Consider the following 72,089-nt stretch of genomic DNA (forward strand, 5'->3'; position numbering starts at 1 on the left):
TAGTCCTAATATTGTGTCAGTTTAGGAGTTCTGCTTCAGGCAGTAACCAATTATTCTCACTGTGACTTTGGCCAAACTGGTCAATGTTTTTAAAGAAATCAGTATTATAGGAATAATCAAACTCACCCTATACTTTCTATACATCACAGAGCTTTGGTGAGGATATATACATTTTTTTAAAGGATGTGAAAACTCTAAACTGATCTCTGAAGGTAAGGTACTACTATTAGTATGATAAAATAATGATAATAGTACCTTATTATCAGGTTTTAGGCACTGCATGGGCATCTATTTAATTCTAAAAGGAGTCTCTCAGGCAGGTTTTACTATTTTCATTTTACATATAAATAAAACGGATTAAAAGAGTAGGTGATTTGCCCAAGACCATATAGCTAGAATTTGAAGCCAGAACACGGACTGTCTGAACTCATGTACTAAATAAGGTCCTCTTCTTCTTGTTCTGCATGAGGCATGGGTTTGATCCCTAGACAGGGAACTAAAATCCTTCATGCCATGCATGTGGCTCAGCCAAGAAAAATAAAATTAATTAAATAATAAAATTATTTAAATTAATTAAAATTAATTAAAAGTAAATAAAATTAAATAATAAAAGGAAAGCGTGTGGGGGAAAAAAAAGAAAATAGGGCCAGTGATCTTAAGATCTGTCTTATTAGTCACTCTGCCTTCCAGCCTCCCTTAGCATGACTCTCCATTTCCTTGCCTCCTCTGTGAAAATAAAGCTTCCTTAAGGTCACTTTCTTTTGTATAATCTTTCATATTATCCCACACATTCAGCTGTGGGAACCTGGGCCCCCAGACTCAGATAGTCTCAGTATTCTCCTCTCTAAAATGGTGATAGTCCTAAGCACTCTTGCATCTCCTGCCCCACAGTACTATTCTGAGGATCAAAAGAACAAGAGTATGTGAGATTGCCTTGTAAATTGTAAAGTGCCATACAAATATGAGTTATTATTATTTCCAGCTGTGGTTGTCTAAGGACTACTTCAATAAGGGCATTATAAATGATTGATAAGACTTTATGTGGTATTTGTGCTTTAAGGGGGAACAAGTCTTAAGTCAAAGGACTGAAACTCTGGTTTGGAATGTTGGTTGCAGCATCTTGACCAAGGGATTCAGGCAAGTGAATGGGGGGGTTTGGGCCCAAGTCCAAAATACCAGTCAGCTTAACTTAGGTTAGGAACGGCTATTAAATGTTGATTATTATTTGTTCATTGAACAAGTCAAAGAAAGTTAGTAATAATATTAGCAAATATTAATTTGAGAGCTTACTTTATACCAGGGATTATTCTAAATAGTTTGTATCTGTGTTTTTGCTTGTCCTCAGTCGTGTCTGACTCTTTGTGACCCCATGGACGGTAGCCCACCAGGCTCCTCTGTCATGGGATTTCCCAGGCAAGAATGCTGGAGTGGGTTGCCATTTCCTCCTCCAGCGGATCTTCCCAACCCGGGGATCGAACCTGCATCTCCTGTACTGCCAATGGGATTCTTTGCCACTGAGCCTCTTGGGAAGCCATTTGGCATCTCCATGTATTTCATTCTTAAAAGAATACAGTGAGATGACTATCTCTATGGGGAATATGACTATCCTCATTTTCCAAATGAGGAAAATAAGGCTCAGAGAAGTTATGAGGCTTCTTCTAGGGTCATACAGCTAATAAGTGATGGAGCTTGGGTTTGAACCCAGTTTTTCTGACCCCTAAGCCAAAAGAAACAAAGAAGGGATGGACAGAGGGAAGGAAAAAAGGAAACTAGAAAGAAAGGTAGGCTGGAAAAAAGGACATTTATGTACTGAACACTGCTCAGATATATTATTCTGAGACTCTACAAGACAGAGATCTAGATAGAACCCAATGATGTCCAAATGAAACATGTCCTGAAGGAGTCAAAGAAAGATCTTTGGGTCTATCTTTCCCATAAGGTAGAGCATGTTCATCTTCACATCTATGGACTATAAAGGAGCCACTACCACTGTGATGAAAATCTAACCTGAGTGTGTGGAAACACACAAGGAGGGGCAGGTGAGAGTTGGTGGAGGTGATGTCTGGGTGAATCTTTGGGAATTCATAGGATCCAGCCAGGCAGAGTTGGGGGAGGAGGCAGCAAACCACATAAAGTGGGTGAAGCTACAAGTAATCTTGTCGTATTACCATGCAAAGACTGTGAAAGAGACAAGACATGAAGCTGAAAGTGCAATAAGATCCAGCTCATTTGTGCCAGGAAGTCTCTCAGACAAGCCAAGAAGCTTAGGCTCCATCCTGTAAATGACAGAGGGCCATCAATGGTCTTACGTAGAGTTAGGTTTATGATGTAGCTATTCATTCTGGCTAGAGTAGGGAAGCTGGATTTGATGGGTAGAGGACATGGCAAGAAATTGAAAGACTATTCAAAGTTCTGACAAGAGATTATGAGCTCCATAACTAGGGAACTCGCCCTAGAGCTGATGAAGGACTGAAGGGATACTTAGGAGATATTTTTAGAGGCATTTCGTGATTGGATTGAAGTGGAATGGCTGGCACTGGAGATGTCTTGGTTGATACCTATATTTCTTGATTTAATGACTGGAAAACTAGGGTGCTACCAGCAGAGGTTTAGAGTGCTAGAAAGTGGAAGTGAAGTCGCTCAGTCGTGTCCAACTCTTTGCGACCCCATGGACTGTAGTTTACCAGGCTCCTCTGTCTGTGGGATTTTCCAGGCAAGAATACTGGAGTGGGTTGCCATTGCCTTCTCTAGGAGATCTTCCCAACCCAGGGATTGAACCCAGGTCTCCTGAATTGTAGGCAGATGCTTTACTGTCTGAGCCACCAAGGAAGTCCCTTTAGAGTGCTAGAAGAGAGGTCAGTGCAGACAAATGGATTTGTCCAGCATCAGACTGGAAAGAATAAATATGAAAAACACTGGGAAGCAGTCCGGGTTAGAGATATTTATTTGATTTGTTAAAAGATAATTTATTAACTGTGGTGTGTTGACATTAGGCTAGATGTGAGACTTGGAAATCAGGCTAGAACAGGTTATGTCATAGTAACAATTTCCAGATCTCAGTGACTTAAGACCAAAGCAAAAGTTTATTTCTCATTTATACTACATGTCAAATTTAAGTGTTGTTCAGGGGCTGTGTTCCACTTTGTCACTCAGAGACCCAAATTGACGAGGTTGCATCATCTTGTAACTTCAGCATTTAGCACATGAGTCCTCCTTGACAAGTCCTCAGTCACCTTGGCAAGAAAAGAGAGAGGCTAAAGAACCACACATGGCCTTTTGCCTTCTGAGCTGGGATTGACATATATCATATCTGCTCACATATCACTGCTAGAGTTGGTCTCATGGTCCCACATAACTGCAGGGGTTGGGAAGTGTAGAGGACCAAATATGTCATATAATATTTGCTATTATAACTATAATATTAGTTAGCAAATATTATTGCTGACTAATAATCCATTGATTTAGTTGGGAGCTCACATTTGTGGTTTCCTATCATCCCAGGAGAAGAGGGTCTCATTACTTCCTTTTTTGTTTTTTTCTCTTGAGAAAATTGACCTAAGGAATAAATGACTGACTAGTCCATGATATTTTGACCACACAGGTGTTGTGCACTCCTGGGAGAAAGGAGCATGCAAGAGACATTTGTTGAGTACCTGTTACACGCCAGACAGTTCCCATATATAATTTCCTTCAATCTTCACAACCACTCAGGAAAAAAGATTTCTTCTATCCTTATTTTACAGAAGTGGCAAAATTAAATAGAAGGTCCAAGTTTGCAGACTCCAGGGGCTCTGTCCCACTTGCTATCAGCTGAGTAGAGACTAAAAGTGGGCCTCCATTTCTATTTCTCACAGGATAACTGTGAATTTCTCAGTTCCTATCGGCCCAAAGCTGAAAAGAGGCAGATGAAAGGCGTCCTGGACCTGTGGACTGCTGCTATGCCTTCCGAGGGATGGACTTCCAGCTTTTAGCCACATGTATGAAAGGGGCTGTTTCCATCTGCTGACCTGTCAGGCTCCCCCTCTCCCGAGCTTCTTTCCTCCCTCCTTGGAGTTTCTTCAATAAAACGTTTCACTCCCTTGAAAAGCATCTCCGCTGAGTGGCATGAGGAGGGCCCAATATGGTTCCATTTAGCTCTCTGGGGATGTGGAGGCATCCTCCGCTCACATAACTCTCCCAGCAAGTGGTATGTGTTTCCTTTCCCTCAAAACTATGAAAAAAAAAAAGTTCTGGTTAACCTAGTCTTCCAACCCACAGATCTCAGGAGTCCCACTCCCCACAGTCCCTGCATCACTCTGGATCCTGAGATTCCTGACTCCCAGAAAGTCTGACGGGAGGGACTGAGTGTGGAGTCACCTTCTGGCCATGCTTTGAACTACATCTTTCTTAGTAGCTGCTTCAGGAAGGTGAGGGGCTCTGGCCTTTCTCTCCAACCGGCTGCCATCTCCCCACAAATACTTCTGAGAGAAGCGGAATCAACTCTGCTCAAGACCCTCTGGGGTGAACGAACACATCATTAAGTCCACAAGTGGGGAGGAAAGGTCAGACTTTTCAAACTATACAGAAGAGAAGTTTGTCTTCTGGCAGGTTCCCCTTTCTGCATCTTCCCTTCTCCCTCTAGTGCCCAAGGCAGGATCCTCTCATTGTACCTGTTTTACTCTTCTGTAGACTCCACCAAAGGGCTGGCGAGAGTCACCTGGGAGGCTTGAGAAAGCACAGATTGCTGGGGCCCATGCCCAGAGTCTCTGATTTGCATTTTCACCAAGAAGCTCCAATACTTTGGCCACCTGATGCAAAGAGCCAACTCATTAGAAAAGACCCTGATGCTAGGAAAGATTGAAGGCAGGAGGAGAAGGGGACAACAGAGGATGAGATGGTTGCATGGCATCACTGACTCAGTGGGCATGAGTTTGAGCAAGCTCTGGGAGATGGTGAAGGACAGGAAATCCTGGCATGCTACAGTCCATGGGTTGCAAAGAGTCAGGCACGACTGAGTGACTGAACAACAAGAATTTACACCTTACTGAAATTTCATTGGCTCTTAACCCTTATTGCAAATCTGAATCACTATTTAAAAACACATGTATATATGTGGTGTATATATATCTCAGTTCAGTCACTCAGTTGTGTCTGGCTCTTTGTGACCCCATGGACTGCAGCATGCCAGGCTTCCCTGTCCATCACCAACTCCCAGAGCTTGTTCGAACTCATGTCCATCAAGTCGATGATGCCATCCAACCATCTTATCCTCTGTCATCCCCTTATCCTTCTGCCTTCAGTATTTCCCAGCATCAAGGTCTTTTCCAATGAGTCAGTCCTTTGCATCAGGTGGCCAAAGTATTGGAGTTTCATCTTCAACATCAGCACTTCCAATGAATATTCAGTACTGATTTCCTTTAGGATTGACTAATTTGATCTCCTTGTAGTCCAAAGGGCTCTCAAGAGTCTTCTCCAATACCACAAATCAAAGGCAGCAATTCTTCGGTGCTCAGCTTTCTTTATAGTCCAACTCTTACATCAATACATGACTACTGGAAAAACCATAGCTTTGACTAGACAGACCTTTCTTGACAAAGTAATGTCTCTGCTTTTTAATATGCTATCTAGGTTGGTCATAGCTTTTCTTCTAAGGAGCAAGTGTCTTTTAATTTCATGGCTGCAGTCACCATATGCAGTGATTTTGCAGCCCAAGAAAATAAAGTCTGTCACTGTTTCCATTGTTTCTCCATTTATTTGAAGTGATGGGACTAGATGCCATGTATATATATACACACATATATATATGGTACATATCCGTGTGTTGTGGGTGTTTTCAGAGATCAATTAACACCCTCCTCCAACCTGGGGTGATTCTAATGTGCAATTAGACTGAGCAACTTTGTAAATTCAGACCAGGTCTTCAACTCTCAGAGGTTTTTCAACCTGAATAAAAAGATTTGAGAAAATTTTCCTCAAGAACCAGTTAGACCCTAAGATATGTATTTCTGAAATTAAAACTTCAGGCACTTGTGCAGACTGGCAGAAAGGGTAGACATTTATTGAAAGAAACCAGCCTCCCTGTTAGCCTTCTATTTCATTGCCTACGTAAGTTGTCAGAATCATGAGTGGTAGCCAGCACGAAGACAGGTTCCAGCTCCATCCCTTCACTCACTGTGTGATCTGCGCCAGCTATTTAACTTCTCTACATCTCAGTTTTCACATCTGCGAGATGGAGAAAATAAGCACACTATTATATAAGGTTGTTATGAGGAATATATGAAACAATTCAGGCCGTCACACATAACTAGAATTTCATTAAAGACAACTACTATATTACTGTTGAGCGTCCCTGGTGGCTCAGATGCTAACGGATCTGCCTGCAATGCAGGAGACCTGGGTTCGATCCCTGAGTCGGGAAGATGCCCTGGAGAAGGGAATGGCAACCCACTCCAGTATTCTTGCCTGGAAAATCCCATGGATAGAAGAGCCTGGTGGGCTATAGTCCATGGAGTTGCAGAGAGTCAGACATGACTGAATGACTAACACTTTCACTGTATTACTTTTACTATTCTTATCACTATTGTTCTTTTTAGAACTCTTTGGATCAGCAGTGGGAGAGCTAGTGGATTCTTATTCTGACTTTGAGCTTGAGGATCTCTCTTCTGTGAGTCAAAAGAGATAGATATATCTTTGGTGCCTGCGAACCTTTCCACATCCTATTTTACCTCCATAACTTGTTACTGGTCTGTGATCCATCCCAACTACCATCCTTGCCAGAATGTCCACAATAATCCTTAAATGTTACCTGTCCAGACCTAACACTTGACCTGGCTCCCTGACCTGCCCTCACATCCTGTGGGACCTCTCTCTAGGAATGGTACCTCCATCTACCACCTACTCAACTGCCCAAGCTAATAACCTGGGAGTCATTCTAGACTCCTTCCTCTTGTTCACCACCCCCACCCACTACCAAAACACCAACCAACCAAACAAAACAAACCCATAAACAATTGCTTATTGGGTCCTATTCTTCTCTTTCTTATTATAAAGAATTAATAAATTAATTCTTCTCTTTCTTAAATTCTTCTTCTCTTTCTTAAATTAATCTTATGTGCATGCCCTCTGCTGCTGCCCCTTTGCAGGCTCTCGCATCTGGACTATTCCAACCGTCTCTTACTGGTCTTCATCATTAAGTCTTAGTTCTCCTGTCTCATGAACCACATTACCATTAGAGAGACACAAAGGTAATCATGCTGTGCCCCTGCTCAAAACTCTCCATGGTTTTCTATCATCCATCAGGTAGAACTGGGCTTTCAACACAGATACCCACAGGCAACACAAACTCGGGGTATGGACCATTAGTACAACCATATGCATTCAGCTGTTGGCCCTCTGACCTGTCTAGGTATGGGGTCTTTCAAAACCCTATCAAACCAAGCACAACATCTCTTAGCTATGAAGCCCCCAGGCCACCAGTCTGAGCCACTCCGGGTCTACCATAAAAATTTTAATTTCTTTGGTTTGTCCTACAAGGCCTTTCCTGATGGCTCTCATTACCTTTATAGTCTCATCCCAACTTCTCTTTCCTAGCACTTTACGCTTGCATAATCCTGAACTACTGAATAGGTCATGTGCTCTTGCACCTCATGGTTTTGCTCATAATGAACCTTCTAATAGAATGTCCTTCTTCTTGGTATCCTGGGCAAATCTAGTTTATATTTGGTAGTTCAGTTCAAAGGTTATCTATGCATGGTTACCCAGAATAACTTAATTCTCCCTCTCCTACTTCTATTTGCTAATCTGATAACAACCACATGCATTGAAATTATTTATTTCATTTCATATTTATTCCCTCCACTAGTCTCATAAACTCCTTAAAGCCAGGAGCTGTCTTTTAATTTAAGTATCCCCAACTGTCATTATGGTGCCTGGCCATAGAGAGTCTAGTGGAATACACAAGTGAAGGAATGGCATTAGATAACATTTCAAGCGCTTCCTGATTTTCAGGCAATGATCTAAGCACTTTACATATATTATTTTTAAATCACCATATTAGGACTTCCCTGGTGGCTCAGATGGTAAAGAATTTGCCTCTAATGCAGGAGACCTCAGTTTGATCCCTGGGTCAGAAAGATTCCCTGGAGAAGGGAATAGCAACTCACTCCAATATTCTTGTCTGGAGAATTCCATAGACCGAGGAGCATGGTGGGCTACAGTCCATGGGGTCGCAAAGAATCAGACATGACTGAGTGACTAACACAGAATACAACAATCCCTATACTGAATGGACATAAAACTAAGATAAAATAGGCAAGTATAAGATGGGTTCCTCTATGTAACACACACACAGGTTGTTCCTAAGAGCTTCATTCTCAGCTGAAAGTGATTCTGAAATGTCTGTAGGATTTGAGCATTTGGAATGCTCCAGAGTGACCTATTATACCCTATCTTACTATACAGCAATTATTCATTTTATTCCCTTTAAGGTAGTAAAGTCCATGAAGGAAAGTACTGCAGTTTCTGTTTCAAAATTCTCAGCACCTGATATCATCCTTGGACACGGTGGGACCTGTGTAGATCTTAGATAAATGAATGAGTGGAAGTCCTGATAAATCTCTTACTACATGAGTTTGGGAAGCTCTGAAATCCTGGATACAGGACTCTGGCAGGCCTAGTGTTTTCTTTGACTTTTCACTTCAGAAATGTACTGGGTACCTTGGATATAAGTAAATAAATAAACCACAAATAAATGTGTCTGAGAAAAAGGGGAAATGAGAAAGATGGGGTCCAGAAAATGATATTAAATATGAAAAAGTGAGTAATAAATAGAAGACTGAGAAAATTAAAAGGCCAATATTACTACAGATATTACTTGCAAATATTACTCCATGGTGTGAAGGTCAATCTTCACATTGCACTTGCCACACTAAAAAATATTCCTGCAATTAAGCTACATGGCCACCAGATGTCAGTAAAGTAACAACATGTTCCATCAAGATTTATCAACCTCTGGAATTCTAGACTACAACGTTTCGCTCAACCTCATACAGAGATTTATAATTATGAAATTCCATTGTTATAGTGATGGGAAAAAAGTTTATTAAAACAGATGACATTAAGTAAACAAAGTAAGAATGAAACACATACTTTTTATGGAAAATATAAAAGTCTGCCAGACTCCCCTGTCCATGGAATTTTCCAAGGCAAGAATATTGGAACAGGTTGCCATTTCCTTCTCCAGGAGATCTTCCTGACCCAGGATCAAACCTGAGTCTCCTGTATTGCATGTGGATTTCATACTGACTGGGCCACCAGGGAAACCTCTACCCAAATTCTATGAATACCTAAATGTATTTCTTGATTATTGTATAATAGCTAAAATTCCTAGCTTGAACTTCAACTGTTATAGTCCTTTTAACAATTTCTGTGTAAGAGTAAATGCGATATTTACCTAGTCAAACTATTATCAATTCCTTCCTTCTGAATTATCATCCAGGCCTCTTATCCCCAACCTCATCTTATCCCTCACTACACACACACAGCCACCTGTCTTTCAGTGTTCGCTGCAGAATCTTCTCAGTAGAACATAATAGATTAATGCTTACTTCCATAGCTAATTCTCATACAATTCCCCGAGTAAATTTCTTTTAAGTATCTCTAACTTTCGTCTTCTTCACATGAGGAACATAAGCTAATCCAGGTAAAGTGTTATAATTTCATTCCCCAGTTCTTTGAGCAATCATATTAGGATCCCTCTCTGTCCTCTCCCATTTCCCTTATGTTTTTTAAACTTCTGTCATTTTATTTATTTTTATTTTTGGGTGCACTGGGTCTTCATTGATGTGCGCAGGCTTTCTCTAGTTGTGGTGCACGGGCTTCTCATTGTGGTGATTTCTCTTGTTGCAGAGCATGGGCTCTAGGGCACGTGGGCTTCAGTAGTTGCAGCACACGGGCCCCAGTAATTATGGTGCATGGGTTTAGTTGCCCCATGGCCTGTGCAATGTTCCTGGCCAGGGATCGAACCCTTGTCCTCTGCATTGGCAGGTGGACACCAAACTATCAGGTAGGTTCCCCATGATGTTTTTGGAAGTTGTGCTGAATTTTACTCATCAGCCCTAATTCAAGGATTGGCTGACAGTGAGGTAGTGGCCAATCCTTGACCTCTGAACCAGAGAGAAGTGAATTTACATCTTGCAAAAAGTAAGTGTATCCCTCAGAATATGAAAGGCTATGTTGCAGAATAAGCAGCTGTAAAACTTCAGTGGCTTGAAACAAAAGTGTACTTTTCACTCACACTGCATGTCCAGATCAGGCTGGCAGAAAACCTCTGCTCTTTCCAGTCACTCAGGGACACAGGTTTCGCAGCCTCCTTCTTCTACGTGGAGTAAGACGTCTCAAAGTCATCCAGAGCCATCTCAGTTGGCAAGAAACTGAATCAGAGAGTCTTGCACTGTCATTTAAATACTCTCGCTCACCTCTCTTTTGGTCACAATTCATTGACCAGGGTGGATCATTTGGCCCCATCTAGCTTCAACAGTGTGAGGAAGTATACTTTTCTATGTTCTTCATAGGAGAGGTGAGCTGAGTATTGGCCAATAGTAGAAATATCTGCCATCGCCTGGCTTCAGTCTCCAAAATTTAGTGCTGTGTTCATAACACATGAGTAACATGCTCATTCCCCCTCCCAAGGAGACAACTTAAATATCCCAAGTCAGGTATTAAATTCAAAGTCTAGGATATCTGAATGAAGCGTAGATGTTCCTTCCTCATGATAACTTAGGTTGTAATTTGTATATCAGGTCTGGATATAGCATCTTTTTATCTCAAGAGCTATGAACCAAAAATCCAAGTGACCTGTTCCCACTCCCCAGTTCACAGTGGGGACGGTAACCCCACATAGTAACCACAATAAACACCTGTTCAGTAAAGAGGAGGAATGAAGACATGGAGCAAATACTGGCCTGCAAAAGTTCTGAACCCTACTGGGTTAACTTCTTGAGGCCCCTTGCTTGGGGTGGAAACGTACTTTAATTAATCTCTGATTCATCAGGTTGAAAGAGCTCACCCATCCATTCTTCTCTTTCACTGCTGTATCCACCCTATGGGATGTTCTTCCTGTTCTTTCATCCCTCTGACTACCTCTAAAATAAGCATTAGGGAATATGATTTCCTAGGGCACTGAGAGTTTATCCCAGTCTACTTCCTGCCCCAGATGATTAGAAGCTCAGGTCATAACAGTCACCATCTTTTTAGTCAAAGCCAAAATTCCTTGGTGTATAACTCCCAAACACTCACGAAACAGAGGGGAGGTGCTGTGGGAGGGATGGAGTGGGAGGCTGGGGTTAGCAGATGTAAGCTTTTACCTACAGAATGGGTAAACAATAAGGTCCTGCTAAAGAGCATAGAGAACTATATTCGATATCCTATGATAAACCATAACGGAAAAGAATAGATTTTAAAGACTATATATATTTGTTGTACAGTTGCTTCAGCCATGTCCAATGCTTCGTGACCCCTTGGACTGTAGTCCGCCAGGCTCCCCTGCCCATGGGGTTACCCAGGCAAGAATACTGGAGTGGGTTGCCATTTCCTTCTCCAAGGTTTCTTCCCAATCCAGGGGTCAAACCTGAGTCTCCGGCATTGCAGGCAGATTGTTTACCGTCTGAGCCACCAGAGATGTATCCCTTTGCTATACAGAAGTAATTAACACAACCTTGTAAATCAGCTATACTTCAATTAAAAAAATGAAAGTCCTCATATGTTGGATTTCAGTTAGCTTAATATACTGCTAACCCGTACCCTCAGTCCTTTCTGAAACCTGGCTTCCATATTTGCTATTTCTCACCTCCTCTGCTTTCTCTCTCTCTCTTAATCCAAGTGTCACATCTTTATTTTTATTTACTGGATACCCCATCCTTCATTGGATCTTTAAGACATGTTACTTCATTCAGAGGTTTTAACACTCTGTATAATGGTATACCCTCAATTTGATCTTCCCCCCAGGGCTGAATTTTAATTAGCCTTTGTTGCTCACAGCCTTTCTTATTCCTATTTTTTATAGTTTAGAATTGAGAAGCAGATGACTTTGCAACTCTTCTAGTTCCTGAATTTTTAAATCTTCTCTATTTTCTTTCATTCCTGCTTGTAAAGAAGCAAATTCTTTTCTGATTGCATCTCCTAATCGCACTTTGCTACATATGACCAACTAAAACTAGTGCACACTACAGTATTCTACTCCCCAAACTCTTCTCATAGATCCATATGTTAATTAGTTGCATGATATGCCCCCCAAATGACTGGTGGTGACAGTTTTATCAAATGCTTTATCTATATCAGGGATTGTCAACTTTTCAGCCTCCAATATCGGTTTTCTTACCACCTACCACCTGGCCTATTAGCCAATGTCATTTATTTTGGGGGTCACATTGGGGTTTCTTTGTTGTTACAATATCATCTTTCTTCGATCTGTGACATCTGTATCAGTCAGAGTAGGCTAGGCTAAGTTTGGTAAACAACAACCCTAGAAATTTAGTGATTTGAAACAAGGCTGTGGTTACTCCTATCCGTTCAATGCAGATTGGCAGGAAAGCTTGGCTCTTTGCAATCCCACAGAAAACCAGCTGATGGAGGCTCTGTCACCACACCCTAAACGTGGGAAGCCCCCACCCTGGGTCATAAATGCTCCAGTCTAGAACTAACTTACCTGACTCCCTCCTTACCTGACTCTCCTCATTGGACAGAAATAGGCACGTGACCAAGCTACATTCAAAGGCTCATGTTGTTAATCCATTCAGTGGTTTTTACTTTCTTACCATATACACAAAGCAGGGCACTGCTGATAACCCCTGCCTTTCTATTTGTCTGGTATCTATTTGTGTTTTAGAGAGATTCCTGTTGACTATAGTAAGGAGAAGGGGTTGGGTGTCTTCATACTGGGAAGTGGAGCACAGGATGGACATAAGAAGGCCAGTTACCTAGGAAGCTGGGGCAGTAGTCCAGCTGAGCGAGGATTATACTCGTGGATCAATGGATTTGATGATTATGAAGATCAGTCAAGATCAACAGTGAACAGAACAGGATAAGCTCCAAGTCATAAAACAATTCCAACTGTAGGTCAACAGAAGAAGCTTGTATTTTTCAGCAATGGTAAGGATATCATACTCTGACACTCATGCTAAAACTGAACCACCAGCCTAGAAAAAAGCAGCTTGACACACCTCTAAGACCAAAGAGTGAATATTTCAGAATGTGGAGAAGAACAGCTCAATTTTTTTTTTTTGTCAACTGCTCCTCCATTTAGCCTTGCTCACTGAGTTCCCATTTAAACCATTGTTTGTAACCTCAGACCTCTGAACCTTGCATCTACTCAGGGCTATAATTTTTACCCTGGATTTCCAGGGACAGATGCTGGGTATATTTCTCTATCTCTCTATCCTTACACGGTGGTTCTTTCATTCTCCTCTCAAGGTCTCCTTTTGGGATTGATGAAAACTCCGAGTGCTGGGAAAGGAGGCCCTTTCCATTTTCTCACCCAAATTCCTCCTCTGTCAGGTTCCCCAGTTTTCTGTGAAAGAGTTATTGCCACAGACTCTTCAGACTTCATTATTAGGTTTGGTTTTGGTTAATGTCTGTTAATGATCTGGAGAGAGGTGATAACTGCATATTAAAGAGATTCACAAAGGAGCCAGATTGAAAGCTGTTGCAAACTCCAGTGGTAACAGCAATAAACCGGAGGGAACCGACAACCAGGGACAACACAGCGTGGGGAAATCAGCATGTGTGATACTGAACTTCAGGTGAAAGAGACGGGAGCTTAGGCACTTCTTTGGCAACGGGAAGAAGCAATGTAGAAAACAGCAGTCAACAGAAGGTGTTAAGGATAAAATGAAAAAACAAATGCAGACAGAGTTGCCAAACTTGCCACTGAGAGAGGAAGTTGAGAAGGTTGCGCTGATTCCATTGGTCTCCATCTCTGCCCTCCACCTCCATTTCCCCCACTTCACTGATGCTCACATGACTGAGGTCTAGCAAGTCAGTGTATCCTAGAACATAGCTCTGGTTCTGGTGTAGATATGTAACATCACTTAGTCTAATGAGACTCATTTCTGGGATAGTTTTTGTTTCACTGAAACCAAAGTGAAAATAAGAAGATTTCATTCTACAAAGATGGCAAGTAATATAAGCCTGTAGCTGTCGTGTACACCTAATGGAGAAGCCCTGGTTGTGACTGAAACCACATAGTAAAAAGCAGGGCTGACAATGGGCAGGGAGTGGGGAAGAAAGTGAATGAGCTTTCTGGAACCAGCCATGCCTGAAGCTGTAAACCTTTGAATTGTTCAGTAGTTTGTATTAACAAATTCCTTTCTGTACCGAAACCAGAAGTCAGTTTCAATTCATTTCTGCATTTGCAAATGAAAGGGTACTAACCCCAGTTATGTTTTCTAACATGCTGCTCTTTCTTTATGTCCTTTATTCTCTAGCCATACTGGACAACTCCAATTTCCAGAGTATTTTGGGAAAATTATTCTTTTGAGGGCTTGTTCAAACAGTTTCCTTCTCTTGAAATGGAATACCATCCATCCTACTAGGTTTATTTGTAAAAACTTCATGGTCCAACTTAGACCCTATCTTTCTGTACAGCCTTCTTGAACACTCAGCAGAATGTCAAACTTTCCTTTCTTCGCTTTACTATATGAATAGACTAAGATTTTGAAAAAAAAAGGTCAAAGTTGGAGAATTACAATCATTTGATTGGAAGGCTTACTGTAAAGCTATAGTAATTGTGTCAGGGTTCTCTAAGGAAACAAAACCAACAGGGAGAGATAGATAGATGGACATAGATATCAATGAATGGATTTATATAAGACAGAACCCTGACTGGTGTGTGGGTGTGTGTGTGTGTGTGTGTGTGTGTATACATATATATTATAGGGGGCTTCACTGGTGGCTCAGATAATAAAGAATCTGTCTGCAATGCAGGAGATCCATGTTCTATCCCTGGGTCAGGAAGACCCCCTGGAAGGGCAACCCACTCCAGTATTTTTGCCTGGAGAATTCCAGGGATGGAGGTGCATGGTAGGCTACAGTCCATGGGGCTGCAAAAAGTCAAACACGACTGAGTGACTTGTGTGTGTATGTGTGTGTTAAGCAATTGGCTTACATAATTGAGGGCCCTGCAAGTATGAAATTTATAGGGCAGCCTGGCAGTTCGGGCAAGAGTTACTATTAGGTCTTGAGGTAAAATTTCTTACTCAGGAAACCTCAGTTTTTGCTCTTCAGGCCTTTCAAATGATTGAATGAGATCCACCCACATGATTAAGGGTAATCTCCTTTACTTAAAGTCAACGGATTGTAGATGTTAACCACATCTACAAAATACCTTCACACACACACAGAAGTATAAAAAACAAACAAACAAAAAATCTTCACAGTAACATCTAGATTAGGGCTTGCTTATATGACTTGGTATATAGCCAAATTGGCATGTAAAAGTAACCATCACAGTAATCAAGACAATATGGTACTGACATGAAGACAGATTCATGGAATAAAAAAGAGTCTTGAAACAGACATATACACAAATGGATAAGTGATTTCAACTGAGGTACAACGGCAGACAATGGTGAAAAATAGTTTTTTACACAGTAGACCAACTGGATATTGATATGCAAAAAATGAGCCTTTATCCTTATCTTTTACTATGTAAAAATTTAACTCAAAATAGATCATGGACCTAAATGTAAATTCTAAAACTATAAAACCATAAGAGAAAACCTTTATTACCTTGAGTTAGGTAAAGATTTCTCAGATATAATACCAAAAAAGCAATCTATAAAAGAATAAATAGATAAACTAGATTTAATTTAAAAAATTTAAAAGACCCTGTTAAGAGAATGAAAAGCTAAGTCACAGAATGTAACTATTTGTTAAGTGCAGATCTGAAGGTAACTTGGGTCTAGTACTCATCAGGGCTTCCCTAGTGGCTCAGCAGTAAGAATCCGCCTGCAGTGCAGGAAACATGGGTTTGATCCCTGGGTTGGGAAGATTTCCGGAGAAGGAAATGGCAAACCACTCCAGGATTCTTGTCTGGGAAATCCCATGGTCAGAGGAGCTTGGTGGGTGATAGTCCATGGGGTCACAAGAGTTAGACACGACTTAGCGACTAATCCACTACCACTACTCATTGAAAAAAAAGACTGATGCCGGGAAAGATTGAAAGCAAAATGAGAAGCAAGCAGAAGAGGAGATAGATAGTATCACTGACTCAATGGCTGTGAATTTGAGCAAACTCTGGGAGATTGTGGAGGACAGAGGAGTCTGGTGTGCTACAGTCTATGGGGTTGCAAAGAGCCAGACATGATTTAGTGACTGAAAAACAACAAGTACTTAGAAAGAGTTCTCAAATTTAACAATAAGAAAAAACCAATACAATTAAAAAATAGGCAAAAAGTGTTAACTGATACTTTGCCAAAGAAGACAATTAGATGGCAAATAAGCAAGTGAAAAGACATTCAACATCGTTAGTCCTTAAGGAAATGCAAATTAATCCCATAATAAGATATTACTACATACCTCTCAGATTGAGAAAATAAAAGGACTGATCATACCACTGTTAGAAAGGGTGAAGAGGGACTGGAACACTTCTACACTGCTGCTGGGATGTTAATATGACCCCATCATCTGGGGAAACAAACTTAGGAGTTTCATAGATTGTTAAAGACACACCTAGCATATAACGTAAACATTCTACTCTTACCTACTGGCTAGGGAGACGTGAAGACATTTGTCTAAACAAAGAATTGTCATGAACATTCATAGCAGCTTTATTTGTAGTAGCCAAATACTGTCGAAACAACTCAAATATTCATTTAGTACAGTGAATGGGTAAACAAACTGTGATGTAACCATAGAATAGACTTCTATTGAGGAAAAAAAAAACAGCTGATAGATGCCACAACATGAATGAATCTTATGTCAAATTTAAAAAGAGCTCATTCTGTATAATTCTATTTATATAAAATTCCTAACAAATGCAAACTAACAGATTGTGAGAGAAAACAGATCAGTGGTTGCCTGGGAGTGGCAGGGAGGAGTGAGGAGGAATAGTTACGATGAAGCTCAAAGAAACTTTTGTCTGGGTAAGGGGGGTGGTGAATAAGTTCGTTATCTTAATTACAGTGCTGATTTCATGGGTATACACACATGTCAAAACTTATCAAGTCATACACTGTAAATACGTGCAGTTTATTGTGTATCGATTATACCTCAATAAAGATGTTAAATAAAAAGTCAGTGCAGACTAAGGACAGAGAATTTTAAATGAAGTAACTAAAGAACGCTTGGAGCTAAAGTCGCATATTTTTCAGCCTGCAAGTTCTTTACTGGAACCTGTGACCTCAAATTCTGATGGTACCGCTTTTAACTCCTCTGAGTCCCATATCTATCATTTGTAAAGTGGAGTAGTAAGGTTTTTTATTTTGCTACCTACCTCATGGGGGTCACTGTGAGGGCCAAAAGCGATAATGCATGTGAAAGTGCTTTGTGAATGACAGCACACGACACAAATTTTAGCTACTGGTTTCATTATTAGGTAGCATCTGCATGCTATTGCCCAATATATATGCTTCATGCCAGCTCAAACCCTAATCGCCTGTATAGAAAGTGCAATTAATTGTACAAGTTCCTGGAATAGCACTGAAACCCAGTATTCAGGGCACGTCACACCCTAAATACACAACAGATTTTGGAAAAAATCAGTTTCAGCCTAAACTAGGATGGGGGAAACAGATGCTTTCACACATATGACAGGCAAGGGAGACCCACCCAAACGGGATGAGTCCAGGGCAAAGGAATACAGCCAGCCTGCCAGCTTTTTGTGTTTCCTTCCAGAGGTTGTTACAGGGAGCAGTGACCCTGTAACATGGTTGGCCCTGATGTGCTAAGAGGCTCTCTACATTTTGAGCCAAGTTTGCATGGAAATTAACTGCTTTTTCTTGGCCCCTCATAGTAATCAATGCACTTCCCTGGTGGCTCAGACGGTAAAGAATCTGTCTGCAATGTGGGAGACCCAAGTTTGATCCCTGGGTCAGGAAGATCCCTTGAAGAGCATGGCAACCCGCTCCACTTTTCTTGCCTGGGAAATCCCATGGACAGAGGAGCCTGGTGGGTTATAGTCCAGAGGGTTGCAAGAGTCAGACATGATGTAGCAACTAACACACACACACACAAAAGATGGCCACAGAAGCAGGTAAATATCCTCAGTGTCACCCTGCTTTTCTCCCACTTGGCGTTGCCATTTATCCGACCTGAAATCAAGCTGGTACATTCCCCATAATTTGAATTCACTTGCAATTACTGAAAATTTCCTCCTAATCCTCTCCAGGGACCGTGAACATGCCAGATCCAGCTTCCCACTGCTGACTGAGGACTACTCCTGAGCAGGGCTGCAGAGGATCCTGCACAAAAGCAGGGTGAGCATTTCCTGTGTGAGCTACGCCTGAAGGGAGCCCCTGGGAAACAAATCAGGAAGTCTGAGACATGACTCAGATGGGAGGAAAGATGGCAAAGTGGAGGATGGTGTATGTAGAGGGGACAAGAACAGAATTAGAGAAAAAAGTGGGAAGAAGTTAGAGAAGTAAGTGGCCTCAAAAAGTGGGTGGCCAGTAATAAGTCAAGGAACAGACATATGAGGCACCTTACCCAACAAATATCTCAGATTGGCCCAGTCTTGTTTTGTGTGTGGGACTCCACACATCTCACTGACTGGGGCTGGTTTCCTAGCAGACCAAGTGCATCCATCACCGAGGACCCCAGAGGTCCTGCAGCAGAGGCCCCTGTGGCTGGGGATCACCTCACCCAGCACTGAGACTGGGATATGTGGGCAGCAGCATGTGAAAATTCATGGGTATCTTCACAAGCTCTTGTCATTGCAGCAAAGATTGTATCTGGAAGGAGTAGAACTTGGCCCAAGGGGTCCCTTCTGCAATTTGGAAACACAGTTCTCCATCTCCTGAACTATTAAGCCTGATTCAATAGAGCAACACTGCTAGTTCAGAATGAGCAGATTTTGCTCTCAGGAAGTCCTAAAGCCTACTGAAGGGGTTTCTGGTAGGACTTGCCTTTTCCCCGAGAAGGCCCACTATAAAACAAAACAAAACTCCTCTGTAGGTCCGTCAGTGTTCACCATTAAAGACTTCTTTATTAGTGTTAGGTTTGCCATCTTTCTGAAGTCTTCTTCTAGAATATTTCTTTTTTTATTTTTTAAGTAATTGTATTTATTTACTAATTTTTGGCTGTGCTGGGTCTTTGTTGCTCTGCAGTCTTTTCTCCAGTTGCGGCGAGCAGCGGCTCCTCTATAGTTGTGGTGCGTGGACTTCTTGTGTTGGCTTCTCTTGTTGTGGACAGGGGCTCTGGAGTGCGAGGGCTTCGGTACTTGTGGCATGTGGGCTTGGCAGTTGCGGTTCCTGAGCTCCAGGGCACAGGCTCAGTAGTTGTGCTGCACAGGCTTAGTTGTTCTGGGGCATGTGGGATCTTCCTGGAAGAGGGATCGAACCCACGTCTCCTGCACTGGCAGGTGGATTCTGTACCACTGAGCCACCGGGGAAGCCCTGGAGTACTTCTAAGAGGACTAAGCCACCAAGTCTGAGACCCTCAGTATACATTCACTATGGTTGGAGGGGTGACTGTCAGAGCCCTGTGTCCAGGAGGAGAGGAAACTCCTATGGGAGACAAAAACATAAATGGTGGAGGGCACAGGCAAGGAGTCGAGAAAGAGTCAAAGGCCAAGCCCATTTAGGTACCTTTTTGCTCAGTGTCAGGAGTCCATTGTCTGTCTTCATTAATCGGAAGTTGTTATTGTTTGGTAAATGCGATATTATTAAGCTTCAGACAAAGGAGCACAGAGAAGGATACACTTGACTAGATGGGAGGCTCTTTCTGTGATGACTGTTAAAGGCACAGATTCCAGGCTTTGGCAATGAGGAGCACTCCCCTGGCTAAGACAGCACCTACAGCGCCCCCAAACTGCAAGCCCAGCTCAGGCACGCCAGGTACACTTCTGCTGTCAACAAACACCCTTCCCAGGGTTTCCGAGGAGCCACCCTGTAGCGAGGATGCTACTTCTTCCAAATGTGTGTGCACAGTTAAGGGGGCTGGCTAAGAAGCCCAGCCCCAAAGGATTGCAGCTGGAAACACAGAAAGCATGAACCCGTCCAGATACTGAAGATTCCTTTTTGTCCTATGCTGTGAGGAGGCCTTCTTTCGAGCCAAAAGTGCTCCTGCAAACTCCACGATAAATGAGTGAAAGTGGGCTTTTTCAGCTGGGTTATGTGGCCTATGTGACAGATGGCTGAGTGGTGTGGGAATCATGAGATAATCAACTGTGTCCTCCTATGGGGACAATTTTACTCAGTAGGACATAGTTGAAAACATTCTTCTGTGTGGAATATAATCAACACTGTCTATGAGATTTCAGAAAAGTAACTGTAAGGTTTCTTCTTGCTGTTTAAAGTGGTGCCTCTCAGACTCCTAGGGGTCAGCACGCACATAGAGACAGCCTAACCCTCAAGCCCTCCATGGCTTTAGGGGGCTTCCCAGATTTCCCATGAAAGCCGTCAGCTCATATGGAATCCATCCCTAGGAATCCCCACTTGCCATTTCTGAAATGAACTCTACTGGTAGAAGAGAATTCTTTAACTTTAAGGCTTTGAATTCCAGTAACATGAGGACAGTGACCTCCATCCCCAAATACCTTGGGTCAATAATCAGCCAGATCTATTTCGGTGTGAACATAATCCATGCTCTAAAACCAAAGGCAAGATTTAGTGAAGGGGGAGAGAAGATACCACACGAGAGGCTCACAGTCAGAAAGGTTGGTGGTGTTAGACTGTATTTCCTTAATATCATGACTTTGCTGAAGACCCATCTTAGAGTCGTGTGATGCACTAGTTCTGCCAGTACACGCTCAACCCAGCATTTGCCCAGAGGTGTGCACCAAAAGGGTCTGAGCCTAACTTCATCACATAAGGCTTGAAGAGACTATTCCAACAGAGCTGTACAAGGTAGGGAGAGAGATTCTTACTTAGCAGAGTGACCACCAACACTGTCACTGATTTGCCACCAAACATTTCAGACTGCCCAAGGGTAGATCCAGGTTCTGTGTGGCATGAAGCTTGTATAATTTGGGGGAGAGGGGTCCTATTTAAATTAAGAAAAAGAGTACAAAAGGAGCTTACCTTTGCAACCTTACAAAAACTTATGAAGATGTGTACTGCTAGGCTCTCTCAAGGCTTTGGAAGGGGTCTGTGCAGTTGAGGGGCTGATGTTTAAGCCTTGCTTGTTTGACAATAATCTACCTCTGCTCCCAGGCTTGAATACATTTATGTATTTGCTGGGATTGGAGTGGGGAGGTGGTGGCAGTACAGGAATTGTTGGTGATGTATTATTTTCTCTCCCAGATGTAACAATCTGTATTTTTTCAAGCTGAATCTCATTTTATAGCTTCCTGCCCCAATTTTCCAGTCTCCTTGGGTTCGTATCTATTTCTTCTTCTGGCTGGGCTTGAGAGCAGCTCCTTGGGAGACTTTCAGGGGCATTCAAACAATGATCTTGGCCCAGGAGCATGGAATTTCCTGAAAGACGGCAGGCGTCTCTGGTGGGTTGCTGGGACAGACTGATCAACAATGTTGAACACTGGAGATGGAGCTGTACCAGTACATGCCAAGAAGCTTTCAGCTCATATGGAAGCCATCAGTTCCCATCCATTAGCTAATTTAAAGGTGGCCAAGCCAGAGGACCAGAGCTGCCATGGCCAAGAACAAAATTACCCCATGCCCTGAAGTAGCTGAGCGTACTGATGGGAGTTTCACACCCCCAAAGATTCTCTATTCTCCCATCCAGTTAGCCAAAAATGGGTATAATAAAAGTGGCTGCATTGGTTAACACTCACACACATGACACTGCAGTCAAGATGGAATTTAATCACAAATCAGTTTACACTACTTCAGGTTTCCTTGAGTATTCATTGGAAGGACTGGTGCTGAAGCTCCAATACTTTGGCCACCTGATGCAAAGAGCCAACTCATTGGAAAAGACCCTGATGCTGGGAAAGATTGAGGGCAGGAAGAGAAGGGGTTGACAGAGGATGAGATGACTGGATGGCATCATCAACTCAATGGACATGAGTTTGAGCAAACTCTGGGAGATGGTGAAGAACAGGGAAGCCTGGCATGCTGCAGTCTGTGGGGTCACAAAGAGTTGGACATGACTGAAAAACAGCTTCGGTTTACAATCCTTCAAAGGCCTCCCTTCCGATAGACTTCCAAATTCTAAACACTACTACCTTCCTCCCGTCTTATTCCTCCGCATGCCTCAAAATCAGGTTGCACAAAAATTACGTCGGTTTCTTAGATGTGCCTTGAACTCTTTCTTTTCTCACCTTCACACATGACTTTGTCTCTCTCCGGAACATTTATCTCTCCTTTTCAATTAGTTAACTCTTACTCATCCTAAGCTCTCAACCTGGGGACACACTCTACACTCCCATAGTTCCCTGCATACTCATCACATTTTACTAATATCTCCTATTCAATAATACCTGTCTTCTCCACTCATCTAGAAGTTTTATGTTTCCACTACCTTCTCCAGTATAACAAGTCACCCAAAATTCAGTGGCTTAAAACAGCAGTGATTTTAATTAACTCTCATGGTGCCACAGGATGACTGACGTCAGCTAGGTGATGCTTTTGCTCTAGATGGTGTCAACGGAGCTTCAGTCACCTGGGGTTTGGACTAGGCAGTTGCGTCTAAGGGAGCTTATCCACATGGCTATAGTAGTTGGTGCAGGCTGTCGGCTGAAACTCAACTGGAGGTGTTGGTGAGAGTGCCCACGTATGGCCTCTCCATGGGACTTGGACTTCTCCCAACATAGTTATGGATTCTACGAGGAAGAACGGAAAAATGGCAAACCTTCTCCAAGTCTGAGCTCCAAAGCCCCAGAATACTGCTTCTGCAACATTCTATTGGTCTATGCAGACAAAAATTCAAGAGGAGTGAAAATAAGCACTCATTAATTAAGGAGTGGTACGCACATATAGAGGGTTTCCCAGGTGGTGCTTGTGGTAAAGAACCTGCCTGTCAATGCAGGAGACATAAGAGATGTGGGTTCAATCCCTGGGTTGGGAAGATCCCTGGAGAGGGCATGGTGACCCATTCCAGTATTCTTATCTGGAGAATCCCATGGACAGAGAAGCCTGGCAGACCACAGTTCATAGCGTTGCAAAGAGTTGGACATGACTGAAGCAACTTAGCACACCTGCATGCATGTATAGAAAGCAGGAAAAATCAGCGGTAGCCATTTTTGGAAATTCTCTACTACACTCTGAGAGCAGTGACTAGGTCTTTCTTGGTCTCCAGCACCTGGCCCAGAGTCTAACCACTCAGAAGCAGCATTTTGTCCATTTGGTCTAAGCCTCTCTTCTTTGCTAATGCTTACATTTAGTCTTTGCTTTTGATATATGCCCTACTCTCCAGACCATGTGGGTTGACTTTTCCACTTCATGGTTTATCAAAAGTCAAAGCAACAACCTCAATGATCTATTGGTTAAATAAGAGATTTATTACTCATAACCAAAAGGGCACTTGATGCAACAAGAACACCATATGCATTAACTGAGAGTAAAAGGTTCTGATTTCTGTTTAGCAGATTATTATGGCCCCAGGAACAAATCTTCCTCCACCATCACCCCTATTTCTTTTTTAAAAAAAATTTATTTATTTATTTTTGCTTATGCTGGGTCTTCATTGCTGTGCATGGACTTTCTCTAGTTGTGATGAATGGGTGCTACTCTCTAGTTGCTGAGCCCAGGTTTCTCATTGCAGTGGCTTCTTTTGTTGCAGAGCATGGGCTCCAGAGCACAGGCTCAGTAGTTGTGGTGTGGAGGCTTAGTTGCCCCAAAGCATGTAGGATGTTCTCGGACCAGGAATTGAACCCATGTCCCCTGCATTGTCAGGAAGATTCTTGGGCCACCAGGGAAGTACCCCCCCCCTCCATTTCTCTTCCTATTGTATCTGACTACCAGAGTATAGCCAAGAATGAGGAACCAGAAACTGAGGTTCTGCAGCCAGGTGACATATACCTGCATCCTGGCCACAGCTGGTTTCTTTGGACCAACTTCATGGTTTCTAAGAACTCGGTACACGTGATCAGAAGTGTCTCCTGTCCTCTCATTGGTTATAAGAACACGCGATGCCGTTGCTCCTCCAGTCAGGAGGAAGGAGCAGTGGTGAGTAGTGAAGTCAGGTATTGGTGGAACTACAGGCAGCACATTAAGTATAGGGCTGGCTGCCACCATCACAAGCGTAACTGGTCCCATGGCTGGCACAGGAGCAGCAAGGAACTGCTGCCAGTTCACATGTGTCATATGGGTCACGCATGTCATCCTAGGAACAGAGTGTCTGGGGGGATAAGACTTCACTCTTCCTCATACCTTCTACTGTCCTACTGACTCAGGCTTACACTTTTCACCCAACTCAAGACACACAAATGAGGTGAACATATATCTCAAGACATATACCTTCAGGACACCCTCCTCAGGTCAGGACAGACCATAACATTTCAGGTTCCAAGTTCTTTTCATCCTTCCACGTTTTGAAGATGTTAATTACCCTTTTGGTTTCTTGTTTTCAGTGTTGAAAAGTCTGATATCAACTAGATACTTGTTCTTTCATTGACAATCTTCCTTTTTTCTCTAGAACGTGGTTTGGGTATTGTTAATTTACATTATGAAGTGTTTCCCCTTGTTAATTCTGTTCAGAGTTCAAGGCATTTATCAATTCACAAAGACTCACTAACTGGTACAGAGGGTAGATGGACATAATATCATAATATCTTGTGTATTCAAAATTGCAAATGCTAAGTTATTCAGAATACATACATATGGTAAGCATTTTTTAAAAACAGACTTTACAGACTAGTACAGGTACTCAATAAACATTTGCAAGTAAGCCGTGGAATGAATGAATGAGGAGCACATTGCCTAGCACACAATAAATTCAGTGTAGCTATTATTATTAACAGCAGTGCTACATAAGGAAAGAAAGACACAAATGACTTGGCCTCTGCCTTGGAGAGTGCTTAGCCTAGTTGAAACAGGTAGATACACATGCAGTATGTACGATATCATAATATATTCTTGAAATTCTAGAGCATCACAGAAGAGAGTGCCATTAACTCTCAGGAAAGTCCTCCAAGAGAAAATAGAGCTGAGTTTTGAGGACAGAATAGGCTAGAGAGGGAGGGAGGAAAGTGTATTCCAGCCAAAGAGAAAAGCTTAATCCAAGGCCCGAATAGGGTATGCCATCTTCAGTTTGTTGTGAGTAGAAAGGAGGTTAGAGGGAGAGAGGAAAAAGAGGAAGAGGAGGGAGAGGTTATCTTCAGAAGGGAAGTGAGGCTGCCTTGGCTGTCTGATTCTCCACACAGTGCTCTGTGTAGATTTTATAGGTGAGAGGTCTGGGCTGCAAATGGTTTAGAGAGCTGCTGAAGTCACCTGCATGTGAAAGTCAGGGGATGAGCCTGACACTCAACTGAATGGTGTTAATGACAACTTCCTCATTTTGTAGACAGGGTGAGTTTAGTCATGGGGAAGACAAATCTGGGTGTGGACTGAAAAAAAAAAAAGCACAATGTAAAACTTGAGTTATGTTTTATGTGGTGGACATACTGAGGACTTGTAGACCAGGAGGCAATATCTCAAGTAATGCTGAGAAACTGCTCTAAAGAGGCAAAGTAAGGAGCCAAGATACACAAGAGTTTTTGCAACAAAGACCAGGTAGTCGGGACATCAAAAGATTATTGTTAGTTAAAGAAAACCAGATATCTTGCATGTGTGCTAAGTTGCTTCATTCGTGTCTGACTCTTTACGACCCTATGGATGGTAAACCACCAGGCTCCTCTGTCCGTGACCTTCTCCAGGCAAGAATACTGAAGTGGGTTGCCATGCCCTCCTCTAGGGGATCTTCTTGACTCAGGGATTGAACCCGCATCTCTTATGTCTCCTGCATTGGCAGGCAGGTTCTTTACCACTAGTGCCACCTGCGAGGCCCCCATGGGAAGATGTAAGAATCAAGGCTCACTGAAATCATTCCTTTAATATGCACCTCAGCTATCTGGGGGCTTCCCTGGTGGCTCAGATGGTAAAGAATGTGCCTGCAATGCAAGAGACCTGGGTTTGATCATTGGGTCAGGAAGAGCCCCTGGAGAGGGAAATGGCAACCCACTCCAGTATTTTGGTCTTGAGAATCCCATATACAGAGGAGCCTGGAGGGTTACAGTGCATAGGGTTGTGAAAAGTCAGACATGACTAAGCAACTCACACTCATTTTTCAGTTATCTGGGGCCAGTATACCATGTTTTCTTATCCTGAGTCTCCTCAGGGTGCACCGTGGCGTGGGGGTGTGGGGGGGCGGTGGCTGTTGATGGCAGGCATTCTGTTTCCTTTCTGAGTTCCCTCAGGGCTCACCATCAGAGTGGCTGTAATGTGGTGGCTTAATGGCTGCAACACCTTTTGTTTCCTGATATGCCAGTCTGCATTCTTAGTCCACATACAGGTTTGCCCAAGTCCTCAATCTGACCTGGGAAGTGAACAGATCTAACTCATGAAAACTCTTGGTTTTTCCATTCAAAGGGCTTGCCCATGGCAAATTCTGAATGCAGCCTGAAATCAAAGTGTGCTAATGTTAAGGAACGGTTGACCAAAACTGCCCGCCCTGGCCAGGTGCTATCACAACTGGCTGCATGAGCTGTCTCACCACAGGAGGTTCTGATAAGAAGCATGGTGCTGCTGCTGAAAACTAAGTGCGGAGGATTTGGGAGGAGCCAGATGGTGGGAAGAGATGCCAGCCCAGGAGACGGCAAGGCAAAGACAACCTGGAAGCTAACCCTCTTACCATAAAACCTGAGACTTCAAGCCACGTGGCCGAGCAGTTCTCCTGGGTTCCCTTACCCTGTTGCTCTTTGCCCAGGTGCGTGCTGTGTGCTAAGTCACTTCGGTCATGTCTGACTCTTTGAGATTCTATGGACTGGAGCCCGCCAGGCTCCTCTGTTGATGGGATTCTCCAGGCAAGAATATTGGAGTGTGTTTCCATTTCCTTCTCCAGGGTATCTTCCTGACCCAGGGATTGAACTTATGTCTTTCTTTGCTACTTAGTGCCATCTGGGAAGCCGCCCAGGTGACCTGTCCCAGTTAAAATCTTTTGCTTTGTCATCATGTGTGTCTTCTTGGACAATTCATTTCTGAGTGTTAAACAAGAGCCCACTTTTGGGCTCTGGAAGGCGTCCCCCTTCTGGTAACATTAAAAGACCTGCTCCTTTGGGGTTATAAGTACAGCTTGTGCAGCTTAAACCATTTGTCTTAAAAATAGGAAAAAACATGGTTAAGTTTTCTTCTCTGGAGAGAAGTTAACTGGAGTTTGTACTCTGGTTCTTCTGATACTGGTAGCAAATCCAGTGCCACTAGTCAGAGCTCACCTGACTTGGCCTGAGCCAAACCCAGGACTTGGAATCAGCTGAGGTTGCAGAAGTCATTTTAGAGAGAAAGGGGACTCTCTCAGCTGAAAACGGTATGTTTCAAACCAAAACATGCCCCTTTTCATACCTGCCTGAAACTCCAAAACTTGACATGAGGAAGGCATATGAAGTTAGAATGCAGAATCAGGCCTGTTTGGGCAGAAAATTGAGCTTGAAGAGAAGCCTCATAATGCAAAGCAGTTTAGAACAAGACAAAATATTTACATGGCAACTTCTTTACCTGTATCATTTCCTAATGGGACCTTAAGAGAGCTGAAGATCACAGCTATTTCCAGACAAATGAAGCTGTTTTTAGCCAGGTTAAAATGGCTCAGTCACCCTGACCTCTAGGAAGCTTAATATCAGGTCTAATGAAATGCAACACGCCTCTGACATCAGAGCCTGTCTGACTGCACATCAAAGGGGAGGAAATGAATGCTTTGATCTTCTCACACACTGCTCTCTACAGAGCCTTCCAACAAAAGGAGGAGGGGTCTGCGAGTGGGAATGGGGCTCAGGGACTCTGTGCTTTCTTTCTGCTGTTAAAGTTCTTCCAGTTACGAAGAACTGGGCAGGCAGGGTGAAGAGAATGCGGAAATCAAGCTTTGAAGGATTCTCCAAGTGTGATTTCTATGGTTATTGTTATTTAGTTGCTAAGTTATGTCCGACTCTTTTGCGACCCCATGGACTGTACCCTGCCAGTCTTATCTGTCTATGGGATTTCCCAGGCAAGAATGCTAGAGGGGGTTGCCATTTCCTTCTCCAGAGGATCTTCCCAACCCAGGGATCAAACCCGAGTCTCCTGATTTGACAGGTGGATTCTTTACCACTGAGCCACCAGGGAAGCCCTGATTTCTATGAACAGAGGTCTCAATCTATCTTCTTCAAATCCCTCCCCTTCCTGTACTGTGACTCCTGAGTTCTAATATTAATGAGTTTCATTGATGTAGCTTGAGTCTTAACTTCCAATAGAATAGAAACCTCTCCTGGGAAAGGCAATAATACGAGCCATCTTATCCTTGTAAAAAGTGTCATTTTTATAAGGCATTTCAGATCTGGTCACTGTACTAGTTACAACTGTTCTGACTCCTGGTGATCACAGGGGGAAGTCTGAATGCCTGACGGTGGGGCACACGTTCCCTCCCTGACCTGGCCCCTGTCCAGCCCCTGGTCTTGATGTCTGCCTCTCTGTGCCCAACACATTAATCTTCAGCAGTCTAGAACTGCCTTGTGGCATTTCACACACATCTGTGTGACTTTTGGCCCCTGACTTAGGACGGGCCATTCTACATCCCCATGGGTTCAACCAGTCGCGGACGGTATACAGTTGACCCTTGAACAATGTGTCTTTGAACTTCAGGGGCAGGCGAAGGGGTGGGGTGGTGGTGGTGGAAGAAGACCCTTCGCGGTTTAAATCTGTGTTGTTCAAGTGTCAACTGTATAACTGAATGAATTCTTAAAATTTACATCATTATGTATCTGCTTTCTTCTTGTTCTGCATTTTCAGTGAAGAGGGGAACACAAAGAAAAGAGAAGAGAGGGGTGAGGGCCTCCCAGAGGGGAAAAGGCTGCTGAAAGAGGTGAGTCATGGTATTTTCAGGCACATTGGCTGGTGCTGGGCTCACTCAGGATGATACCAGCTCTGCAAGGTGGTGGGGATGACTCAGGGCTGACGTCCTAACGTTCTGAGGGACAAGACTGGCACATTTAGTTGGGGTGGGGAGGAGAGAAAGGGATGGCAGGGGCCAGAAGAGGGAGTTAAGGCCGAGGAGGCAGAACACAGCCTAGGAAGCCTGGGCCGGGGATGGGTGAGAAGGGGTGGAAGGGCATTGCCTACCTGCAGTGGTACCAAAAGGCAGAGGACAGATACCTGTGACCTTACTAGAATCTAAGCTGTTGAGTGAGTTTCCCTTCAGTAATTAGAGTCTACATGAAATGGGAGAAAGTGATCTCACAACTTAGCGACTAAACAATGACAACAACGGATTTGCTAAAACTATGAAACACAAGGAGGTAGAAGGTTCGATTCTGGTTGAAGGTGGAGAAGCTTTGCGTGGATACCTTGGATTTTGGCTTGCCCATAGAAATAAAGACTAAATGCCTGTTTTCACCATAAAAAAGTGCAGAGAAATATTTCAAAATTACTAAAAGTTTATCTATGAAAAAATAAAAGTATCCCATATATCTGTCTTTCTTTGGGCTTTTCTTAGTTTGGCATTGCAGCTTCCATGAAAAAGAGGATCAGAACTATGATTTTTATCTTGTTGAAGTCTTAATCATGCTCCTGAAGTCTATATAATAAGAATCCTTCAGAGGTACTATTCTCTCTTCTGAGACAAGAATGTGGTAATACCATTTGAAATGTATTTGTGGGACTTTTCTGGTGGTCCAGTGGTTGAGAATCTGCCTTCCAATGCAGGGGACATGGGTCTGATCCCTGGTCAGGGAACAAAGATTCCACATGCCTCGGGGCAAATAAGACTGCACACTGCAACTAGAGAGAAGCCCATGTGCTGGAAGGAAGACTGAGTCTGGCCAAAATTAGTTAATTAATTAGTTAAATAAAATACACACTTATGTGCTCTTTAAAGTCAAATCTCTAGGAAGGGGACTAGGTCATCAGCAGAAAAGAGAGAGACAGAGAAAGAATTTTTTTTTTAGAAGATAGGGCCTAAGGCACAACCCCAAGTCCCAGGGCAACAAGACTGAGGGAAAAGTGATGCCAGGCTGGAAAAGTTGGCATGGAAATTCAAAGTGCTTTATTATCCAATGAATCACTCTTTTCTGAATAGTCAGAGTCGGTTACACATGGCTATACCATAGACTGTGCCTCAGAAAAGACCATCAGAGATGGAGATGGAGAGGAAATTTATCTGCTGGCCTCTCTCTATCCTGTCTCTAGTTGGTTAATGTCCTGCCTGTGAAAGTAATTCCTCAGCACTTTTGGGTTGTGTGACCTGATCCTTTGGGTATTCCAGATGCTGTGGTGTGGTGTTTCATCCAAATTTGGAACAGCTGGGAGGGTTTAGAGATTCTGGCCAATACAGAGCTGGCAACTCTGAGAACAGAGAAAGCAGATAAGGGCCTGGGAGACAGATGAGGCTAAAAGAGGCTCGGGAGGCTGATACAGAAAGTTAATTGTTTAAGACGGAAATTGGTTCATCCTAAGCAATCATTCATTAACACTGAATGTATTTCTCTTGCTTCTGGAGATTTTGATGTTGAAGAAACCTCTTTGTCACTGATAAATGAACAACCTTGAGCATAGTCTTACCTACCATCTTCTTAATGGTTTATTTGTGGTATCATGTAAAAGATTTCTGGAAATATATCCTTCATTGGAACTCTAGCATTATGATCAGTTTCTTTTTAAGATTTTTTTTTAAGTTTTAAGAATTATCTTATGTATTTTTAGTTTCATATTTTTTGCTACTGTATTTCGAACTGAGAAAGCCTCTGTGTGGTTGGTTTTAGCAGAAGCTTTTTCAGAGAACTGGGTCCTGATCCTGCTTGGGTCAAGGTCAATGTCACCTTGCCTTTCTCTTGGGCTAGAAGAGTCGTTCTTAATTTGGGGGGATTTTAGGCACAGTAGGAGTTCTGATAGCACACCTGAAGGGATGAAAAGCCTCCAGATCCCACTAATGACACCATAATCACCATGTCATCACAAGTGTCTCAGAATGCCTGTAACACTGCCCTGTGAGGACTCTCAGCACACAGTCCCCCTTTAGTTCTTGGCTGGCTGCTAACAGAAGCAATTACTATCCTGGTCTTGACTTCTCCTATCTACTACCAACACTCTGTGTGTTCTGAAGGTCATAGTCTTAGCTCTTGGTCCAATGATCCCTTCTTACTAGACCACACGCCCTGCTCAATTCAGTATTCTGTTGGACACCATTGCCATAAAAGCCACTCAAATACAGAAAAGAGAATTCACACCTCAGTGAACACTGGCAGCTCATCTTCAAAGGGTGTGCATGTCCTTGTTGAACTATGACACATGGTTGAAAAAATACCAGACTAAACAGAAGACCAACTATCTTCTAGAGCTAACATCTATTTTTTACAATTGCAGTAGCAGAGAGTATGATAAAGGAAGCTCATGAAGAGCAACCCTAAATCCTGAGGCCTCCTATCATGGCTTAATCTTGTGGAAACCCTGTCTCCTGTCTAAGGAACACATGTTTCAATGAACAGTTGGGTTCATTTGCTACATATCCTTGTCTAAGAAACACATCTGTTGACATTACCCATTCTTGACATACCCAAGTTGTTTTTTTCAGGAAAGAAAATGGGATGACTACTAGACTATAATTCAGTTTTGATTCTGCTTCCCATACTCCCTCTGCCACCAACTGATCATGATTTTGAGCAAGTCATTCAGATTCCTTCCCCTTCAGGCTATCAGTCATACAATGAGACAGATACAGTAGCAGCTCCAGCTTCCTCTCTGGTCCATTCTGAGGCTATGATTCATCACTATCATGGTCTTAGATTTGACCCTCATCATCTCACACTTCTACCTGCATTGCAGGAGACACAGGAGACTTGTGGGTTTGATCTCTGGGTTGGAAAGATACCCTGGGAGAGGAGAAGCCTGGTGGGCTGTGGTCCATGGGGTCACAAAGAGTCTGACATGACTGAAGCAACTGAGCATGCACGCACCTCATGTTTAGTTAATTCTACTCTCCCACCGCCAGTCTCTCCCTGCGCCAAGTATGTCCCTGGTCCAACCTCCTCCACCTGCTGCCACTGTATCCTTCTAACCATAGATCTAATCATGTCTCTTACTGCAAAGACTTTATGATAATATTCCTTCAACATTTTCTAGCTGATCATAGAATAAGCATTAAACTGCTAGTCTGGCTTTCTAGGTCCCCTAATCTTCACTCTTACCCTCACCTCTGACCTCCAGGCCCCTCAGCATTCTTTCAGTTTTTCTACTTCAGGACCTTTGTACATGCTATTCCCTATTTCTGCAGAGCTCTCCTCCACTTGATCCCACCCACTTTCTCTTTACCTAGTCTTTAACTTCTTTTCCTTAAGATATCATCTGAAATGGTCCTTTCTCCGGGGAAGTGTTCCCTGACCATCCCTTCTCCATGATGCTGTGTTTATGAACTCTACAGCTGTTTAAGATCAAAATCCTTTCTATGTTGCATCAACTAGTTGTTAGAAAGAGGATTCTAATATTATAATGAAAAGACTACAGTCTGTCTCAGGTAATGAGCAATAAGGAAGAGGTTTTGGTTGGGAAAAGTGAAGACACTCAAGAAAACATGTTAGTTCTTTACAAATACATGAAAGACTTTCATGATGACTTAGGCTCATTCCCCCACAACTTTAGAGACAGGAATCAGAAATAAAAGGCGAAATCCATAGGGGAACAAATTCTGACTCAATGTAAAGAAAGAATTTTATGATAAATATACGTGGCATAAAGGAAACGTGTTCAAGTGTCATGAGTTCTTTATCACTAGAAGTGTATGAGCCAAGGTTAGAAGACCAGTTTGAGATGGTTGGATTTGAAGACCTCCAAAGCTGCTACTGGACTGATGCTGAAGCTGAAACTCCACTACTTTGGCCACCTCATGCAAAGAGTGAATTCATTGGAAAAGACCCTGATGCTGGGAGAGATTGGGGGCAGGAGGAGAAGGGGACGATAGAGGATGAGATGGCTGGATGGCATCACCGACTTGATGGACATGAGTTTGAGTAAACTCAGGGAGTTGGCGATGGACAGGGAGGCCTGGTGTGCTGCGATTCATGGGGTTGCAAAGAGTTGGACACGACTGAGTGACTGAACTGAACTGAACTGACTGAAGGCTGCTACTCCACTTCCTGTGGAGTAATGTTCCTATTAAACCAGTCTCTGAATGGGACTTCCAAGAACTCTATGGGTTTAATGGATGCCAATCCGTGACTTAAATACTTAAGCCTTTTATTTTAAATTTTGACAAAGGGCTGAGGTGGCATGGAGAAATGACTTCTCAATTCAATTCAAGTGATCTCTCTGCAGGCAGAGACCAATATAGACATGTAATCTCCCACAATGCCACTCCATCACTTTTTCCCTTTTTAATCTCGAAGGAACCCAGTTCTCATGCAAGGTGTGCACTGTCTTCTGGAGCCCACAGCGCTCTTCCTTCTGCTTAGATCCTGGCTCCACCTAGTGGTATGACTTGATGACTTGATGCATAATGGGTGCAAGGTTGGGACTGAAATAGTGACTGGTGGGGAGGCTCCCGTCACTTGAATGGGTTTCCTTGCTCTCTGACTTGATGTCTCTTTCTAGTCCTGTTTTGTTGACTGGAATTTAGTTGACTTGACTTTGTGATGGCATCATTCTACTTTGTACCTGTAAGAGAAGTCTGCCTATACCAACCCACATGTTATTAGCAAGGAAAGGACTTACTGCTTCTCAAGTTGTGCACCATGGAACCCAAGGGGTTCCACAGAGGTTTGGGAGTCACTACAGGGAGTAAAAAATACAGGCTGAATTGTCAAGAATCTGCCTCCTTCTTCCACCCTCTTATTCCCCTTTCCTATAAATGTTTCAATGCTGTGTTCATATTACCTTTTCTTTTTTATAAATTTTGTGTAAAGTTTACAAAACAAAAATTTATGTTATTTAACGTAATATGAAATATCCTCAATTTCCCCTCATTTTAGAGAAAATCAAAACTGGATAATTAATCAACTTGTCCAAGTTTACAGAGTAGACTCTGTTAGAACGATAACCCATACCTCCTGATGGTCAGACTGTGGCTCTGTCACCCCAAAGTAGTGTAGTCTTCACCCATGTGTACTTTAGTGGTCAGGCCAGAGTTCCCCACCCCATTTAGTTTTTACATATGAAAAAGGAGGACTGCAGTGATTCCAGAAATCATATTGTACACGGTTGCTTCATTCTTATAAAACAGTTATTAATAGTTTTATAAATAGGACAACTGAATCCTGGAGAAAGCAAACGATTTGTTAAAAGTACATGATTCGTCCATTGGTGACCAGCGAAAAGAAGCACCAGTCACTCTCTTCCCATCTTAAGTTTAGGGTTCTGTGCTTAAGACATGAATGTTATAGGAATATATGACGAGGAGACACTTGAAGAGATGTATACCCTTGACGACTGAGTGATGTCTGCAGTATGATGCTCAAAGATGACAATCTTTTTGTCTTTTTACTAGAATGTAAGTGCTTCAAAGACAGTGACCATGTCTGATTTGTTTATTACTGTATTCCAACACCTTGCTCATTGCTTGCACAAAGCACGTAGTAAGTATTAATTGCTAGAAGAATAAAAATATATTTCTCTACCTGGAGCCTTGACTCCTAAAAGTGTCTAATTACATCAATTAATTACTTATAAGCACTGTTACCCTCAGCAGCCAACTAGACCAGATATAGCCAAGGTTTTAAAAGCTTAAAGGTGATCTTTCGAGGGTAATGATGGTGATGATGATAAGGATGGTATAACATGCATAGAGATGGTGTTCTGGCTCTATTGCAAAACAAATTGAGCTAAAACATTACTGATCTAATTTTAAAAACTTGTGTTAGAGTGAAGGATTTAGGAAATTTTGAAGTAAGCATATCACATCTACTGCATCAGGTTTTCCTTCTTAACAACTGAGGGCATCATTATTGTCAATGCATAAGCTCATAACAAAGATAAAAATAGACAACAGCAGAAAGGAAGGAGTTGTTCTAGCCCAGTACTCACTCTACATTGCTTCATTGATGATTGTTAACTCCAGTAATGAAATACTTTTTCTATTTAATAAGAAGCTGTTAACAATTCTCTTTGAGCTTCTGACCTGCTACCCAGGAGGCTCCTCGTCTAAGTATATTTCATCAAATGTAACCCAGATTTCCTGAACTAGTGTCCAAACCTGCAGCTCAAGCTGTCATTTGTAACAGAAAAACAAGAGTGTAGAAGGTGATAACAGTTACTGAAAAAAACAGTGTAGTGGAAATGTGCACTCCAGTTCCTAATTTATTGACAGTTAGTAGTAAATTGGCATCACTGATACAATGGACATGAACCTGGGCAAACTCTGGGAGATGGTAAGGGGCAGGGAAGCCTGGTGTGCTGCAGTCCATGGGCTTGGAAAGAGTCCAACACGACTTGGCGGCTGAACAACAACAGTAGTAAATTAGTAACTGCAAGAAGGTACAGAACACAAAGTTCTTGCCTAATGTGTGATAATTCTCTGATGACATAGGAAATCAGCTGATTTCATGGTTCCCTGAGGAGACTGGGAGAACACAGTTTAAGGACATCACACAGAAACATCTGGTAATCAACATAGCTCCTTAAATGGAGATATTTTATTCCTGTGCCATGACCATATGAAGTTAGGAATTAGATACACCTCAGAAAGCCATTCCTAGGGTCTGAAGGAGGATTTCAGACAAGTAGATTCTCAAGTCATTTCCATGGTAACTGGATAAATGCCACCCCCAAATTACCTATAAAAATTTAGAACTTTAATCATTAATATATAGGTTACATATAGGTCAAATACCATTGGGCTGTGACTCAGCTCAATCCATGTTGAGCTAGCCTACTTCAAAGTTCATGCTCCTGATTAAAAAGTCCAGTTATGTACTGTTTTTAAAAATCCTGTTCTTAAAAATTAGTATGATAATACTTTTATAGGAGACTTGGAAAATACAGAACAAAGTTACACATAGTTTCACTATACATGACAATTATTTTTCAAGTAGATTAATTAATATTTTAAGTTGGCAGTCCAGTATCAAATCCTCAAAAAATTAATAGAATGAGTAGATGTAAAAATAGAAGGATATAGTTGACCTGAAAAGCACTATGAACCAATTCAACATAATTAAGATTTATACAATTTTCACACAAAAGCAGGGCACAAATTCTATTCAGTTATGTACTTTTAATGTGTATTTTTCTAAGGACTATGAAGTCTTGATAACTGTATTCACCTGGTTTGTTATTTGGTCTGGTGATGGAATATAACTGAAACCTCAGGAAAACTGTACTGATAAGCTGTTCACTTACCCCATCTCAAATATCTAAGCAAAACTGGATAGTCTCTTTAAGGGTTGATGCCTTTCCAAAATTAGTTATACTGGAGAGAGAAAAAGAGAGAGATGGGGAGAGATGGAGAGAGAGATAGAGACAGATATCATCTAATGCTCATGTCAGTTCTTAGAGTGATATATTTCCAAGTAACATGTGTGTAGATTTTGTGACCTTCTTAGCAACTTGTCTTAGGCACTTTCTTGTGGATACTGTGGACTCTGGGCTACTTAAATCTTATCTTATTCTGCAGTGCACAGAGAGGCAGGGTCACATATGACTAGGAAATATCTACCTGTCAAGTTGGTCCTACAACTGAAGATGAACCTTGTAGCTAATTTCAAGCTGGTCATTCTATCTGATTCTTCCTTGTAAACCAGAAGACAAATTTACCCAGTTGCTTATAGTTAATCTTGATCCTTCTGACTAAAAGTTCCAAAGGCACTTTTCCACAGGCACAATCGCTGCAGATGGTGACTTCAGCCATGAAATCAGACCTCTCTGAATAAAGATTGTTGGCTTGAACAGCTTTAACCAAGGAGGGACGAACTGTCCTCCCCAGAGAGTGCTGAATGCTGGTAGTTTGGGCTGGGCAAGGGCTCTCCTTTTACACTCATGTTGGAAATTCTTGTCCTTTAAATCTGTACAGATATAGAGTTTTATGGAAAGAAGAGGAATTTTAAAAGAGGCATAATGATTAAGTGAAAGACAAAGAGAGAGTTAGTTTCCAAAAATCAGAGAGATTGGAAAGAGTGACAGGTCAGTTTTATCGAGGCTGTGTTAATCTTAGTATAGCTTAGCAAACAACAAACTGATCACAACAAACTGTAGAACAAACTTAAAGAGATGGGAATACCAGACCACCTTACCTGCCTCCTGAGAAATCTGTATGCAGGTCAAGAAGCAGTTAGAGCTAGACATGGAACAACAGACTGGTTCCAGATAGAGAAAGGAGTATGTCAGGGCTGTATATTGTCACCCTGCTTATTTAACTTATATGCAGAGTACACCATGTGAAATGCTGGGCTGGATGAAGCACAAGCTGGAATCAAGATTGAAGTAAGTGAAGTGAAAGTCGCTCAGTCATGTCCAACTCTTTATGACCCCGTAAATTACAGTCCATGGAATTCTCCAGGCCAGAATACTGGAGTGGGTAGCTGTTCCCTTCTCCAAGGGATCTTCCCAACCCAGGGATCAAACTCAGGTCCCCCTCATTGCAGGCAGTTTCTTTAGCAGCTGAGCTGCAAGGGCAGGAATCAAGATTACTAGGAGAAATATCAATAACCTCAGGTACGTAGATGACACCAACCCTTATGGCAGAAAGCAAAGAACTAAAGAGCCTCTTGATGAAAGTGAAAGAGGAGAGTGAAAAAGTAGGCTTAAAACTCAACATTCAGAAAACTAAGATCATTGCAACTGATCCCATCACTTCATGGCAAATAGATGGGGAAACAAAGGAAACAGTGAGAGACTATTTTGGGGGGGCTCCAAAATCACTGTAGATGGTGACTTCAGCCAAGAAATCAAAAGATACTTGCTTCTCGGAAGAAAGGCTATGACCAACCTAGACAGCATATTAAAAAGCAGAGACATTGCTTCTCCAACAAAGGTCCATCTACTCAAAGCTATGGTCTTTCCAGTAGTTATGTATGGATGTGAGAGTTGGACTATAAAGAAAGCTAACTGCCAAAGAATTGATGCTTTTGAACTGTGGTGTTGGAGAAGACTCTTGAGTGTCCCTTGGTCTGCAAGGAGATCCAACCAGTCAATCCTAAAGGAAATCAGTCCTGAATATTCATTGGAAGGACTGATGCTGAAGCTGAAACTCCAATACTTTGGCCACCTAATGCAAAGAACTTATTGGAAAAGACTCTGATGCTGGGGAAGATTGAAGGCAGGAGGAAAAGGGGATGACAGGGGATGAAATGGTTGGATGGCATCACTGATTCAATGGACATGAGTTTGAGCAAGCTCCAGGAGTTGGTGATGGACAGGGAAGCCTGGTGTGCTGCAATCCATGGAGACTCAAAGAGTCGGACATGACTGAGTGACTGAACTGAACTGAACTGAAAATATCTATTTTCTTTAATATTATTATTCATAGTAGCCAAATCTCAGTATTCTTATCCTAAGAGTTATATTATCTACCTTGCTGGGATGTTAGGTAGATTGAACTCTATAATGCACGTGAATGGTGAAATAATCTATAGCTACTTTGTGAGTATTATGTGATCTAAAACCTGTCATCAAAAATATTGTTTTGTTAAGATCTAGATTATGATGTAATGATCATGGGAGGGGTGACAACATGTGTATTTCGTATAGATGACAAGATGTCTAACGTGAAAATTCAAATGCATTTAGAATTAAAAATTTCAATTTATAGTGAATATGTCTAACATATATGAATTATACAGCCTAATTATAATATTCAATTGTATTTAGTTCAGTTCAGTTCCATTCAGTTGCTCAGTGGTGTCCAACTCTTTGCGACCCCATGAACCGCAGCACACCAGGCCTCCCTGTTCATCACCAACTCCTGGAGTCTACTCAAACTCATGTCCATCGAGTCAGTGATGCCATCCAGCCATCTCATCCTCTGTTGTCCCCTTTTCCTCTTGCCCCCAATCCCTCCCAGCATCAGGGTCTTTTCTAATGAGTCAACCCTTCGCATGAGGTGGCCAAAGTACTGGAGTTTCAGCTTCAGGATCAGTCCTTCCAATGAACACCCGGTACTGATCTCCTCTAGGATGGGCCGGTTAGATCTCCTTGCATTCCAAGGGACTCTCAAGAGTCTTCTCCAACACCACAGTTCAAAAGCATCAATTCTTCGACCACAGTTCAAAAGCATCAATTCTTCAGTGCTCAGCTTTCTTCACAGTCCAACTCTCACATCCATATATGACCACTGGAAAAACCATAGTCTTGACTAGACAGACCTTTGTTGGCAAAGCAATATCTCTGCTTTTTAATATGCTATCTAGGTTGGTCATAACTTTCCTTCCAAGAAGTAAGCGTCTTTTAATTTCATGGCTGCAGTCACCATCTGCAGTGATTTTGGAGCCCAAAAAAATAAAGTCTGACACTGTTTCCACTGTTTCCCCACCTATTTCCCATGCAGTGATGGGACCAGATGCCATGAAATTAGTTTTCTGAATGTTGAGCTTTAAGCCAGCTTTTTCACTCTTCTCTTTCACTTTCATCAAGAGGCTTTTTAGTTCCTCTTCACAATCTCCCATAAGGGTGGTGTCATCTGCATATCTGAGGTTATTGATATTTCTCCCGGCAATTTTGATTCTAGCTTGTGCTTCTTCCAGTCCAGCGTTTCTCATGATGTATTCTGCATATAAGTTAAATAAGCGGGGTGACAATATACAGCCTTGATGTACTCCTTTTCCTATTTGGAACCAGTCTGTTGTTCCATGTCCAGTTCTAACTGTTGCTTCCTGACCTGCATATAGGTTTCTCAAGAGGCAGGTCAGGTGGTCTGGTATTCCCATCTCTTTCAGAATTTTCCACAGTTTATTGTGATCCACACAGTCGAAGGTTTTCGCATAATCAATAAAGCAGAAATAGATGTTTTTCTGGAACTCTCTTGCTTTTTCGATGATGCAGCAGATGTTGGCAAGTTGATCTCTGGTTCCTCTGCCTTTCCTAAAACCAGCTTGAACATCTGGAATTTCACGGTTCATGTATTGCTGAAGCCTGGCTTGGAGAATTTTGAGCATTACTTCACTAGCGTGTGAGATGAGTGCAATTGTGCAGTAGTTTGAGCATTCTTTGGCATTGCCTTTCTTTGGGATTGGAATGAAAACTGACCTTTTGCAGTCCTGTGGCCACTGTTGGGTTTTCCAAATTTGCTGGCATATTGAGTGCAGCACTTTCACAGCATCATCTTTTACGATTTGAAATATGTCAATGGGAATTCCATCACCTCCACTAGCTTTGTTCGTAGTGATGCTTTCTAAGGCCCACTTGACTTCACATTCCAGGATGTCTGGCTCTAGGCGAGTGATCACACCATCGTGATTATCTGGGTCGCGAAGGTCTTTTTTGTACAGTTCTTCTGTGTATTCCTGCCACTTCTTCTTAGTATCTTCTGCTTCTGTTAGGTCCATACCATTTCTGTCCTTTATCGAACCCATCTTTGAATGAAATGTTCCCTTGGTATCTCTAATTTTCTTGAAGAGATCTCTAGTCTTTCCCATATTGTTGTTTTCCTCTATTTCTTTGCATTGATTGCTGAGGAAGGCTTTCTTATCTCTCCTGGCTATTCTTTGGAACTCTGCATTCAAATGGGAATATCCTTCCTTTTCTCCTTTGCTTTTTGCCTCTCTTCTTTTCATAGCTATTTGTAAGGCCTCCTCAGACAACCATTTTGCCTTTTTGCATTTCTTTTCCATGGGGATGATCTTGATCCCTATAAACTATTTAATATAATTATATACAGGCATGCAAGCTAAGTTGCTTCAGTTGTGTCCAACTCTTTGTGACCCTATGCCAGGCTCCTCTGTCCATGGGATTCTCCAGGCAGGAATACTGAAGTGGGTTGCCATGACCTCCTCCAGGGAATCTTCCCAACCCAGGGATCAATCCTGTTTCTCTTACATCTCCTGCATTGGCATGTGGGTTCTTAACCACTTGTGCCACCTGACAAGCCTGATTATACACATATACAATTTCAATTTTTTTCCAACATATCCAAGATCTTAAAGATTATGACTATTTCTGATATCTTTCTATAGTGCTCCTAAAATAAATCTTTCTATATAAATTATATGTGATAAGTTGCTAATCCCTTCCTTTCAGTGTTTTTTCTGATGATACCTACCATGATTTAATCATAGTTCAGGGATATCTTTGATGAGTCTATTTCAATGTTCTCAGTTCTCAGTTCAGTTGCTCAGTCGTGTCCGACTCTTTGCGATCCCATGAATCGCAGCACACCAGGCCTCTCTGTCCATCACCAACTCCTGGAGTTTACTCAAACTCATGTCCATCGAGTTGGTGATGCCATCTAGCCATCTCATCCTCTGTCGTCTCCTTCTCCTCGTTAACTTAATTCAAATACTAGCCAATGTTTATGAAAGAAAATTTTTTAGGCATAGATTGACTTCTTTGTCATGTTTTAGCCCTATGAAATAATTCTGGTCAACTACCTTCCCCTCCCAACAGTGCTCGTAATCACAATTTCTCTGACTCTCTATAGCAAGGTCTTGTGAGAAAAGGTTCCCCACGTTATTCCCATCAGAATGACAAATGGTGGTTACATCAAAATGGCTTTTCTGAAAGGGAATTCCAAGCCCTGAACACAGACCACCCATGAGAGGAATTTCCTTGATTCATAAGGATTGGGTGGGTTATGTTACCCAACAGATAGTCCCTCGTCAGTGGCAACAGGGTCAGGAAAGAATTCCACTATTAAATGACACTGCACATCCCTTTCATTGGTGCTCATGAAGACAAGATAGTTTTTCTGCTTTGCATTTCACATTTTATACATTTAATGTTTCAGCCTTCTGCCCATGCTATTTATTTTATTTATTTTTTTCACAGTCAGTTCTCATTAGTTAGCTATTTTATACATTACTTTACCACCAAAGGTCTGTCTAGTCAAAGCTATGGTTTTTCTAGTAGTCATGTATGGATGTGAGAGTTGGACCATAAAGAAGGCTGAGAGGTGAAGAATTGATGTTTTCGAACTGTGGTGTTGGAGAAGACCGTTGAGAGTCCTTTGGACTGCAAGGAAATCAAACCAGTTAATCCTAAAGGAAATCAGTCCTGAATATTCACTGGAAGGATTGATGTTGAAGTTGAAGCTCCAGTACTTTAGCCAATTCATTGGAAAAGACCCTGATGCTGGGAAAGATTGAAAGCAGGAGGAGAAGGGGATGACAGAGGATGAGATGGTTGGATGGCATCACCGACTCTATGGACATGAGTTTAAGCAGGCTCCGGGAGATGGTGAAGGGTAGGAAAGTCTGGCATGCTGCATGGGGTCAGAAAGAGTCAAACATGACTGAGTAACCGAACAACAAATACATAGTATCAATAGTATATTTGCGTCAATCCCAATCTCCCAATCCAACCCACTTTCCCCCATCCCTCCTGGATATCCATCCATTTAATCTCTATGTATGTGTCTTTATTTCTGCTTTACAAATAGGTTCATCTGTACCATTTTTCTAGCCTATACTATTTCATTATCATCATTATTAAGACTTGATAATACTTTCCCCTTTATCATCATATTTATTATGCATTATTTTTTTAAATAGAATTTTAAAATATTGTGTTGGTTTCTCCCATACAACAATATGAATCACACACAGGTATACATACATCCTCTCCCTCTTGAACCCCCCTCCCACACCTACCCCATGCCATCCCTCTAAATTGTTACAGAGTACAGGATTGAGGTCCGTGTGTTATGCAGTAACTTCCCAGTAGCTATCAGTTTTATATATAGCAATGTATATGTTTCAGTGCTGCTCTCTCAATTTGTCCCACTCTCTCCTTCCCCTGCTATTTTTTTTCTGCTATGCTTACTACAGGGCTTCCCAGATGGTGGTAGTGACAAAGAATCTGCCTGCCTGGGTTCAGTCCCTGGGTTGGGAAGATCCCGTGGAGGAGGGCGTGGCAACCCACTCCAGTATTCTTGCCTGGAGAAGCCTATGGATAGAGGAGCCTGGCTGGCTACAGTCCACGGGGTCTCAAAGAGTTGGACATGACTGAGCAACTTAGCACACACACAGGCTTACCACAGAGTGAGCTGGAGCTCATGACTTTTCATACTATCTGGCCTCCCACCACACAGCAACAAAGCCATTAGTCAGCTAGTAGAAATTAATATAGTTCAGTCACTGGCAGATTTGGGTAGATAAAAATTGGTGTCCAGAGGATGAGTCCTCTAATGCAAAGGTGATACCAAGGGTGTGATTAAAGAATGAGTACTGTGCCCAAATCCTACCCAACTTACAAAGCCCTGTGCCAGTGTAGCCGCCTTGCCTTAGAACTTGCTCCGTGAAAACGAGATGTTTTTAAACCCCCTGACATCTCTGCCTTTCATGCATATCTTATTTACTGTTTCCATATTTCCTACTCTCTGAGCTCATTGGGTTCATTAAGGGTCATGTTCATGACCCAGAATCAAGTAAGCACTTAGCGCAATGCATGGAGCAGTCAATCAACGCCTGCCAAATGAGAAAACAAATCATAATCTGCCCAGAAAAATGCATTGAGCATCCAGGCACTGTGCAAAGCACTGAGAGTATAACAACGAACAAGGCATCTGAGATCCTGCCCTCAGGGAGCTCGCAGTCTGATGGGGAAGGAAGCCCAAGAACTCAACAGGCAACTGCTGTAACGTGGTATGCACTCTGATCTGATGAAATGACTGTGGAGCAGAAGAAAAGTCATGCACAAAGCCCTGTCAAGTCCCTTGGGATTCAGGATGAAATTTCCCGTCCTCCATTTAAAGCAAGAATGACAAATTCAAATGTCAACAGGGCCAGGTGGGTAACATTAATAATCAACAGAGGGGAGCATGGAGTGTATTGACCTGAAGAGTCAACATTTGATCTCCAGCCTGAGAGCTACTCAGCTCCAGTCAACCATAGTCATACAGGCCTGAACACTGGCCCAGTGTCACCATACCTATTTCTTTTCTAGGAAGCAAGCAGTTGGATTTTTATGTGAAATCTCCTGATTTTTAAATGTTGATCACTAATTTTACATTTTGATGGCTCAGATCCAGCTTTAGAGCTACCAGTTTGTACCTCTGATTTGGGGCTTCCATTGAAGGCATGCACAGAGCACATCATGTGAAATGCTGGGCTGGATGAATCAATATTGGAATCAATATCAAAAGCTGGAATCAATATTGCTGGGAGAAATATCAACAACCTCAGATATGCAGATGATACCACCCTAATGGCAGAAAGCAAAGAGGAAATTAAGAGCCTCTTGATGAAGTTGAAAGAGGAGAGTGAAAAAGCTGACTTAAAACTCAACATTCAAAAAACTAAGATCATGGTATCTGGTACCTTCACTTTATTGCAACTAGATGGGGAAACAATGGAAACAGTGACAGACTTTATTTTCTTGGGCTCCAAAATCACTGCAGATGGTGACTGCATCCATGAAATTTAAAGACACTTACTCCTTGGAAGAAAAGCTATGACCAACCTAGACAGCATATTAAAAAGCAGAGACACTACTTTGCCAACATAGGTCCATCTAGTCAAAGCTATGGTTTTTCCAGTAGTCATGCATGGGTGTGAGAGTTGAACTCTAAAGAAGGCTGAGTGCTGAAGAACTGATGCTTTTGAACTATGGTGCTGGAGAAGACTCTTGAGAGTCCCTTGGACAGCAAGGAGATCAAACCAACCAATCCTAAAGGAAATCAACTGTTGCTATTCACTGGAAGGATTGATGCTGAAGCTGTAGCTCCAATACTTTGGCCACCTAATGTGACTCATTGGAAAAGACCTGATGCTGGGAAAGATTGAGGGCAGGAGGAGAAGGGGGCAACAGAGAATGAGATGGTTGGATGGCATCATCGACTCAGTGGACATGAATTTGAGCAAACTCTGGGAGATCGAGAAGGACAAGGAAGCCTGACATGCTGCAGTCCATGGGGTCACAAAGAGTCAGACATGACTTGGTGACTGAACAACAACAGGTTAAAGTATGCTTCATAGGAGGACCCTATGTGCCCTGTGTACCGTGCTTGAATCCCAGAACCTAGGCCACCATCTCTCCTTCTCTCAGCCCACTCCCCTCTCTGCATTTCTCTTTCACATCCTAGTCCAGTAAGCATCAAAGGCTTTCAATCAAAACTGCTTGGGGGAGACTTGACACCTATAGCTCATGGTAAAATGGATTAACCTTTGAGAAAAGTCAGAGGTACAGGGCCCCTGGCCAGGAGGTGGGGATGTAAGTGGAGTGGAAGAGACCAGTAGGGAAGTCTCTTGAGTTTTACATGATGGGCAAGGCTTTCCTTTAAAGAGCATTAACCAAGGTCAGATTAACAAGTCAACACTGAAACTGTAGCCAAACAAGTCTCCCTAATTGTGGGGAGAAAATCAGAAAAGGGGCCAGAGGAAAGAGACCAGCGGACAAGACTGACTCCAAAGCCTTTCCTTCTCCATCCCCTGGCAGGCTTGGGGCATATTAGATAAGGTGAAGGGAAATTGCAAAATTAGAACTGGCAACTTATATAGAGAGGCCCAGTGCAAGGCCATGGGCCTGAGGTGGGCTGGGAAAGTTGAGGAATTGTGGGGGAAAGAGGATTTGGCAGCCTGACTTCCTGTGACTGTATCCAAGGCTAATTAGTTTGCAGTGTTCTGTGTGTGCCTGAATGGAAACGATCCCAGTACTCAGAGGCACGGGGGTGAGGAAATCAAAACCACATGCATCAAGAAAGAGAGGGGAAGGGGCTGGTGGGAGAGGAAGGTGAAGGGGGAAAACCTGTCCTTTCGGCTACATTTTCTTTTTTTCAAGAGAGAGCTCTCATCATTCTGTTTCATGACCAGTAAATCACCACCATGGCCCTGTCTATCACATTGCCCATCTGCTGCAGAACTCATTAAACATCAAAAGATGGTCTATCAGTTCTGCTTAGTTAGAAGTCTGACTTACTAGAGGTCTAACCAGGGAGAGGTTTGCATGTTTTTAATAATAGCTTAAGGAACTTCTTAACACTCCATAAATTACTTAATGCAACAAACTCTTCCTGTAGCCCAGCCAGCATCTGCAAGTTGCTGAACCAACCCAGACCAACCCCACGGTGATGGCTTTTGGGCAGACACATTCCAGAACACAGCAGAGTTAATGCTTTAATGCATAATTCTGAGCCCACTATCAAGAACGAGACTATCTTGCTGTGTATGTCCTCCCTAGAATGTGCAATTCAGTATTCCTTTGTCTTTGTATTTCTGACTCACTGTCTAAAAGAGATACCTTGGCTGGGCTCTTGTATGTATGTGCTGTGAAGTCCCGTTTCCAGGCACCTCACTGTAACGGGAAATGGTCAAGTTGAGAGACAGATTCATAACTAGGGGCAATAAAATTAGAACCCTGCCCCAACCTGTAGGGTACAAGCTCAACAGACACTTAAATCAATAAATATTTATTGAGTGCCTAACTGAGTTAGAGCTGAGCCATACAAAAGTGATTTCAGACATTTTGACTCCCTTAAAGAGTCCACAGCATTACAGGAACATTACAGAGACATAAACATTTTCTGTTTTTTCTTTTTTTAAAAATGGGAGGATGACATTTCCTCCACCAGCTGCCTTAGAAGTTCCTTGGGTGTTGGGTGTGTTTTGCTGTCACTGCTTCACGCCACCGAGACTCCTATGTGCTCAGCCCTGCAAGGGACACAGTCTGAGTAACACACAGCATCTGCTCAAGAGAAACTTCAAAGAGGTAACTCTGAGAACCAGGTCTTCTCTAAGAAAACACAGGGTCAGGAACTTAGCCCACAGCTCCTCATTCCATTTCATTTTCTATGCACTTGACAAGGTCACAAAAGAAATTTCAAGCACATGCCTAAGCATTATTCTTTCGACAGAGGAGTCTGTCTGGCATGAGGTTAATACTGAAACAAATATCAATAAGGACGAATGTCATGCTATTATTTTTATTTTATTGCTTATGGCATGCCATGCTGGCAAAGATAATTAGGACACAATCCCTCACCTCAGAGAATCCCCTGGCTGTGGTGAGACAAAACCCAATGACACACATATTAAGAAGATTCTATGCTAATAGGAGCCATGTTGAGGGACACAGAGGTGGAAGCACTGTAAATAGAAATGATCTGTGGGAGGCTACCCTGGGCCTGCACTTTACACAGCAACTAACAAGGTTAGAGGCTGCTTGGAGTGGGGTCAGCATGGGCCAGGGGCCAGGACATCACTGCAGTGACTTTCCTGCCATCTCCTCTCTGCACCCCTCCATGCCAAGTCCCACGAGGTTTAAGTCTAGACCCTACTTCATGCTCCTCTGGCAAGCCTTCCTTGATTTCCCCAGCTGGGTCAGAGGCCCATCTGACAGTCACCTGGGGGTCCTGAAGCTCTCAGTGTCTCTGTCTCTCCCTCTAGACTGTGGGCCTCCTGAGGGCAAGGACCATGTTTCTATAGTCCCAGTACTTTCTACACTGACTGGCAAAGGAGGGGTATTCGACATCTGTTGAATAACTAAATGAATGAATGAGTTAGTGTACATAAGAATACCACCACATCCTCCAGACAATGACAACGTGCCTTCTACATAAATCATCTACTTCCTGGAGTCTACAGAATATCTTTTATTTATTTTTTTTAAAATCTAAAAGCTCTTCTCTTTAGAAACAGGCTAGGTGTTAAAACACAATTTGTGATGGTCTTTTGGGTATGTCAGCTTGGCCCCATGACAGTACCTAGTGATTTAACAAAGCAATGGTGGCTTAGATGGTAAAGAATCCACCTGTAATGCAGGAGACTAGGGTTCAATCCCTCAGTAAGAAAGATCCCCTGGAGAAGGGCATGGCTACCCACTCCAGTATTTTTGCCTGGAGAATTCCATGGACAGAGGAGCCTGGTGGGCTACAGTCCCTGGGGCTGCAAAGAGTTGGACACAACTGAGCAATGAATACTTTCACTTTTTTTTCCCCCCACAATATAGGTGTTTCTGTGAAGGTACTTTGTAAATGTAATTAATGTTCATAAGGGGTGGGTTTTTAAATAGGGGAGATTGTTTTAGATAATCTCAGTGCTTCATTCAGTTAAAAGACCTTAAAAGCACAGCTGAGGCTTTTCCAAAGAAGAAAAATTCCCTCTGTGGACAGCAGCTTGGCAGCTGCCTCTCTGATAGCCTGCCCTATGGACGTGGGACCTCCCTAGCCAGTCCCCACAGTCAAGTAAGCCAATTCCTTGCAATAAATCTCATAATACATATGTCCTACTTCTGCTTCTCTGATTGAGTCCTGACTGATACACTATAAACTCAAAAGTTCTGAAAGAGTTTGAGCTTGGAGTTCCCTCATGCATTTTCAGTAACTAAGATGATGTCAGGCTTTCACAGCTTTAAATCATTCTTGCTGATACAAGAATTCATTGGCACTCTCTTTCACGCTGATACATTCTATCAAGTATCGTTTCCTAACATGGATCTGTTTGATTTATATTAAATCTATGGATCTAACCCATCTTTCTCAATCATTTCTGCAGGGGTGGTAAGAAACTGATCTTAACATCAGACCAGGCTGCTCTGCCACCTTGAAGTAGTACAGATAGGAACTGGCTTTAAGACTACAGAACTGTCCATGACTCTTTGCCAACTAGCTATAAATCAGAAATTCTCACGATCTCCTCCTCAGGTTTGGTTAATTTGCTAGAGTGGCTCACAGAACTCGGAGACACATTTAATTTACTGGAGCACTGGTTTAATATAAAAGGATATGATAATGGATACAGATAAACATCCATATAGAAGACTAGATAGTCAAGGCAAAGAGAAAAGGTGTGGAATTTCCATGCCATTTCCAAGGGCTACTGTCCCCAAAACACCGTGTGTTCACTGACCCAGAAGCTCCCTGAACCCTGTCCTTTTGGGTTTTTAGTGAAGGTTTCACTACATAGGCATGATGGATTAAACCACTGGCCATTGGCAACTGATTCCATCTACAGCCCCTCTTCCCTTCCTGAGGTCAGAGGGATGGGATTGAAAGTTCTAACCCTCTAATGACATGGCTGGTTCTCTTGGCAACTGGCCCCTCCCCTTGGGTCAGACCCTAAAATACCCTACCCCAAGGCATTTTCAGAAATGGAGGACAAGAGACCAAATATTATGCCATTGTTCTTATCACTCAGGAAACAGCAAGAGTTTTAGGAGCTGTGAGCCAGGAACATCTGAATGACCCAATATCTGTTTTCCCTGTAAATCACGATATCACAATGACTTACTACAGAAACTTAAGTAGCAGAACTTTTGCCATGCTTAGTTCCAAGTTCTGGAAAAACAACCCCCAGCCTTCCCCAGAATTAAAAACAACCTAAATGAGACTGCTTGGTTTTGGCTGGCTGGGTAACACTGAAAGAAAATAAAGAACTTGGATGGTTGGTGGTAAAGATAAAGCATGTACCGAGTACTGTAATCCATTTCATCAGTCCCAGCATCTCTTGCTTATTATTGTCAATTGTGTAGGCATAACTCCTTTCTCAAGCTTTATGATTCACTCTGCCCTTTGGGATTGTTTCTACTATCTAAAAATTAACTCCATATGTATGTGCAACCTTCCATTTATTTTCTCACCATTTGCTATTTTTAAAAATTATATCTACTTTCCTTTTGTGATATTTATACTTCTTCTCTCAGTAGACGTTTTAATAGTTTCACTATTTTAGCACTTCTAAGGTATATGGAGTCAAAAATGTTTATAAAACATCTCAAAATTATGCCAAAATGCAGCAACTCTACTAAGTATTAAAGAATAAATGTTTGGCAGAGACCTAAAAGGTAGGGTATTGGCCAATAGCGCCATCTGTTGTTCCTGAGTAGAGTTGGCTTCTGTTTGGCTTTGTTCTTTTTCTTTTTTTTAATTGGAGGCTAATTAGTTTACAATATTGTGGTGGTTTTTGCCATACATTCACATGAATCAGCCATGGGTGTACATGTGCTCCCCATCCTGAACCTCCCTCCCACCTCCCTCCCATCCCATCCCTCAGGGTCACCCCAGTGCATCAGCCCAGAGTGCTCTGTCTCATGCATTGAACCTGGACTGGCGATCTGTTTCACATACGATAATATACATGTTTCAGTGCTATTCTCGCAAATCATCCCACCCTCGCCTTCTCCCACCGAGTCCAAAAGTTTGTTCGTTACATCTGTGTCTCTTTTGCTGTCTTGCATATAGGGTCATCATTACCATCTTTCTAAATTCCATATATATGTGTTAATAAACTGCATTGGTGTTTTTCTTTCTGACTTCACTCTGTATAATAGGCTCCAGTTTCATCCACCTTATTAGGACTGATTCAAATGCATTCTTTTTAATAGCTGAGTAACATTCCATTGTGCATATGCACCATAACTTTCTTATCCATTTGTCTGCCGATGGACATCTAGGTTGCTTCCACGTCCTGGCTATTATAAACAGTGCTGCGATGAACATTGGGGTACACATGTTTCTTTCAATTCTGGTTTCCTCAGTGTGTATGCCCAGGAGTGGGATTGCTGGGTCGTATGGCAGTTCTATTTCCAGTTTTTTAAGGAATATCCACACTGTTCTCCATAGTGGCTGTACTAGTTTGCATTCCCACCAACAGTGTAAGAGGGTTCCTTTTTCTCCACACCCTCTCCAGCATTTATTGTTTGTAGACTTTTTGATAGCAGCCATTCTGATTGGTGTGAGATGGTACCTCATTGTGGTTTTGATTTGCATTTCTCTGATAATGAATGATGTTGAGCATCTTTTCATGTGTTTGTTACTCATCTGTATGTCTTCTTTGGAGAAATGTCAGTTTAGCTCTTTGGCCCATTTTTTAACTGCTGCATTTATTTTTCTGGAATTGAGCTGCAGGAGCTGCTTGTATATTTTTGAGATTAATTATTTGTCAGTTGCTTCATTTGTTATTATTTTCTCCCATTCTGAAAGCTGTCTTTTCACCTTGCTTATAGTTTCTTTCATTATGCAAAAGCTTTTAAGTTTAATTAGGTTCCGTTTGTTTATTTTTGCTTTTATTTCCATTACTTTGGGAGGTGTCATAGAGGATCCTGCTATGATTTATGTCAGAGAGTGTTTTGCCTATGTTTTCCTCTAGGAGTTTTATAGTTTCTGGTCTTACATTTAGATCTTTAATCAATTTTGAGTTTATTTTTGTGTACAGTGTTAGAAAGTATTCTAGTGTCATTCTTTTACAAGTGGTTGACCAGTTTTCCCAGCACCACTTGTTAAAGAGATTGTCTTTTCCCCATTGCATATTCTTGCCTCCTTTGTCAAAGATAAGGTGTCCATAGGTGCGTGGGTTTATCTCTGGGCTTGCTATTTGGTTCCATTGATCTATATTTCTGTCTTTGTGCCAGTACCATACTGTCTTGATGACTGTAGCTTCATAATATAGTCTGAAGTCAGGCAAGTTGATTCCTCCAGTTCCGTTCTTCTTTCTCAAGATTACTTTGGCTATTTGAGCTTTTTTTTTTTTTTTTTTTTGTATTTCCATACAAATTGTGAAATTATTCTTTCTAGTTCTCTGAAAAATACTGTTGGTAGCTTGATAGGGATTGCATTGAATCTATAGATTGCTTTGGGTAGTATACTCATTTTCACTATATTGATTCTCCCAATCCATGAACAATGATATATTTCTCCATCTATATGTGTCATCTCTGATTTCTTTCATCAGTGTTTTATAGTTTTCTATATATAGGTCTTTTGTTTCTTTAGGTAGATTTATTCCTGAGTATTTTGTTCTTTTCATTACATGGTGAATGGAATTGTTTCCTTAATTTCTCTTTATGTTTTCTCATTATTAGTGTATAGGCATGCAAGGGATTTCTGTGTGTTAATTTTCTGCAACTTTACTATATTCTTTGATTAGCTCTAGTAATTTTCTGGTGGAGTCTTTAGGGTTTTCTATGTAGAGGATCATGTCATCTGCAAACAGTGAGAGTTTTATTTCTTCTTTTCCAATATGGATTCCTTTTATTTCTTTTTCTTCTCTGATCTCTGTGGCTAAAACTTCCAAAACTATATTGAATAGTAGTGGTGAGAGTGGGCACCCTTGTCTTGTTCCTGACTTTAGGGGAAATGCTTTCAATTTTTCACTATTGAGGATAATGTTTGCTATGGGTTTATCATATATAGCTTTTATTATGTTGAGGTATGTTCCTTCTATGACTGCTTTCTGGAGGGTTTTTATCATAAATGGATGTTGAATTTTGTCAAAGGCTTTCTTTAGACAGGAAACACAGAAAAGGTTTATAAACTTGAACCCAAAACAACAAAGTAAATGGCAGTGGGATCATACTTATCAATAATTACCTTAAATGTAAATGGATTGAATGTACCAACCAAAAGACAAAGACTGGCTGAATGGATACAAAAACAAGACCCCTGTATATGCTGTCTCAAGAGACCCACCTCAAAACAAGGGACACATACAGACTGAAAGTAAAGGGCTGGAAAAATATATTTCATGCAAATGGAGACCAAAAGAAAGCAGGAGTAGCAATACTCATATCAGATAAAATAGACTTTGAAATAAAGGCCATGAAAAGAGGCAAGGAAGGACACTACATAATGATCAAAGGATCAATCCAAGAAAAAGATATAACAATTATACATATATATGCACCCAACATAGGAGCACTGCAATATGTAAGGCAAATGCTAACAAGTATGAAAGGGGAAATTAACAATAACACAATAATATTGGGAGACCTTAATACCCCACTCACACCTATGGGTAGATCAACTGAACAGAAAGTTAGCAAGGAAATACAAACTTTAAATTATATAATGGAGCAGTTAGACCTAATTGATACCTATAGGGCATTTCACCCCAAAACAATGAATTTCATCTTTTTCTCAAGTGCACACGGAACCTTCTCCAGGATAGATCACATCCTGGGCCATAAATCTAGCTTTGGTAAATTCAAAAAAATTGAAATCATCTCAAATATCTTTCCTGATTACAATGGGGTAAGATTGGATGTCAACTACAGGAAAAAAACTGTTAAAAATACAAACATATGGAGGCTAAACAACATGCTTCTGAATAACCAACAAACCACAGAAGAAATAAAAAAAGAAATCAAAATATGCATAAAAATGAATGAAAATGAAAACACAACAATCCCAAACCTATGGGATTCATTAAAAGCAGTGCTAAGGGGAAGGTTCATAACAATACAGGCTTACCTTAAGAAACAGGAGAAAAGTCAAACAAATAACCTAACTCTACATCTAAAGCAACTAGAAAAAGAAGAAATGAAGAACCCCAGGGTTAGTAGAAGGAAAGAAATCATAAAAATTAGGGCAGAAATATAAACAGTGCTGTGATGAACATTGGGGTGCATGTGTCTCTTTCAGATCTGGTTTCCTCAGTGTGTATGCCCAGAAGTGGGATTGCTGGGTCATATGGCAGTTCTATTTCCAGTTTTTTAAGGAATCTCCACACTGTTTTCCATAGTGGCTGTACTAGTTTGCATTCCCACCAACAGTGTAAGAGGGTTCCCTTTTCTCCACAGCCTCTCCAGCATTTATTGCTTGTAGACTTTTGGATAGCAGCCATCCTGACTGGTGTGTAATGGTACCTCATTGTGGTTTTGATTTGCATTTCTCTAATAATGAGTGATGTTGAGCACCTTTTCATGTGTTTGTTAGCCATCTGTATGTCTTCTTTGGAGAAATGTCTGTTTAGTTCTCTGGCCCATTTTTTGATTGGGTCATTTATTTTTCTGGAATTGAGCTGCAGGAGTTGCTTGTATATTTTTGAGATTAATCCTTTGTCTGTTTCTTCATTTGCTATTATTTTCTCCCAATCTGACGGCTGTCTTTTCACCTTACTTATAGTTTCTTTTGTAGTGCAAAAGCTTTTAAGTTTCATTAGATCCCATTTGTTTAGTTTTGCTTTTATTTCCAATATTCTGGGAGGTGGGTCATAGAGGATCTTGCTGTGATTTATGTCGGAGAGTGTTTTGCCTATGTTCTCCTCTAGGAGTTTTATAGTTTCTGGTCTTACATTTAGATCTTTAATCCATTTTGAGTTTATTTTTGTGTATGGTGTTAGAAAGTGTTCTAGTTTCATTCTTTTGCAAGTGGTTGACCAGTTTTCCCAGCACCACTTGTTAAAGAGGTTGTCTTTTTTCCATTGTATATCCTTGCCTCCTTTGTCAAAGATAAGGTGTCCATAGGTTCGTGGATTTATCTCTGGGCTTTCTATTCTGTTCCATTGGTCTATATTTCTGTCTTTGTGCCAGTACCACACTGTCTTGATGACTGTGGCTTTGTAGTAGAGTCTGAAGTCAGGCAGGTTGATTCCTCCAGTTCCATTCTTCTTTTTCAAGATTACTTTGGCTATTCGAGGTTTTTTGTATTTCCATACAAATTGTGAAATTCTTTGGTCTAGTTCTGTGAAAAATACCGTTGGTAGCTTGATAGGGATTGCATTGAATCTATAGATTGCTTTGGGTAGAATAGCCATTTTGACAATATTGATTCTTCCAATCCATGAACACGGTATGTTTCTCCATCTGTTTGTGTCCTCTTTGATTTCTTTCATCAGTGTTTTATAGTTTTCTATGTATAGGTCTTTTGTTTCTTTAGGTAGATATACTCCTAAGTATTTTATTCTTTTTGTTGCAATGGTGAATGGTATTGTTTCCTTAATTTCTCTTTCTGTTTTTTCATTGTTAGTATATAGGAATGCAAGGGATTTCTGTGTGTTAATTTTATATCCTGCAACTTTACTATATTCATTGATTAGTTCTAGTAATTTTCTGGTAGAGTCTTTAGGGTTTTCTATATAGAGGATCATGTCATCTGCAAACAGTGAGAGTTTCACTTCTTCTTTTCCTATCTGGATTCCTTTTACTTCTTTTTCTGCTCTGATTGCTGTGGCCAAAACTTCCAACACTATGTTGAACAGTAGTGGTGAGAGTGGGCACCCTTGTCTTGTTCCTGATTTCAGGGGAAATGCTTTCAATTTTTCACCATTGAGGGTGATGCTTGCTGTGGGTTTGTCATATATAGCTTTTATTATGTTGAGGTATGTTCCTTCTATTCCTGCTTTTTGGAGAGTTTTAATCATAAATGAGTGTTGAATTTTGTCAAAGGCTTTCTCTGCATCTATTGAGATAATCATATGGTTTTTATCTTTCAATTTGTTAATGTGGTGTATTACATTGATTGATTTGCGGATATTGAAGAATCCTTGCATTCCTGGGATAAAGCCCACTTGGTCGTGGTGTATGATTTTTTTAATATGTTGTTGGATTCTGTTTGCTAGAATTTTGTTAAGGATTTTTGCATCTATGTTCATCAGTGATATTGGCCTGTAGTTTTCTTTTTTTGTGGCATCTTTGTCAGGTTTTGGAATTAGGGTGATGGTGGCCTCATAGAATGAGTTTGGAAGTTTACCTTCTTCTGCAATTTTCTGGAAGAGTTTGAGTAAGGTAGGTGTTAGCTCTTCTCTAAATTTTTGGTAGAATTCAGCTGTGAAGCCGTGCTCGGGCCTGGTGCACTGGGAAGACCCAGAGGAATCGGGTGGAGAGGGAGATGGGAGGGGGGATCGGGATGGGGAATAAGTGTAAATCTATGGCTGATTCATATCAATGTATGACAAAACCCACTGAAATGTTGTGAAGTAATTAGCCTCCAACTAATAAAAAAAAAAAAAATTAGGGCAGAAATAAATGAAAAAGAAACAAAGGAGACCATAGCAAAAATCAACAAAGTTAAAAGCTGGTTCTTTGAGAAGATAAATAAAATAGATAAACCATTAGCCAGACTCATCAAGAAAAAAAGGGAGAAGAATCAAAAACAAAATTAGAAATTAAAATGGAGAGATCACAACAGACAACACAGAAATACAAAGGATCGTAAGAGACTACTATCAGCAACTATATGCCAATAAAATGGACAACTTGGAAGAAATGGACAAATTCTTAACAAAGTATAACTTTCCAAAACTGAACCAGGAAGAAATAGAAAATGTTAACAGATCCATCACCAGCACAGAAATAGAAACTGAAATCAGGAATCTTCCAACAAACAAAAGCCCAGGACCAGATGGCTTCACAGTTGAATTGTACCCAAAATTTAGAGAAGAGCTAACACCTATCCTACTCAAACTGTTCCCGAAAATTGCAGAGGATGGTAAACTTCCAAACTCATCATACGAGGCCACCATAACCCTAAACAGACAAAGATGCCACAAGAAAAGAAAACTATAGGCCAATATCACTGATGACCATAGATGCAAAATCCTTAACCAAAGTTTAGCAAACAGAATCCAACAACATATTAAAAGGGTCATACATCATGACCAAGTGGGCTTTATCCCAGGGATGCAAGGATTCTTCAATGTTTGCAAATCAATCAATGTGACACACCACATTAACAAATTGAAAGATAAAAACCATATGATTATTGGCTTTGTTCTTATAAAGCATTGTAGCTGACCCTTCAACAATGCAGGGTTAGGGGTGCTGGCCACTTCCCTTGCCATCAAAAACCCATGTGTACCTTCACAGTGAGCCCTCCATATCTTTGGTTCTGCATCCATGAAGCCAGCTAACCATGGACTGTGTAGTCCTGTGATATGTGCACATTACTGAAAAATCTGGACTCTTGAAGTGTTGTTCAAGGGTCAACTGCATTCCTGTGACAGTTCATGGGAAGGGGAATTTTTGTCATGATTTCACAAACACTGGAAATACCTGCTTGCTCTGAGTGTTACAGCATTTATGGTAAGGTCCATATTGATCACTAAGTAGTAAGAGTTTTGGGGGCCCTTTAAGAGGCCAAAGGACCCACACTGGGAGAGCTGCAGGAGCTGCTCACTGCCCCAGTGCTGAGGCTTTTTTCAAGGGACCTCATGGTGACCGGGGTGAGGGCCACGACCCAGACCAGAGGTTCTCTGGCTGCACATTAAAACTTCTGGGTTGAGGCACAGGCTTTTGTTTCAGAGTTCCCCAGTTGATGTTTGTGTATATTCAAGGCTGAAAACCACCTACCTAAAGGTGTAAGAGAAAGACATGGAAGAGTTTATGTCCTACATGTTTGTCCACCCTCCTCACCCCAGAGTCCATTCTTTTCAGCCACACTGCCATTTCCCAAAGCTACTTCCAGGAGACTGAAATTATAAACATAATAAAAATTTAGCTATCTAAGACAAAATTTATATATAAATATACGAAAAAGATAATGAAATTCACCAAAGTTAGATTATGAATAAACTCTGTGTTTTTGTATTTGTCCATATTGCTCATTTACTAAAAGGATCATTATTACCTGTATAATCAGAAAAAAAGAGTTCTATAAAAAAAAGAATATAAACCAATCACTTTGTTACTAAAATACAGGCAAATTAAAGAAAAGAGATGGAATAGCTCGGGGAGAAAGGAAGTAGATGTCTCTACTAAATGATGTCTACTAGACTGTCTCTACTAAATATATTCATTTCTATTTTCCAGCCCTTGCTTTATCTCTGCGCCATGCATGACTGTGTCTTCTTTTAGTTATTAATTACTTATTGTGCTAAAAGAATGCTGCATATTCAGAGCAGGCCTCTCCATCACTGCACCTGAGATGAAAACTGTTCCTTAGAATAACAAAACAGAGGTAGAATTTGGTGAATAGACATCTTAGAACACATTGATCCATAGAAGGAAAGGAACAGTAGAATAGTCACATTGTTTGGTACTAAGATGATGGTCACTAGTTTGCTGCACATTTTATGTTTAAAAATTAGGCCTAAAAAGTAGGATTATGGCCTCATCTGTTGCTTTAGACGTGTCTTTTTTTGTCTCAAAAAACTAAATCCACCACAGGTGAACTTCATATTCTTTATAGAGAAACGAATCAGGGTTTTTGCACCCTGGCATGACAAGATAGCTTTCCACAATTTCAATAAGAACACGGGTCTTGGCCACAGCAGCATGCCATGCTGAGATGAGCCAAGAAGATGAATGCAAGTTGTCCTGTTCTTAGAAACTTCCTGAGAATTTCGTTAAGGGCTTTTTTCATAAAATGTTCAAGTTTAAGGTTTAGGAATGTTATAGTATGTGGAAACACAGAGTTTCATTCAGTGGAGGAAAATCTTGCATTGACAAACCTATTTACTAAACATTTCTGTGTCCTTAGATTACAACCTACATTGATATGCCACATCCTGACACATTCCTTCAGACTTTTGTGACCCTTAGAATCTTGAGTTCAATGGACCTAGGACTGAATCCAGTTCAGTGGTTCTTTAAACTGGGAATACAACCCGACCTGTTAAATGGCTCTGAGCAAGTGACTTACTCTTCCTGAACATTTGTTAATCAACCTTGATCATCAAATAAGACAGAGTATGAGAAAGAGCTTTGTAAAGTATAAGGTGAGGCAATATTGTGAGAACTGTTCCTCATCCTCCAAGAAGAAAATTCACCCCAAGCAGGACCCCTCTTTGTCAACAGAGCATGCTCATCCCCACCTTACTCAGACTACCCTTCTGCCTGCGTGCCTTGCCCTTCCTGTCTTCCTGTCCAAATTCTACCATTATTCAGCACCCAAATCAATTTCTACCTAGTCCAAGAAAACACTTTCAATCTAACTGTCATTGATTTCTCTCTTTTCCATGTTTCTCTAGCACTTGTCATTGATACCAACGAAGATATCGATTCAGATAATTTGACTTGCCTCCTATTCTTTCATGTCTTTCCATCCTGTCTTTTAACCCAATTTAAAAATATTTTCTAAAAAACCCATTTTTATAGATATAGAGCATACATACAGAAAAGTGCCCATGTAGCACAAAGTAATCCATACAACAATCACCCAAATCACTCATGTTGCTGCTGCTGCTGCTAGGTCATGTCAGTCGTGTCAGACTCTGTGCGACCCCACAGACAGCAGCCCACCAGGCTCCTCTGTCCCTGGGATTCTCCAGGCAAGAATACTAAACCATAACAAAGACTCATAAATAGAACCTTAGCAGACGTTTGCTTTGGGCAGCCTTCTAGACACTGCCCTGTTCTTCTCCCAGAACGTAAGCATTCTCCTGACTTCTAATGCCATAGCTTAGTTTCACCTATTTTTGAATTTTCCATTTAGTATGTGTTCTTTGATGTCTGGCTTCTTTTGCTCAGTGTTATGTTTTGATAATTATCCCTGCTGTTGTATGGGGCAGTGGTTTCTTCATTTTCATTGCTGTATATTTCTCATTTCATGGATATAACCATAATTTATTTCTCTATTATACTGTTTGAGGACATTTGAGTTGCTTCCTAATTTGGCTATTTGAAAAAATGCTGCTTTGAATTTTCATTTCTAATATTTGGCTTTTTGTAGACATTTGCATGCATTTGTTTGGAGCATATCTAGTAATGAGATGACTAGGCCTTAGGATATGCTTATGCTCAATGTCAGTACATATTAACAGTTTCTCAATGTGGATGCACCAATTTGCACTTCCAATATCAACAACATGTGTTCCATTACTCTACAATCTCACCAACTGGTATTACCTATCAGTGTTTTAAATAGTCAGCCAACATGTTGATATACTATATATTTCATCGTCATTTTAACTTCCAAACCCTCAACCTCTTTGAGGTTGTTTAGTCACTAAGTTGTATCCTACTCTTCCCCATGGACTGTAGCCTGCCAGGTCCTCTGTTCATAGAATTTTCCAGGTAAGAAGACTGGAGCAAACTGCCACTTCCTACTTCAGAGGATCTTCTCAACCCAGGGATCAAACCCACGTCTCTGGTGTCTCCTGTATTGGCAGGTGAATTCTTTACCACTAAACCACCTGGGAAGCCCATAGATTTCCCTCTACATTCTGCTAAGTTCATTTACATCTCTTCAATTTTGACATTGTATTTTTTTTCATTTTATTATCATTCAAATATATATCACATCTTCTTGATCCATTCATTTATTGATGGACACTTAGGTTGCTTCCACGTCTTGGCTATTGTAAATAGTGCTGCTATGAATGTTGGGGTGCATGTATTTTTTGAATTAGAATTTTCATTTTTTCCAGATACATGCCCAGGAGTGGGGTTGCTGGATCATATGTTAACTCTGCTTTTAGTTTTTTAAGGCACCGCCATACTTTTTTCCATAATGGCTATGCCAATTTACATTACTACCAAAAGTGTAGGAGGGGTCCCTTTTCTCCACACTCCTTCCAACATTTATTGTTTGTAGACTTTTTGATGATGGCCATTCTGACCAGTGTGAGGTGATACTTCATTGTAGTTTTGATTTGTATTTTTCTAATAATAAGCAATGTTGAACATCTTTTCATGTGCCTATTGATCATTTGCATTTGCATTTGCATTTGGAGAAATGTCTATTTAGGTCTTCTACTCATGTTTTGATTGGGTTGTTTATTTTCTTGATAGTGAGTTGTATGAGCTGTTTGTATGTTTGGAAAGTAAGCCCTTGTCAGTTGCATCATTTGCAAACATTTTTTCCCCGTTCTAGGTTGTCTTTTGTTTGTGGTTTCCTTTGTTGTCTACATTGTTTCTATTGCCTGCGTTAGAAATTACTGTATTCCTTTTTGACTTATCATAGATTTTCTGAAGCTAATAGTGTGTAGTTTCATGCACAATGTAAGAATTGTGCAACAGTGCGTTTCCATTTACAGCTGCATCTTTTATACCATTTTGCACATATATTACATTCACCTGTATTATAAACTACATACTACAATTTTATAGTTTCATATGAAATAGTCATTTCTTATAAAGAAATGAAAAGGATAAAAAGTATGCTTCTATTTATCTATATGTTTACCATTTCTAGTCACCTTCATTCCTTCCTATTGCCTCATGTTTTCATCTAATGTCATTTCCTTTCAGCCTGATGAAGCTTCTTTAGCATGTCTTATAGTTTAGTTCTGCTGGAGTGGTATTAAAAAAAAAATTATGTCTGGTCTCTCTCTCTTTGGAATTTCCTGAGCAATAGGAGTGTCTTTGTTATGCTAAGGAGGTGACTCTTGGCAGATCTCTAGATAGCATCAGAATGAGGACTGGTCACTAGAAAAACCAACCACATAATTAGAGGAACTTTGGGCCGGCCCAATCTCTGGACAAGGGAGGGGAGCTAGACACGGAGCTCAGTCACGTGACCAATGATTTCATCAATCCTGTCTATGCAGCGATCCCTTACTCCTTTCCCTAAATCTCTGGCTCAGTGGAACTTCCTTGTTGATGAACATATTGACGTACTAGGAGAATAATCATTCTGTGGGGCAGAAGCTCCTGTGCTTGAACCCTTGCAGATCTTGCTTTATGTATCTGTTCATGTGACTATTCATTTGTATCCTTTATAATAAGATGGTAATGAGTATAGACTTTCCTGAGTCCTGTGAGTCAATTTAGTGAATTATTCAAACTGAAAGGGTGATGTGTGTGCTTCTCATATCTGTGCTCAGTCACTCAATAGTGTCCAACTCTTTGCAACCCCATGGACTATAGCCTGCCAGGCTCCTCTATCCATGAACTTGCCAGACAAGAATAATAGAGCAGGTTGACACTACCTGCTCCAGGAGATCTTCCCCATCCAGGAATTGAACACATATCTCTTACATATCCTGCATTGGCAGGTGGGTTCTTTATCACTAGCACCACCTGGGAAGCCCAAAAGGGTGATGGGAACTCCTAAATTTATAGCTGGTAGGTTAGAAGTGTGGATAGCCTCCAAGACTTTTTAACTGGAGCCTGAAGTTGAGGTAGTCTCATGAATAACTTTGCTTTTAATTTGTGGGTTCTGCACAAACTCCAGGTAGTGTAGAACTGAATTTAATTGCAGAACACCCAGATCGTGTCAGGGAATTGGTGTGAGAACATAGGCAGTAATGAGTTTTCTTAGCTTTGTCTATTTAAAATGTTTTAATTTTGTCCTCATAGGAAGGGTATTTTCACTGGATATAGATTCTGTGTCTATAGTTCCCTTTGCCACCTTTCAGCACTTTTAAAGATACTGTCCTATTGTCTTTTTACTTCATTGTTTCTGATAAAATCCCAGCCATCACTTGAATTGCTTTCATACATGATCAAGAGGAGCTAAAGAGCCTCTTGATAAAGATGAAAGAGGAGAGTGAAAAAGCTGGCTTAAAACTCAACATTCAAAAAACTAAGACCATGGCATCCAGTCCCATCACCTCATGGCAAAAGTGGAAACAGTGAAAGACTTTATTTTCTGAGGCTCCAAAATCACTGCAGGTGGTGACTGCAGCCATGAAATTAAAAGGCACTTGCTCCTTGGGAAGAAAGCTACAATGAAGCTAGACAACGTATTAAAAAGCAGAGACATTACTTCGCAAAAACATCAGAAATGAATATAACTGACTGGGGTTAAGAGCAGATATGAAAAGGCCAAAGAAAGTGTCAATAAACTAAAAAAAACAAAAACAAACAAACAAAAAAAAAAGGCAAAAGACCAATAGAAAGTATTCAATATAAAGAACCAAGAAAAAAAGATATGGCTTTTCCAGTAGTCAGGTACAGATGTGAGAGTTGGACAACAAAGAAGGCTGAGCACTGAAGACTTGATGCTTTTGAACTCTGGTGTTGGAGAAGACTCTTGGAGTCCCTTGCGCAGCAAGGAGATCAAACCAGTCAATCCTAAAGGAAATCAACCCTGACTGCTCATTGGAAGGAGTGAGGCTGAAGCTGTAGCTCCAATACTTTGGCCACCTAATGTAACTTATTGGAAAAGACCCTGATGCTGGGAAAGATTCAGGGCATGAAGAGAAGGGGGCAACATAGAATGGGATGGTTGGATGGCCTCATCGACTCAGTGGACATGAGTTTGAGCAAGTTCAGGGAGATGGTGAAGGACAGGAAAGCCTGGTGTGCTGCAGTCCATGGGGTCACAAACAGACATGGCTGAGTGACTGAACAACATACACAATGTTTTACTTTTCTCTGGTTCCTTCTGGATTTTGTCTTTATGCTTGCTTTTCAGTAGTTTAACTATGATATACCTAGTTGTTATTCTCATTGTATTTATCATGGCTGACATTTATTCAACTTCTTGGATCTATTTTTTCATGAAATTAAGGAATTTTTCTGCCAATTTTTCTAATATCTTCTTTCTGCCCCATTATATCTCTTTTCTTTCTGAGACTCCAATCACCCTTAAATTAAACCACTTGACATTGTCCTCCATGACACTGAAGTTCTGGTGATTCTTTTTTCCTAATCTTTTTTTCTTGGTTCTTTAGATTGAATACTTTCTATTGACCTTTTTTCTTTTTTTTTTTTTTTGACACTTTCTTTGGCCTTTTCATACCTGCTCTTAACCCCAGTCAGTTATATTCATTTCTGATGTTTTTCCTTTCAGGTCTAGAATTTCCATTTGGCTGTTTTTAATAGGGCTTCCCTGATGGCACAGCTGTAAAGAATCTGCCTACAATTCAGGAGTTGCAGAAGATGCAAGTTCGATCCCTGAGTTGGGTAGAGGAGCCTGGTAGGCTATAATCCATGGGATCACAAAGAGTTGGACATGACTGAAGTGACTTTCCATGCATGCAAGAATAGTTACCACCTCTCTGCTGAAATTCCACATAACTTCATTAATTATAATCATGCTTTCCTTTGAAAGTCTTTGAAAATATTTATATGGCTACTTTAAAGTATAAAAATGCCAATATCTGGAGCACCTTAGAGTAAGTTTCTATTGATTACTATTTCTGTTAATCATATTTTCCTGTTTCTTTGTGTGTCTAAAAATCTTTCATCACACTGTAGAGGCTGGATATCTTTATCCTCCTCTGAAGAGGTTTTTTTTTTTCCCCCTTCCTATCAAGGAATTAGCTTGGCCAAATTCACACTCAAGGATCTCTCCCTTATGATGTGCAGTAGTTAGTGTCTCTGCTAAATTCCTTCAGACTTCTTTTTTTTTTTCTTTCGGACTTCTGTTGTTGCTTATCACTGGGCTGTTTGGAGTCTACCCCACACATGTATAATTCAGGGGTTATTCAGGGTTTGAGCAGAGTTTATATGCACATTTTGGGGCTCCTCTCTTTGCTCGCACTTTTATGACATGTCTTTTCTCTCTATCTGCTTTGAAAGTGTGTTAGTTGCTCAGTCGTGTCTGACTTGGTGAAACCCCAGGCTGAGGCCTACCAGGCTCCTCTGTCAATGGGATTCTCCAGGCAAGACTACTGGAGAGGGTTGCCATTCCCTTCCCCAGGGGATCTTCCCAACCCAGGAATTGAATCCAGGTCTCCTGCATTAGATTCTTTACTGTCTGAGCCAGCGGGGAAGTACTGCTGCTGCTAAGTCACTTCAGTCGTGTCAAACTCTGTGCGACCCCACAGACGGCAGCCCACCAGGCTCCTCCATCCCTGGAATTCTCCAGGCAAGAATACTGGAGTGGGTTGCCATTTCCTTCTCCAATGCATGAAAGTGAAGAGTGAACATGAAGTCCCTCAGTCGTGTCCGACTCTCCTCGACCCCATGGACTGTAGCCCACCAGGCTCCTCCATCCATGGGATTCCCCAGGCAAGAGTACTAGTAGTCCTGAACTCCACTTAGTAACTCTTTAAACTGATAAGATTGCAGGTCAGCAGTAAAATCCGAGATGCAGGAGACTTGGGTTCAATCCCTCAGGAAGACCTCTTGGGGAAAAAAATGGCAACCCACTCCAGTATTCTTGCCTGGAAAATCCCATGGACCGAGGAGCCTGACAGGATATGGTCCATGGGGTCACAAAAGAGTAAGACATGACCTATTGACTAAACAACAATAACAGATCTATTTAGATTTCTTATTTTCTCTTGTCCCATATCTGATAAATTGTGTTACTCAAGGAATTCAAGTTGAAAATTTCAAATTTACTGGCATAAAGTTGTTTGAAATATTTCTTATTATATACTCTTTTACAGTAAGTATTTTGAATTTATATGTAACTGAGTAGGAAACTAGAGAAAATTTCAGAATACTGCCCAAATCTAAATCTAAAAGTTCTTTTAAAAATAGTATCTGTGACATTTATTTATATTTTTACACTATCCATTTCACTTCAACTTTATAAAATTCAAATGACAAAATTTTTAATTACTTTTTCAAACTATAAAGGTTTTAGCTATATAAAATTTCTAATGTTTCAAAATATTATTGTCTATAAGTTAAAATATGGTTGAACTTCCCCCTTCAAACTTATATATCCTGAAAATTACCTAAACCTTATACTTTTCTCTTTAGTAGTAAAAAAGTCCTTTGAAAATGGTGCTGTAGTTCAATTACATATGAACTAGAATATATTACCTGAAAGTGGTTTTCTTGTAAAATCTAGATTCCAGTTTTTCCAGCCAAAAGGAAAAATAGCAAAAAGATGTTGATTTAAAATCAAATACAAATTTAAAAGGCTAGCTCTGTGAATTTTAATTCTCAAGTTACAATCTAGGGTAACCTCATCTGGGAAGTAAACTTCACTTGATACTCAATAAGAGAAAGTTTTCATATACTTCTCAAGTATCTTTTTGTTCATTCCCTTGTCATTACCCATAATTCAGTTATCACAATGGATCCTTAATTCATTACTTGAAACTTATACTTGGTTTTCTACACTTAGAATAACCTCATGTTTTCTTTTCCATTCAGCAAATATCAATTTCACCATTCCTGTTTTCTATCAAGGGGTGAGGTCAAATAGGAAGAATGAGGTTAGATCTGTGTCTTCTTCAGTCTAATGAAAAGACTGCTTCACTCTGTCGCAAAGGACATTACTCTATTTTCTTTTTCATAAGTCAGGATTATTGAAGAGTAATTTGTGCATAGTAAAATCTACCCTTTCTGGGTGCAATAAATTTTAAGAAACTCATACAGTACAGTAGCCACTACCACAATTAAGATACAAAACATTTTTTCTCAACCTAAAAGTTCTCTTATGCTTCTTTGTTGTCAAATTCCTCCCTACATTTCCAGTCCACAAATAACCACTAATCTGTTTTTTATCCCTATAAGTTTGCCTCTTTCAGAATGTCATGTAAATACAATCATGCAGTACTGAGCATTCTGAGCCCAGATTCTTTTACTTGTTATAATGCATTTGAGATTGATTCATGTTGTTACATGTATCAGTAGTTCATTCTGTTTCATTACTGAGTAATATTTTACTGTGTAGATGTACCACATTTTGTTTATTCATTCACTAGTTAATTAACATTCTCTTGTCAACAGTTGTTCAGCAGCAAGTTGTAATTTTGGAGTTCTTGCAGGAGAAAATGAGCACACATCCTTCTATTTTGCCATCTTGTAGTCTTGTCAAAGGTCAAAGGCTAACAGTTATGCCAAGAGAATGCGCTGGTCATAGCAAACACCCTCTTCCAACAACACAAGAGAAGACTCTACAAATGGACATCACCAGATGGTCAGTCCAAAATCAGATTGATTATATCCTTTGCAGCCAAAGATGGAGAAGCTCTATACAGTCAGCAAAAATAAGACTGGGAGCTGACTGTTGCTCAGATCACGAACTTCTTATTGCTAAATTCAGACTTAAATTGGAGAAAGTAGGGAAAACCACTAGATCATTCAGGTATGACCTAAATAAAATCCCTTATGATTATACAGTGGATGTGACAAATAGATTCAAGGGATTAGATCTGATACAGTGCCTGAAGAACTATGGACAGTGGTTTTTGACATTGTACAGGAGGCAGTGATCAAGACCATCCCCAAGAAAAAGAAATGCAAACAGGCAAAATGATTGTCTGAGGAGGCCTTACAAATAGCTGAGAAAAGAAGAGAAGTGAAAGGCAAAGGAGAAAAGGAAAGATACACCCATCTGAATGCAGAGTTCCAAAGAATAGCAAGGAGAGATAAGGAAGTCTTCTTCAGTGATCAATGCAAAGAAATAGAGGAAAACAAAAGAATGGGAAAGACTAGAAATCTCTTCAAGAAAATTAGTGATACCAAGGAAACATTTCATGCAAAGATGGGCACAATAAAAAACATAAATGATATGGACCTAACAGAAGCAGATATTGAGAAAAGGTGGATAGAATACACAGAGAACTATACAAAAAAAGATCTTCATGACCCAGAAAACCACGATGGTGTGATCACTCACCTAGAGCCAGACATCCTGGAGTCTGAAGTCAAATGGGCCTTAGTAAGCATCACTATGAACAAAGCTAGTGGAGGTGATGGAATTCCAGTTGAGGTATTTAAAATCCTAAAAGATGATGCCATGAAAGTGCTGCACTCAATATACTAGCAAATTTGGAAAACTCACCAGTGGCCACAGGACTGGAAAAGTTCAGTTTTCATTCCAATCCCAAAGAAAGGCAATGCCAAAGAATGTTCAAACTACTGCACAATTGCACTCATCTCACATGCTAGCAAAGTAATGCTCAAAATTCTCCAAGCCATGCTTCAACAGTACATGAACCGTGAAATTTCAGATGTTCAAATTGGATTTAGAAAAGGCAGAGGAACCAGAGATCAAATTGCCAACATCCATTGGATTATTGAAAAAGCAAAAGAGTTTCAAAAAAACATATATTTCTGCTTTGTTGATTATGCCAAAGCCTTTAACTGTGTGCATTTCAACAAACTGTGGAAAATTCTTAAAGATAGGGGAATACCAGACCACCTGACCCATCTCCTGAGAAATCTGCATGCAGGTCAAGAAGCAACAGTTAGAACTGGACATGGAACAACAGACTGGTCTGAATCAGGAAATATCAAGGCCATTTTAACTTATATGCAGAGTACATCATGCAAAATGCTAAGCTGGATGAAGCACAAACTGGAATCAATATTTCTGGGAGAAATATCAATAACCTCAGATATGCAGATGACACCACCCTTATGGCAGAAAGCAAAGAAGAACTAAAGAGACTCTTGATGAAGGTGAAAGAGGAGAGTGAAAAAGTAAGCTTAAAATTCAACATTCAGAAAACTAAGATCATGGCATCTGGTCCCATCACTTTGTGGCAAATAGATGGGGAAACAACGGAAACAGTGACAGGCTTTATTTTCTTGGGCTCTAAAATCACTGCAGATGGTGACAGCAGCCGTGAAATTAAAAGATGCTTCCTCCTTGGAAGAAAAGCTATGACCAAACTAGACCACATATTAAAAAGCAGAGACATTACTTTGCTAACAAAGATCAGTCTAGTCAAAGCTATGGTTTTTCCAGTAGTCATGTATGGATTAAGAACTGGACTATAAAGAAAGCTGAGAGGTAAAGAATTGATGCTTTGGAACTGTGATGCTGGAGAAGATTCTCGAGAGTCCCTTGGACTGCAAAGAGATCCAACCAGTCCATCCTAAAGGAAATCAGTCCTGAATATTCATTGGAAGGACTGATGCTGAAGGTGAAACACCAATACTTTGGCTCCCTGATGGGAAGAACTGACTCATTGAAAAGACCTTGATGCTGGGAAAGATTGAAGGCAGGAGGAGAAGGGGACAACATAGGATGAGATGGTTGGATGGCATCTTCGATTCAATGGACATGAGTTTGGGTAAGCTCCGGGAGTTGGTAATGGACAGGGAAGCCTGGCACGCCACAGTCCATGGGGTTGCATGACTGAGTGACTGAATTGACTCACTGAGTTAATGAACATTTGAATAATTTCCTTTGTTTGGCAATGCTGGATAAAGTCACTATAAACTCCTGTGTATATGTTTGTGTGTAGACATATAGCTTCATTTCTCTTGGGTAACTATCTATGATTGGGATTTCTGAGTCATATGGCAATTGCATATTTTATTTTATGAAAACTGCCAGGTTGTCTTCCAAAGTAGCTGTATAATTTGCATCCCCATCAGCAATGTATTAGAGTTGCATTGTTCTGCATTCTTGTTGGTGCCCCTTTTCTAATAGGTGGTATCTGATTGCTGTTTAAGTTTGCATTTCCATAATTACTAATGTGGTTGAGTATCTTTTTGAGTGCCCTTTTGCCATCCATGACTTCCCTGGTGGCTCAGATGGTAAAGCGTCTGCCTACAATGCGGGAGACCTGGGTTTAATCCCTGGGTTGGGAAGATCTCCTGGAGAAGGAAATGGCAACCCACTCCAGTATTCTTGCCTGGAAAATCCCATGGATGGAGGAGCCTGGTGGGCTACAGTCCATGGGGTCGCAAAGAGTCGGACATGACTGAGCAACTTCACTTCACTTCGCTTTGCCATCCATGTATTATCTTTAGTGGAGTGTTTGTTCAACTGTTTCACTCAGTTTTAAACTGTGTTGTTGGTTTTCTTCTTATTGAGTTGTAAGAGTCCTCAGTATATTTTAAATATGTGTTTGAAAGTATTTTCTCCAAGTCTATATCTTGTGTTTACATATTCTTAAAGTATCAAACATGTTAAATTTTTGATAGTCATTTCATCAATTTTTTCATTTACGGGTTGTACTTTTTGTATTCTATCTAATCAGTATTACCTGACCCAGGGTCATAGAATTTTCTCCTATATTTCCTTCTCAAGTTTTTAAACTTTTAGGCTTTACATTTTGACTGAAACCCGTGGATAGCGGAGCCTGGAAGACTACAGGTCCCATAGAGTTGGGCATGACTTGAAAGTAAATTACCTCTAATTCCTGGTTTGCTGGTTTGAAAATGGACTGTGATCCATTTTCCAGATATGTTTTATACATAGTTCAGTGTATGGGTCAAGATACATTTTGTTTCATATGGATATCTCACTGTTTCAGCATCCTTTGCTGAAAAGACAATTCTTTCACCACTGAATTGCCTTGGCTGATTTCTAAATTCTTCACTGATTTTTAAGTATTTCATTTCACCAATATCTCACTGTCTTGATTAATGTTGTTTCCTAGTAAGTCTTGAAAACATGTAATGTGAGTCCCCTTTTAATTTTCCAAAGCTGCTTTGATGATTTAGTTCCTTTTATTTTTCTCATAAATTTTAGAGTCAGCTTATAGAGTTCTAAAAATAAGTAAAAAGAAAGAAAAACCTGCTTATTTTGATTGGTTTTGATTGGAACTGCATTAACTCTAGAGATGAATTTGGAGAAAAACTGACCTTTTAACAAGGCTGAGTCTTCCAGTTAGTGAACGCAATATATCTTTCCATTATTTTAAGTATTTTGTTTCTCTCATAATAGTTTTAGGCCTTCAGCATACAAATCCTACACATATTTTATTAGATTTTTCCCTTAGTATTTCAAGTTTCTACACAGACTCAATATAGGCAATCATATCATCTGTGGTTACGGACCCTTTTACTCTTTTTCTAAATCATATACCTTTTATTTCTTTTTCTTGAATTAATGTATTGATAAGGACTTTCGGTACAATGTTGCATCAAAGTGATGAGAGGGAGCATGTTTATTGTGTTTCTGATATTAGTATCAGCATTCAGTCTTTCACCATTAAGTATGATTTTAGCTGTAGTTTTTCCATGGATGCCCTTTATCAGGCTTTCCAGGAAGCCCTAGTAGTAAAGAACCCACCTGCCAATGTAGGAGACACAAGAGACTCAGGTTCCACCCCTAGGTCAGGAAGATCCCCTGGATAAGACCATGGCAACCCACTCCAGTATTCATGCCTGGAGAAACCTATGGACGGAGGAGGCTGGCAGGCTACAGTCCACCGGGTCCCCTAGAGTTGGGCATGACTGAAACAACTTGAAAGTAAATTACCTCTAATTCCTGCTTTGCTTAGAGTCTTCATCATGAATGGTGGTTTTGTCAAATGCTATTTCTTCAACTAGTGAATGATCACATGGTTTTTCCCTTCAATCTGCTGATATGCTAAATTATATTGTGTGATTTTCAAATATTGAACAATTTTGCATTTCAATAACAAACTCCACTTGGCCATGGTGTATTATCATTTTAATATATAGCTGGATTTTTTTTTTTTTTGCCTGTGCTAGGTCTTCATTGCTTGTGTGTGTGTGTGTGTGTGTGCACGTGCGTGCGCACGCACGGCCTTTCTCCAGTAGCAGTGCGCCGGGGCTACTCTTTATTGTGGTGCTCAGGGCTCTCATTGCAGTGGCTTCTCTTCTTGTGGGAGCAAAGGCTCTAGGCTCGCGGGCACACGATGTCAGCAGTTGTGGCACACAGGCTCAGTAGTTGTGGCTTGCAGGCTCCAGAGCATGGGCTTACTGGTTGTGGTGCCCGGGCTTAGCTGCTCCACAGCATGTGGAATCTTCCTGGACCAGGGATTGAACCCATGTCCCCTGCATTGGCAGGTGGCCTTCTATCCATTGCACCACCAAAGAAGTCCCTAGATTGCTGGATTTTATTTTCTAATATTTTGTAGAAGTTTTTTATATCTGTAGTCACGAGGAATATTCGTTTGTAATTTTGTTTTCGTACAATGTTTTTGTCTGATTTTTATATCACAGTAATTAAATTTAGTTATTCATAAAGTGAGTTGGAAAGTTTTTCTTCTCATTATGTTTTTTTTTCTCTTATAGAACTGATATTGACATCTTGATAAAATGCAGAATTCACCAGTGAGGCATCTGGACCAGGAGTTGTATTTTGGGAATGTTTTAAACTATGGATCCAAAAGTTTTAATATAGGGCTGTGCAGTTTATCTTGAGTAAGTTTTGCTGGTTTGCATCTTTCAAGGAATTTGTTCATTTATTTAATTTGTCAACTTTAGTATGTATTATATTCCCTTATCCTTTTAATGTTTCCCATATTGAGAGTAACAGCTCAAATCTCAGTTCAGCTCTTCTAGCTTTACTAGGTGTCTGGTGCTTGCCGTATATAAGTGTATTTCAAAGTTCAGTCAGGGTTGTAGGCAGTTGTGTTTCCTTTCTTGGTATCTGTCCTTTTGGGGATTCCC

General features: G+C 41.0%; 1 long non-coding RNA gene across 1 annotated transcript; it reads right to left on the bottom strand.

Moving 5' to 3' along the window:
• Nucleotides 1-2,844: 2,844 nt before the first annotated feature.
• On the bottom strand, nucleotides 2,845-56,896 carry LOC122677391. The gene is made up of 3 exons (XR_006335765.1): nucleotides 56,833-56,896; nucleotides 4,650-4,787; nucleotides 2,845-4,210 (listed from the first exon to the last, which is right to left on the bottom strand). It is a non-coding gene; the product is annotated as an uncharacterized LOC122677391 (long non-coding RNA).
• Between the last annotated feature and the right edge of the window lie 15,193 nt (nucleotides 56,897-72,089).

Source organism: Cervus elaphus, chromosome 20, assembly GCF_910594005.1.
Source record: "Cervus elaphus chromosome 20, mCerEla1.1, whole genome shotgun sequence".
Taxonomy (NCBI): domain Eukaryota; kingdom Metazoa; phylum Chordata; class Mammalia; order Artiodactyla; family Cervidae; genus Cervus; species Cervus elaphus.